The sequence below is a fragment of the Crinia signifera genome, chromosome 2, assembly GCF_055691185.1.
Source record: "Crinia signifera chromosome 2, ASM5569118v1, whole genome shotgun sequence".
NCBI lineage: Eukaryota > Metazoa > Chordata > Amphibia > Anura > Myobatrachidae > Crinia > Crinia signifera.
This window is the reverse complement of record NC_139218.1, coordinates 216,225,801-216,297,889: the sequence shown is the minus strand read 5'-3', so window position 1 is coordinate 216,297,889 and position 72,089 is coordinate 216,225,801. Positions and strand designations below refer to the sequence as shown.

The 72,089-nt window shown below is 44.4% G+C and overlaps 1 protein-coding gene across 1 annotated transcript; it reads left to right on the top strand.

Moving 5' to 3' along the window:
* Positions 1-22,811: 22,811 nt before the first annotated feature.
* Positions 22,812-69,728, top strand: PTP4A2 (protein tyrosine phosphatase 4A2). Its single transcript, XM_083173708.1, has 6 exons — positions 22,812-22,969; positions 55,577-56,246; positions 63,459-63,551; positions 65,930-66,060; positions 67,262-67,336; positions 67,911-69,728. The coding sequence occupies exons 2-6, from the start codon at positions 56,151-56,153 to the stop codon at positions 68,017-68,019; spliced, it is 504 nt and encodes a 167-aa protein (XP_083029834.1). The 5' UTR covers positions 22,812-22,969; positions 55,577-56,150; the 3' UTR covers positions 68,020-69,728.
* The last annotated feature ends 2,361 nt before the right edge of the window (positions 69,729-72,089 follow it).

Here is a 72,089-nt window from a genome sequence, read left to right as displayed (position 1 = left end):
AGATGGATTAATAAAGTTAAAAATAAAAAAAAGGTTTTAGACCAATCAGCAACCACCAAAAGTTATATATGTACCTGCAATTAATAACTGCGCCATTGCCAATATGTCTTCAGCAAGGGCTAACCCCTTTTCCACTGCGGAGCTGCTGGCGTTGGTCCAAGTCATGGACCAGCGCCTGGGGCCCAGGGGCCCATATGTGTCCAATGCTGAGAAGCGGCGGGCATATAACGCTGCCCGCCACTTATTCTACTCCCGGACCCACGTCCAGAGAAGCCTGGGGCAGGTGGAGAGGTGCTGGTCGGACCTGCGCCGCCGGCAGCCAGTGCTTCTATGCACACTTCGGCAGCATATTAGCAGATGTAAGTATATATTTATTCTCAAATATGTATGCGTTTTTTTAGCAGTGGTTTCAGGAATTACTTTTAAAATGTGCATGTGTATGTGGGTATATGTGGGTATATGTGGGTGTATGTGGGTGTATGTGGGTGTATAGGGGTGTATGTGGGTGTATAGGGGTGTATATGGATAAGTTTGGATTTTGTGTGTAGTAGATCTTAAAATTGTCATGGGAAATTTTAAATATAAATGTATCATTTATATTTATATGACCATGACTAATGTAATTTTTTCTTTCACTTTTCATGAAACGCAACATTCAATATCGATACCATCAACATGAACATTTCAGCACGCGCAAGGGCATGCATGAGGGTCAGAGAGGAGGCCCAGCTGCAGGAGGCCCAGCTGCAGGAGGAGGATTTGATGGAGACCACCTTGGGGCCTGCTGGTACCCACACCATCTCCCCCTCCACTTCCACCAGCCAGTCTCCCACCCCCAGCCACTCACCCACCCCCAACCACTCACCCACCCCCAGCCACTCACCCACCCACCCCCAGCCAGGCATCTGCCGTCAGCCACTCACCCACCCCCAGCCACTCACCCACCCCCAGCCAGGCATCTGCCGCCAGCCACTCACCCACCCCCAGCCAGGCATCTGCCGCCAGCCAGGCATCTGCCACCAGCTAGTCAGCTGCTACTGGACACCCATCCAGTGAAGAACAGGATGGCAGAAGTAGCCGTAAGTAAACAATGTGGCAAATGTTTACATAAACATTTCTACACATAAACAATCACAACACCCACATATGTGTATCCAACACCATCATTAGTTGCAACATATCAATGCAGTGAGAGCCATAGCTGTGGCCTGGCCTCCTCCAGGAACAAAGGTCCCCTTGGTGTATTTTCAGAGTGTGGCCACGCCTCACCCCTTAAATATTTGACATAACAGTACATCCAATGACATATCCTACAGTAGTGGTGTTGAAGTTATGTGGGCCCAGCTGTTGTGTAACTACACTTCCCAGCATGATGTGCAACATTAATTTATAGATTGGTTTGTTAATAGTGTGTGAGGCCATGCGGATGCATGCTTTACAAACATAGCTGTAGGCCTATAATTTGTACAGCAATGTCCTACATTTAAAATAGTAAGGAGTGCTTAAGCCGCAACAATGTCATTACCCTTAAATAGCACAGCCTAATTGTGAGGTTAGAGGTGAGTCCCCCAGCACAAACCTCTCAATTGGGATACAGCATACATTCATCCAAGAAGGAGGAATTTATTTCATGTTATGTAATATGTACAGTATGTGTAGGTAAACATATTCGTATTTAGTACCGTGTTTACAGCAGACCCATCTTCAATGTACAGTAGTTGAAAAATTTATGTGGCCTTCACACTTAACACACAACTTGTTATTATGTTAAAAGACAACAAACATTTGTGTATATTATATATTCATTATTATTTTCTTCCCCTTCACTACAGACACTGAACAGCACCAGGATGAGGTGGACCGGATAATGAGGGAAATCTTCCTGACCCTCCTATATTTATATATTCTTTTTGGCCAACTGGAGGCCCACATTTAATGTTTTTTACAAGTTTAAAATTTTTGTTAAAAAAAAATAAAAGTTCATGTACAGTTAGAAGTTGCCTGTGTTGTTACTCATAAATATGTTTGAGGGTTTGTAAGGGCAGGTACATACAGATGTGTAATATCATACCCCTTTCACACTGCACTTTTAAAACTGTATTTTACCGTTTTTTTTCCATTTTAAAACGTTTAAGGCTGCAGTGTGAAGGTGCCAGAGTTGATTTACCGGTTAAAGTTAACTGGTATTTCCACACGTTTAAAAAGCAGAGTCCTACACGTTTCAAAGCCGTTTTGTAGGCAGTGTGAATGGCTCTATCTGAAATCTAACCCTTCATTAAAAGGTGATTTTTATTGGACCCAACAGTAAAAATGATCCACGATAAAACAAGACAATTGCTCGTACCGAATGAGTAAACTCTCTGGGCTGGTTATAGTGTGACCAACTCATCCCTTTAATCCGGGACACATATTAATTACACAGGTTCTGTGGCTGGCTTTCACCTGGTTTTAAACTGCCACACCTCAAGACTCCATTTCACCTGGTTTTAAACTGCCACAGAACCTGTGTAATTAATATGTATCCCGGATTAAAGGGATGAGTTGGTCACCATAGCTGGTTACCACATGGCATCAAATATATACCAGGCAAATGCTGCTCACAGATCCAATGCGGGCTTGCTTGTCCTTCCAAGGCACTGCGGCTGACAAACGCTGGATTGCGCTGAAAGATGCAGGAGGCAGTCGGAGGGTGCACACCGGCTGGAAGTGGTGATGGACAGCAGGTTAGTCGGAGCGAGCGTCACAGGCTACTGTGACACCTCGCCCGACATCGGGTACGGGGAAAGAGGACATAATCCATACCTCCCAACTTTCGACCTGAAGAAATAGGGACCCGAAAAGGGGCGGGGCGTATGCAAATGAGGTTGCGGCTTATGCTAATTAGCCGCAACCTCATTTTCATACGAGAATAGAAGCTGTGCGCATGCGCACATCGTCTATTCTACTAGATTGGGGGGTCTCCCAACTGCCACCCCCCGCAGCGGGACAATGCCTGCCGCGGGTGGGACAGCGGGACAGGACCCGAAAATCGGGACTGTCCCTCTAAAATCGTGACAGTTGGGAGGTATGCATAATCGCAAGATTACAGTAAAGGTAGTACAAAAACAGCTACAAAACATTGTGTAGAAATATACCTATACAACCATTCACATACATATGTCGGTCATATGGAAAAAGTAGGGATGGCCATCAGTGCAGATGCCATCGATGGTTGCCATCGATGGCAATTCTGCACCCAGCCATCGATAGTGGCAAACTATTTGATGGATAACCATCGATAGTTTTAGCTATCGATGGTCATCCATTATATTTCACTAAATGGCCCGTGAGCCAATCAGAACACGGGGGCGAGACTTCCGGTTGTCGTCGGCGGAGCTATGCCCTGTGTCCTGGCACCTTGAAAAAATAAAATAAAAAAGGAAACATCGCTTCTCCTTTGCCATTGATGTAGGGAAACCATCTGGTACTCCCACATCGATGGCAAAAGTATTCGACATCGGCCACAAACCATCGATGATTTTTAATCATCGATCGTCGATGGCCATCCCTAGGAAAAAGGTAGTTTCAATGTAAGGTGATAACAAGTAGAAGGCTCATATACTGTCTAGGTGCTCATTTCAGGGGTAGTACCTTAAAACTGATGGACTAGAGGCCCATCTCAGTGGATGGAGAGGGATCTATATGCATTCCATGGGGACCATCGAAGGGCATGATTGGATGGGCCATTGGAGAAGAGTAGGCCCACAGTTTTTTTATTCATAGTGAGAATGTACTGCATGTTCAACCTCTGACAGGGTAGGTACTTGGGGGGGAACACCAATGTTGTGCAATCAATAACCTAGTCGATATCAGTATATGGCCCATTACATACTTATGACCCGGGAAAGAGCACCAAAGTAAATATGCAGAAGAGCGAGTTTAGGTAGAGAAAGTACATGGTAGCCTAAGACCTCCGATATAAGGGCGAAAACTGCTGACCAAAGGGGCACAAGGGCAGGGCAGGACCGCAAAGTATGATACAATTACCAACGCCACCACAATTACGCCAGCAGGTATTTGAGTGGAACGGCCAGATAGAGTGAAGCCTGGCAGGGGTAAGATATAGCTGGTGTAGCAATTTCTAAAAATGTTCTGTGCTCCATTTCTAATCAATCTAGTCAGATCGCTTAGAAATGGGGCTGCGTGTATATGTCCTTTTATGATGCCCAGTATGTATGCCCCTTTATGATCTAAAGCAGGCATGTCCAAACTGTGGCCCTCCAGCTGCTGTGAAACTACACATCCCAGCATGCCTTGCCATAGTTTTAGCATTCCCTAATAGCAAAATTGTGGCATGATGGGACTTGTAGTTTCACAACAGCTGGAGGGCCATAGTTTGGACATGCCTGATCTAAACTTTGTTATTTTAATTAAATAATAAACAACTATACTGCTAATTCCTTTCACACCGGCCACCAATGAAGCCTGGCCCCAATTCACACCAGAAGCAAATTCCCAGACAATAAAAATAATTACAGGACCCCAGCAAGTTACTGCAGAAGGTCATCACATGACATATGAAGTCACAGGCATGGCAGCATTGTGGAGGAACACAATTATTTGACAGGTCTAAAATAACAGACAATTGAACAGATTTGAATTACAGACTGAGATTAGAAAAGTCATCAGCCTGATCGTCAGCAACATGGAGTCGCGACCCCATGCTGAGAAGCTTGGGACCCAGTTTAAGAACCACTGGTCTAGATCAATTCTAATATATTCAAAATACATTGTTTTTAGTAGGATTTTTTTTTGTATCCTACCCAAGTAAGTATTTGTTTTTTTTGTTTTCAGGGCAAACTACTTTAGTTTGGCAGCATACTGACAGCATGCTACTACTGGGAACAATAAACAAAAATAAAGAGACTCACTGAACCACTGACTCATCCATTGTTAATGTAATGCTGATAAAGTAACACCACATAATATATTGCTACAGAGGCGCAAGTTCATCCCAGTAGCCCAGAGGCAAGTCAGAGTTTGTAGCCCCCTCATAAAAGAAAATGGTAAACAAATGTGGTGTGTGTGTGTGCTTTTGTGTTTATATAACACCACATATGACTTACAGAATTTTATAGATAGCACTGTCAGCTGATCTACAGGGATTCTAGCCTGCGGTGAATTGGCAGGATTTCAGCTATGCTGTGTGTCGATGGCCGATGGGACAATGTAAGACTGCCAAGATTCAGCCTTCTCCAGCGTGCAGAATCAGCTTACACTGGTGGGTCCCATTTCACAGTCCTGCAGTGGCATGTGCACCCACATTTGCTGCAGTGCAGGCTGAGCAGTACCAGGCAGGTACATGCCGTCCTCTCCCCTAGTGCAGGTGTTATCAGGGCTCCGGAGACAGGATCGATTAGCTCTGCAGAAGCAGCGGGTGCACTGCAGAGCTCCGTTGGAAGAGCATCGGTCACTCTTGGATCCTGCTGTGAACCACACAGGTGCTGTTGAACATGCAGGTGTCCCTTCGGGGCATGGAGCTCGGAGGCAGAGCCTCCCTTGCCTCTGGGAGTTACGCCCCTGTATTGCTACATCAACCTATTTTTTATAGTGATACCTAATATGTTTTCATCAATTATATTCAGGAAATATCTGGCCTAATGTATGCAGAGTATCAAATTTATTGAGTGTTCTTTAACAATTATACATGCAAAATATGTATATTCACCTATATGCTAAACTGTATGCATCTTATGATGTGACCAACTCTACCTATGTGTTTTCAACAAGTCACCAGAATTGGTGTGAACTTGCACCTACCCTATACTAACTAACTACTCATTGCCCACAACTGAGTTGACAATGAATCTTGGTGCATTAGAACACCCCATACTTGCGTGTGACCCTTTCCTGAGGATCCGTAGTGTGAAATCTTGCACGATGCACTCCACAGGTCAACTCTGCACCAGGTCTAATGTTTATTAATAAGAGTAATATAAGTCAATTTACAATATCTTCTCTACATGGAGAACAAAGGGCCTTATTATGATTGACTGCGAAATTCAGTCGCAACCCCCCACACGCCTGTTAAGGGATGATTCATATAGTCATCCATTCCCAGGCATGTAGAAATCATTCGATAGTCGGTGCCCATCAAATGATTTTTCCAGCGCTCGCAGTTCAGAGACCCCCTCACCCGCGTCACGGCCTCATTAGCATGAGAACACCCAGTGTTCTCATGGGAACGCCCATGAAACGCCAGGCGTTTCCATATGCTAGTGGGGCTCGCAATGCTATGCACCCTACATATGAAATGCAACCCTACATATCCAATGCAATGCACCCTACATATGCAATGCAACCCTACATATCCAATGTAATGTACCCTACATATGCTATGTAGGGTGCAATTCTGTTTGCTGTGGCTGCACGCACCGTGTCTGCACATGCGCAGAAATGAATCTGCGCATGCGCACACCATCAATCAGAATGAGGTCCAAAGTCTGAAAGCAGCAGGATGATATTTTGTGCAAACAGTTTCCTTCATTGTTCAATATCTTTCCTATAGTTCTTGCCCAATAATTTGGCATTTAAAGGGCATTGTGGTGCCAGTTTCAGCTATAGTGGAATGGTTACACATGGCGGAACTATATCATCCAACATCCTGATTTCCCAACTCTCCTTAAGAGTCATATAATTGGAACACATCATTTTAGGGCTTCCAGAAAATTTTAGTAATAAAATATTGTTGCATTGATCTGTTCACAGTCTGACATGTTAGTTCGGGAGAGGAAGTTTTGATGTAGGGAAAAACATGAAGCATAACGCTCTCTGCACTGCCAGACCGAACAGTTGGCAGGACATGATGGTGTTTTTCTTTGTAGCCAGTGCCGTAACTAGACATTTTGGTGCCCAGAAAAGGAAATTGTGCTCTCCATACTCAAATAGGGCCAGTGCACGCTGAAGGTGCACATCACAAATGTATGGGCATGGCCACATAGTAGTATCAATTCACATTACACCACACAGCAGTGCCACTTGTACATATTGCACCCTAATACCCCTTTCACACTGCAAAAAAATCCCGGGCAGGGCCGTCTTTTCGTATGGGCTTAATGGGCACTTGCCCAGGGGCCCCAGGTGTATAAGGGACCTATGCTGATAGCTGAGGATCCCCTTTTTCCAGGGATACCAGAATTTTGAAAATCGGCCCTGGGGAACTGGAGATATCCAACTTCAAAGCAGCAGTCCACATCCGACCTGTTAATTGCAATTAATTCCAGTCATATTTCTCAGGTTTCATAACACAGAGTTTTTCTGAGTGTATATTCCAAAAGCTGGGACTCTCCTCTTTCTGTTGACACTAGGGGCGTGTCTCTATCATGCCGAGAACCAGAGATATAAGCCTTCCAGCAGCCGGTCCCTGCTCCAGCTCCAAACATCGGGTGTACAGTTTTATAATTTTGTCAGTGGATTGCTCTGGCTCCTGATCTCTGATCCCCAAGTTCCCAGCACCTCCTGAAAGTTGGGACTCTAGGTTTTTATACTATTGAAGGCTAAGAAATTTATTTCCAGATAATGGAGATATCTGCAGTCAAACAAGCTGCCCTTCCACCGGAAAATGAGGAATATTAAGCCCACTCCATTATCCAACCCTCCCCTGCGTAAAAGACACCCCATACCTCCCTGGAAGTCATTTACAAGGGACCCTTCATTCAGCTCAGTGCCCCCTTCCACTCGTTAGTGTTCTCCCTCCCACCACCTGTGCAGTACAGGAGTAATTAGCAGAAGTTACTGCTCGAGGTCCTACATGTTGAATGGAAGATAGAGCACCCTCAGCCGTCCGTGGGACATCAAAGCTGCTGCTGATAGCACCCCCCACTCCTAGGAGGGGAGAATGTGTAAGGGCCCCAGTGCATTGCTTTGCCCAGGGGCCCACACTGCTGTTAAGACGGCCCTGATCCCGGGCGGACCTCGGGTTTTTCTCAGTACACCTAGGTGAGTGTGTGGTGTGAATGGGACATTTTGAATACCCCGGCAAAATGTGAGACAAATTATGAGTATCCCAAGGTCTGGTCCAGCACCCCTCCCCTATATGGAATCATCCCTATTTCCCCCAGGAAATAGACTTACTGTATGTCCAGTTTTTGGCAAACAATACCAATTGATAGGTTCAGACATGTGAAGGGTCAATTTACTCCATTGTCATTTACTGACCTTCAAACTCATTGGTCAATCCCTGCTTCCTCTCAATACTAATACCTTCAGATTATGAGTTTTGTTAATTCCCAGATCCCTGCTAGTAATCTAATGGTGTGTGCACACGGATACAATCAGCATGAGATTTTGACTATATAGTCAAAATCGCATGCTGATCGTATGCAGGTTGTTTGCAGATTGTACACAGATCGCACAGGTTTTATACCTTACGATCCCAATGCGCGCTCTTGTGACAGCACAAATCGACAGACAGGGCTGCAATGACTATATAGTGCAAATCGAATGTAGATAGCATGAATTGTATGTAGATCAGGGCTGGGCAACACCGGCCCTCCAGATGTTAGTGAACTACACATCCCAGGATGCTTTGCATTAGTTTTGCTATGTGGCCATGCTGAAACTGATGCAAGGCATGCTGGGATGTGTAGTTAATCAACATCTGGAGGACCGGTGTTGCCCAGCCCTGATGTAGATAGTACAGAGTAAGCAAAGATTGTATAGCAGTTGAATTCGAATAGCATGGGAATTTCACTGTGTGTACATACCATTAGAATGCTCTCTCAATTTGCCTTTGTGCATTCTCTGTTGGTCAAAAAGGCAACATTTCTGTTGTGTACCATTCTATACTGGCCCCTACTCCTCCTGTCAGGGAATCCCAAGAATTAGCATGGGAAGCTGTTCCTTCAATCCATATTGATGATGAGGGATGGTCCACCATTAGGTCAAGAATTGATAAATCTTCTATTAGTTTGGCCATTAGAGATACATCCTACAAGGTCTACACAAGATGGTACTTGATATTGGCTAAACCACTGAATTTTTCCAACTTCCCGAATCCTCACGATTCTGTTGGAGAAACTGTGGTGAAGTTGGTACTTTCCTTCAGACTTGGTGGTCTTGCCCATTTATAAATAAATATCTGGAACCAAGTGTGGGGACTGTTGTCAAAAGCAGGCTTTATCAAGGCAAGAATAAAGCCTTGATGAAGCCTGCTTCAGACAGGAGAAACATGTGTCGGACTCTGTGGAGCCCTGACTAATGCCGTACTTTAATTTAAATGTATAACAAGAAAACAATGTATATGTGATTGACTTTGAGGGGGCGTGTCCTAGGGACTTAGAAAAAGAGCAGACAGGGATATAACTCTCTCATTCGCAATAATCCCACTGCTTAGGAGGGACATAGAGGGACAGAGGTGGTAATACCAGAAAGGTATTATCCTTTGACTATTACCTAAACAGTGTTTAGAAATAAAATAAGATCTAAACACCACATTGTACCACATTGCAATTCTTGGAACCAACTGCTATCTAGTAAGATATACTGCCAAGGGCTGCAATAAATAATCAATATCTCAGCCCTCAAAGCAGGAGAACAACTCCACTCTTCCTGTGCAGCTAGGTGATATAATAACAACCCAATCACCTAGCACATGAGCACAAAATACATTGGGCGGTATTCAATGAGCCTGATTCGCCATGTTTTTATGGCGAATTTGTGCTGTTTGGCAAATTTTTGACTAAAACGGTAAATCACCCTATTCAATGACCAGATGGCGAATACATTTGAAGGTTTTTTTCACCATGATTCACCGAGTAGCAATCGCTATCTTTTTATGGTGAAGTGGAATGTGAACTTTTAAAATAAAGTGTTTTGTTTTTTACATTTGATGTAAAAAAATCAGGAACTTTATTCCGAGAAGGGGCATGCTATTTTTATTCATGTGCTGTAAGCACATGAATATATATTTAATTTAAAAACAAATATATATTTTTTTTTTACACAGCAGCCAGCAGGGGGCGCCGGAGCCGAGCCACTCATTAGATATTCATATATTCACTGCACCCGATCCTTACATATGCACGATCGGGTGTAGTGAATATACCCGGTCCCCTGCTGGCACCCCCGGGGGGCAGCCTGTGCTGCCTGGCACCCGGGGAGCCCACCTCCCCCCCACATACGCCCATCTTTCTGCCTGCCGCCGTCCTCAGTCCGCCGCAGGAGCTCATATTCGCCGGTCAGGGGCAGCGAGCCCCTGACTCGTTGAATACCGGAGCCGGCAAGGCTCCGGAACGTGGCGAATGTGCAGCGAATCCTAAACCGGATTCGCTGCACCTCGCCGGTATTCACATTGAATACCGCCCATTGTATCAACTGGCGCAGCCCTGCAATAAATACTGCCAGGGAGCTCTACAATAAGAGAAACACAGTATATAAATATTAGTTACACTGTAACAGCAGGCGCAACTTCAGATACAAACTGCGCCTGTTTATTTGAACACAATACCACGCATATCCCTCTATAAATCTCCCAGCCCAAAGGACCAATAAGGGCTAAAATCATACTATAATTTATAGCTACAATCAATTAGCATATTAGCCTATACCCCCCATTCAGTGCAACCTGCGCTCTGTGCCAAACCAACAGAGTTACATAACGGCAACATAGCCCTAGATATATATGTAAAAACCAGAGATTGCCTCGCACAGTCAATTTTTGAAATGGCCAAGCAGGACTTAACATTTTAATTACTATTTTCCTCACTTATTTTTCAACACTAAAACCCCTACACACCATGGGCGGGATGTACTAAAGGGAAAATGCGGTAAAACGGGGGACACTGGCAGCCGCCGGGAGGTGACGGAGACCCCCGCAGACCACATCACAGATATCGTGGGGGTCTCCGTCACCGCAACCCGATGCTAGCCGCATATGTTAGTACATATGCGGCAGCATCGCGGCGGCTGTCAGGTGAAGGGCGGCGATGTATATTAATACATCCCGCCCCATTTATGTTGTTAGTGATTGTTTGTATTTTTAACCTCTTCATTTCACCGTGTCTAAAAATTGCTTTATGACCAAGAGTTTCAGATAATAAAAGAAAAACGCAAGGGTTATTTTTAAGTAAATATACTGTATTAAAATATTCGGGTACAGTTTCTGTACAAATTGGTGTGCATCTACCTCTGCAACCCCATTCCCCTTCTTCCTAAACTTCTCTATCAATGTGCATACATACTCTTTATGGACAGTGCCATCTGTAACATATATTTGTATTTTTGGGGGTTTACATTTTTCAAATGGTACTTTGTTTGCACCATCTATTGTATAACCCTTTTCCAAATTATTCATAATACAAATAAAATAATTGTTTTAAAAAGTAGAATACCTAATATACAAAGAAACTTAAAGCTGTAACTGGTGTTGGGGGCAAGAACCAGACAGCTAGAATCCATAACCAGAGCTAAGCTGTTAGTCTTGTACATGGCCAGCTTCAGAGGAAATAAAGAGGAAAGGAGACCCATGGTAAGTACACAACAGTCAGTGAAAACCACTGATTTAGTACATTCTCTATAAGTATAGGCAGAAGCTAATTAGTTGCTATGGGCAACTTCATTGCTTAGAACGTTTAATATGTTTCCCCCCTTTAAGAGAGAATTTTATTCATAGTGGATCATATACTGGTATTTAACCCTTTAAGTGCCAATGTTGCTGTGAGATATCCTCAAAAGATCTGCTAACAATGCCAGTGTCACTCACAGCGACTGTTCTTTTAGTATAAATAAATACAAATGCAGCCAAGTCAATTCATTGAAGTTTAGTTAAATATTGCATTAAAATAAAAGAACATTTGCTGTGAGTGATGCTGGCATATTAAGTACGGTAGATATTTTGCACATCTCTCACAGCAATGTTGGCACTCAAAGGGTTAACAATCTTATAGGCTCAAATGTACCTGGGAGGTCTGATATGACTGAAAGTTAATGGAATTCAATGTTCATATAAATAGTAAAAGTTTGGACTCCCTTTAGGAATTATACACAGTGATGCTTATGAATATGCCTTCCTTATTTAACATTACATACCTATCTCGAAAGGTCTAGCTGTGCCCTACGATGAGCACTTGTAGTCTACCACTGCCATCAAAAGTTAACTTTATGAATACCTGACAATGTGAATTCAACCTAGATGGGGTCACCACAAAGCTTTGAAATATTTGCCAAAGGTGGAAACTTTGATACTGGCAATGGAGACCGTATTGCTAACACCATGTATAAATGGCGTAAGCTGTTTGCTAAATACAGAATGGATATCATAAACCCCTTTAGTGAGTGGGTAAGGGTTTATGAATCATTCTTAAATAGCAACCTTTGGGAGAGATGTATAAAACCTAAAGATGGGTACAAACTGGAGTGATGTATATCTGGACACTCAAAGTAAAATTGTAATTCACCATTGCAGACACCATTCAAAATGCTTCTCTTGAGGTGCCCAGAGATGGATAGATTTTGTAAACTATATGGCCCATTTTGACCAGTTGGAATGACCTGTTGTTTAAAAACTGTCCTTGTGTGGGCATGACAACGATGCAATGTGTGTACCTATCACTCGTTCATCTTGCTTGCTGAACCCTTCAGAATGCAGAAAGATATCGACCTGTCTTGAAGGATTTGACACACATATTTCCGTGTGTAGTCATGATGAAGGATGTGCCAGCAGGTCGAAACGCGTTGTTGAGGTGCCTTCTTGGCACTTTTTAACTGTCCTGTTTCTTGGTGTCCCTACTTTAAACTGGTGAGATATCCCGGGCTTACATCATCTACTCCCAGGGAGAAGTAAGGGATGAAAGAAGGCTTTTAATGGTGCTTTTTTTTTTTGGTGATTTATGTGAGAAATAAAAAGTTTTTCTTCATTGATCACTGGACGGAGATACGTTCTTTTCCTTTTAAAGTAAGCATACATGTAAGCACCTTGGAGGTCTTATGGGAGTGGGTGTGAGTCTGACCCCTAAAAGAAACCTTGATGTGTATGTCCACCATTTCATACATGCAAGCATACATGTGAGTTTATATCATCTTAGACTACATGTGGTGAACCTTAAAAGAACACAGAAGAGAGACACTTGGCTTTAAAGAGGAGTTTCTTCCATCCAATCCCAATTTTACTATTGTTATCCAGTATATTGGCTTACACCATTTATTTATATTGCTTCATTTTTATGGTCACGGAATGCGGTGAGAAAAACACTTATGAACACTCCCAACCATTTAAACTGGTTGGTCAATTGATGAATATGGACATATAATGAAAGATACGGTACATGCATTTGTTTATTAATTCATTCCACTTGAGGGACACTTTATTGAATGAAGGGTGGTTTTACACGCTCCGGCTGACGCCGGGCGATGAAATCCTGCACGGCCGAGAAGTAATGCCGTACACAGAAGTTTACAATGGTCGGGATGGCCACAGCCCGGCAGCCGTGACCATCCCGTGTGAATAGACACAATCCTGTCCATTGTTAACTACTGTGTACGGCATGGCTGCTTGGCCATGTTTCACATGTTACGGCTGACACCAGGCGGCGAAACCCCGCACAGCCAAAAGCCGTTCTGTACTCAGTAGTTAACAATGGACAGGATTGTGTCCAATCACATGGGACGGTTACAGCCCAGCTGCCAGGTTGCAGCAAGACATCCCCACTGGAAAGGACGGCTGCCAGGCTGTGGCTATCCTGACCATTGTAAACTTCTGTGTACGGTACGGTTTCTTGGCCGTGCGGGGTTTTGCAGCCCAAAGTCAGCCAGTGCATGTGAAACAGCCCTACGTGTATGTATGCATGTTCTTCGTATCTGTGTTTATATGTATGCTGTGTGCTTATTGTATGTATGAATGTATGTATGTGTTTGATCCCAATGCGGGGCCAAGAAATCGGGATCAGATGTGGGCGAACATATGCGATTTGCACTAATTTACTAGCAATTAATTTAGAGTGCATATGGTACCATTTGTGCACATCATTAGCTTTGGTCACTTTTCATGCGATTACAGTGATAAATCGCAGGAAAAGCATCCAAAAATCATGTGATTTACATGACGACCAGCTGCAGGAGGGATCGCAGCCAAGCCAGGCAGGCTGTGCACGGATTGCATGCCAGTAGCGCACGCAGGGGGGTTTCTGAGTACCCAGAGGTCCCCTCTTTCCAAGTGTAAAAATCAGCCCTGGGGAACCGGAGATATCTGACTTCAAAGCAGTGGTCCCCATCCAAGCCTGTTAATTGCTCTCCCCAGTCAGATATTTCAGTTTCTGTCTATCTTAGAGTTTTTCTGAGGGTATATTTCAAAAGCTGGTACTCTCCCCTTTGAGGGACACTAGAAGCTGGTCTTTACTGTGCCCAGAACCAGAGATATCAGCCTTCAAGCAGCTGGTTACTGCTCCAGCTCCACACACCTGGTATGTAGTTTTATATACTCGTTGGCGGATTGCTCTGCCTCCTGAAATCTGATCCCCAAGTTCCCAGTAGCATTTGGTAGGTGGGATTCTCTAGTTTTTAATTCCATTAAAAGCTAAGAAATCTAATTCCGGGAACTGGAGATATCTGCAGTCAAGTGAGCTGTCCTCCCACCAGAAAATTATGAATAATAAGCCCACTCCATTATACACCCCTCCTCTGCGTATTAAACATCCTCTACCACCCTGGAAGTTATGTATCAGGGCCCCTTCATTCAACCCAATGCCCCCTTCTCCCACCTCATCTTCCACCATCTGTGCAGTAAAGGGATAATTAGTGGAAATTACTGAGCCCTGCATGCTGAGTGGTTGATATAATACCCCCTACCACCCGCGGGGCATCAAAGCTTCCCCCACCCCTACCGCTGGAGGATCGGTAGGGGACACAATACATTGCTATGCCCAGGGGTCTACTCTGCTGTTATGTGTATATATATATATATATATATATATATATATATATATATATATATAGATAGATATATAAATATTTATTATTATTTATATACATTTGGTCTATCTATAATACTTTAACTGACCCGGCATATACTGGGTCACCTAAGTGTCCATCTCTGTGCTTTGCTCCGCCCCTCTGGAAACCCCCTTCTGAAAATCCTGCGGTTGCCCCTGCATACGATATATTGTATGCAAAACGACCACATACGTTATACCGCATGTGATCCTTCCACCCGGGAAGGTGCCGAGCAGCATAAAGGGGATCGCACACGACTTCTCTAACAGGAGAGGTTGCAGACTTAAATGCGACCTACTGTGAGGGTTACCTACCCTCCCGCATTCAACAGGAGGCTCCCATTTTTTACTGGAACCTCCCGCTGCCCCGTGAAGCCCCCTTCCCCTTTCGGATTTTGCTAGTGCCTCACCAAAAATCCGAACTGCGCATGTGCGTCTGAGACACGGCAGGATGAATCACAGTGCGCAACCTCTCGATAATTAAAAGCCGGCCACCACGGGGTTATTATGGGTAGCGGTGGCCATTCTGCATGCACTACACAGCACACCCGCTAGGATAGGAGAGCCAGGGGCGTAACTATAGCACCGCAGCCCCCGCGACCGGGGGGGGAGGGGGGGGGCACTATGCATGTGCGGGCGCCAGGGGCTGCAGTGCTATAGTTACGTTAGCTGCAATGTGAAGGGAGCAGGGGGCAGGGGGGCATTGAGGCGGCTGGGGGGACGGACGCTGCGGGGGAAGGAAGCTGCGGGGGACACAGAGGCGGCAATTACTTACAGCTGAGCCGGGCAGGGGGAGCCGTGAGCTGTCTGTACTGAAGAAAAAAAAGCCCATACAATGAATGGGCAGCCTGTGATTGGCTGTTGAGCGCTCTCTCAGCCAATTGCTGACTGGCTGAGAGAGCGCTCAGCCAATCACAGGCTGCCGATTCATTGTATGGGCTTTTTTTTTTTTCTTCCGTACTGACAGTGACAGCTCCCGGCTCAGCTGTAAGTAATTGCCGCCTCTGTGTCCCCCGCAGCGTCCGTCCCCCCAGCCGCCTTGCAGCGTCCCCCCCACCTACATTGACGGCTACCTGGGGGAGTGGCAGGCAGCGCAGATGGAGACCGGGGGCGCGGCGGGAGAATATAAAGAAATCTTATTCAAAAGAACGGGCGGCCGCTGATTGGCTGAGAGCTCAGCCAATCAGCGGCCGCCCGGTCTTTTGAATAGGATTTCTTCCTATTCTCCTGGTCTCCATCTGCGCTGCCTGCGGTCCTCGCCTGCCGCTCCCCCAGGTACCCACAGATATATCGGATCTGAACATCTAGACTGCGGGGGTTGGTGCGGCGGGCAGAGGGGCGGGTGAGTGGCTGGGCGCCCTCCCTTTAACGGCGGGGGGGGGGGGCGCCCAAAATGTAGTTAAGCCACTGAGGAGAGCGGAGGTCCGGCAGCTGGTGTGCTGGGCCAGGTCAGCAGACATCAGAGGCAGCGTACTTCAAAGCTGCTCTTCCACTCTGCTGAACCTCCTGTCACACTGACAGGCAGCAGCAGAGCATAATTATCTCTTCTCCCTGGCGATCCCCAGTGCTGCTACTGCCAGTACTGCCATAGACATAAAGTACATCTACAGCAGACATCTTTCAGCCCAGGCTCCGCCCCCTTAGCAGGCCCCACCCCCTTGCAGTCCGTGGCTCCCACCGCATGGAGTGTGTAAATTTGTTTTACTGAAAGTTTCCCATTCTAACTAATAGCTTATTTTACTTATGTCCTCCTTCTAAAATCTCTGCACCTTTCTGTGCCTGTCTCTTTCTTTCTGTGGGCATTATGTGTCTAAGGGGCAGTACTATAGTCTGTGGGCATTATGTGTCTAAGGGGCAGTATTATAGTCTGAGGGCATTATGTGTGTAAGGGGCAGTATTATAGTCTGTAGGCATAATGTGGGAAATTTACTAAGAATACGAATACAAAAAATTGTATTCGTATTCTTACTATGAATGAATACGACTGCATACGGCTGTTTCAGCCGTATGCAAAGTCATGTTCCGGAGGGGAATTTACAAAGCAGTCAAATACGACTGCTTTGTAACCCTTCAATGTCGTATTAATTCGTATTAACAGCCGTATATACGGCTGCTAATACGAATTAGTACAGGCAGTCTGCACCGATCAGTCAGATCTGTTCAGGCTTCAGTGTAAAAAAAAAAATATAGAAAAATAAATAAATAAATAAAAAATCGGCGTGGGTTCCCCCCCACGGCTGTAACCAGCACCAGACTGAAAGAGCTGGGGCCAGGAATAAAAAATCAGGAAAACCGACAAATAGGGGTTCCCTGATTTTTTTAAATCAGCCCCAGGCTCCAGGTCCGGGGCTGGTTCCCAAAATACGGGGGACAAAATAACTAGGGGTCCCCCGTAATTTAAGAACCAGCCCCAGGCCAAACCAGCCAGCAGGGTAATGTCACAGCCGGGGGACACTTATTATATAAGGCATACTTGCCGACTTCTCTTGTGCCCTTTCCGGGAGAGGGCAGCAAGTTACAAAAACTAGGGGGCGTGGACATCAACCGTGACGTAATTTGGGCGGGGCCATGGGCGGAGTTAACCAAATTACTTTTCGATTCAAATTTTAAATCCTTCCTCTTCGCTTACTCCTATCATAAATAGGATATAAAGCAGTGGAGAGGTGGGAGAGGAACGATTTTGATGAAGCTTGCGCTGCTGCAGCAGCGTGGAGTAATAAAGGGGGAGGGAGACAGAGCCTGAGGAACGTTATTAAAGAAAACAGCGGGGACGCCGGGGAGCTGAGTGAGAGAAGCAGAAGGCAGCACCGTAGCAGCCAGCCTCTAACTTACTCACCATCTCTTCTGCGGCGCTGCCTTCTGCTGCTCGTCGGCTCTCTCTCCACTGCTCCCAAAGCCACCCCGTCCGCGCTGTGCTGCGGCCAGCGATACCCGGCCCTCTATGTCCCACAGAAGCCCCGCCGGGATTACTAGGACAGCTGCGCGATATGTCAGCCTCTACGCTTAGTGACTTGCGCATGCGCAGTCACTGGTTTTCGCCAGGCAGGGGAAAAACCGGGAGGATCCTATATATTCCCGGGAGACCGGGAGTAAGGACCAAAAAGCGGGAAACTCACGCTAAATGCGGGAGGGTCGGCAACCCTGATATAAGGTCCCGCGGCCAAATCATCACCCTACTGACCAGTCAGTCCCCCCCCCCCAAGGACTTACCTGACCAGGCTGCAGCCTGGTGCTGTCCCCAGTAACCCTGGAGCGGTGGTCACCGGGCTGATTTCAGTGTAAAAGAAAGATAAATCTATTGTTTAATACTGTGGAACTATGAGTCCCAGCAAGCCTCCCCCGCAAGCTGGGACTTGGAGAACCAAAAGCATGTGGGGCATTAAAGGGCCTGCTGGCACTTGTAGTTCCACAGTAATAAAAGTAGTGAAATAAACACACACTGACATACAATAAAAATAAAACTTTAATACATCCAAAGCCCATACATACTGATACTTACCTCTCTTGAGCCCGTAGGTAGGTCCCTGGGTCTTGGTACGGTGTCCTGGTCTGGCTCCATGTCGGCATTCAGCTCCATGTCGGCGGCGTCTGTGTCGGCGTCCGGGTCCGAAGAAATCCATGGGGGACCTGTGGAAGGAATCCAACTCACCCAGGTTCTCCTGCAAAGATCTGTCCTCTTGATCCGACGTAGTCCTGGTCTTCTGTCACATGCTGGCGATTCCCGCAGCTCCCCGCATCGGACTGAGGAGAGGCGCAGAGATCTTTCATCTTCCGCGCCTCTGCTCTGAATGATTCTATTGGCCGCCTAGCGGCCAATCAGGGGCCGAGGGTCATCGGGGTCAGCACCAGGCTTCAGCCTGGTCAGGTAAGTCCTGGAGGGGGGGGAACCCCTTTATTGGGGGGGGGTCCCCACTCCCCCAGGGCCCCTGGCCAGGCTGACTGGTCAGTAGGGTGATGTTTTGGCCGCGGGACCTTATATAATAAGTGTCCCCCAGCTGTGACATTACCCTGCTGGCTGGTTTGGCCTAGGGCTGGTTCTTAAAATAAGGAGGACCCCTAGTCATTTTGTCCCCCATATTTTGGTAACCAGCCCAGGACCTGGAGCCTGAGGCTGGTTTTAAAAAATTTGTCGGGTTTCCTGATTTTTTATTATCAGCCCCGGCTCTTTCAGCCTGGTGCTGGTTACAGCTGTGGGGGGGACCCCACGCTGTATTTTATTTATTTATTTATTTCTCTAATTTTTACACTGAAGCCTGTACGGATCTGACTGATCCGTGCAGGTTTCTGCCAAATACGACAGGAAAATAAAGTGTATTTTCCTGCTGTATATTCACGGCCGTTTTAGACTAATTAGCGGCCGTATTTTCAATACGGCTGCTTAGTAAATCAGGAACCACCATTCTTTTGAATGGTGATTCCTGGTGTATTCTATCGATGGTGTATTCATTCGTATTTGTAAATACAAATAGGAATGTCCCATCAACATGAATACGAAAATTCGTATTTTTGGCATAGTAAATGCCAAAAATACGTATACGTCAAAAAAGTCATATTTTCGTATGAAAATACGTGTTTTTTTTCACAAAATTTTCCCCTATGTGTCTAAGGGGCAGTATTATAGTCTGTGGGCATTATGTGTCAAATGGGCAGTATCATAGTCTGTGGGCATTATATGTATATATATATAAGAAGAGAAGCCCGGAGAGGAGACTTTCCTTACCCGGTCGGGGGTGGGGCTTGACTGTGATGTCATTAAGCCCCGCCCCATTACGGGAAATAGGAGAAATTACTGATCTTCATGGAGGGGGCGGGGCTTAAATGGCACGGTTGTGCCATTTTAGCCCCGCCCCCTCCTCTGAGACCAGCGGATTGCGGCATTTACATGCCGCAATTCAGAGGACTCAGGGGGGTCCCCCAGATTCCGGGAGGGTTGCCCACCCTTCCGGGGGGCCGGGAGGGGGACCCGATTTTCGGGAGACTCCCGGGAATTCCGGGAGGGTCGGCAACCCTGGTGTGTAAGTGACACTAGTACTGAGGGTGTGAGTGTAAGCGACACTAGTACTGCAGGGATTGTGTGTAAGCGACCCTGGTACCGTAGGCATTGTGTGCTTTAGTGACCCTAGTACAGCGAGTATTGTGTATGCATAAGTGACACTAATACTGTGGGCATTGGGCCTAATACAGCATAGATCACTGGACATATTTGTTCTTGAAATGGTCAAAACCATAATGGGAATAAGAGGGGATACTATTTGGTTTAACGTGAATAATATTGTGCTACTGATACAATTGTGTTTAAACTGCTGTGGAGAGGTCTCTGAAGAAGCATAGGGGCATGGGTCCCTTAAAAATTTGGTATGGGGCCCACAAAGTTCTGGTTATGTCAGTGGTGACAGACATTTGCAACTAAAACGTAAGGTAAAACATTAGTAGACTTAAAGTATGGAGTGCTATTTGTATGGTATTTAAATCCTATTTCTCTATTAACTAATTCAAAAGAGCATTGTTGCTCAGCAGTTCTAGTCTAGAGCCTGATTCTAATCTGCCGATTCCCCTCAGTAATATGTGAGGGGATGTGTAATGAAGACATCTCCTGGAATGTCTCTGCTGCGGAAGAAATCATTTGTTGGTCGGCAACCATTGAATGATTTCTCCTGCCTTTCACAAATATAAGTGAGTCTGTGTAACTAGCTGCGGCCATTTGCAGTGTCAGAGTTTGCACATGAGCAGAAATGGGCAAACCCGACCATTGGGGCAGGGGCCCTAATATGGATCACCACGTGTGATCCAGAATCGGCCCCTTAGTATCTAACTTGCAGCGAGTAGCAATGGTAGATATGAAAACACTGGAGCAATTCAACATTGCTCCAACGCAGAGCACAGATGATCTAAAAATCCTCAGTCCCTGGATTCCCTACCACCACTACATTTGTAGCAATGAATATGAACACTTCTTAATCTGTTAGGGCACACGCGCAAACTGCGGATTAAAATTTTAAATTCCAGCAAAAGGATCTGAATGGATCCTTTTTCACAAGCCTTTTCATAGAATGGAGCAGGACATCGGGTACTTATGTATTATCTGGGCTCCCATGTTAAATGCACCCCATTTTTTCATACCCCTACTATCCAACTACGCATGGAGCTGATTTTATATAGTGTGGCGAGCGCAGCAAGCCACCGTGCCCGAAGCGTGGCGAGCGGACACGTTCTCATAAGAAAAACGGGAGCACAGATATTACATAAGTACCGGACATCGAGAATGTACCTCATCTGCAGAATGGATGTGTAGCCCTGCTGTGTAATGTAGTTATGATGTAATGTAGTAGCAAGTTTTTACTTGCCACTACAAGACACACCCCTGAGTAACAATAGTTATGCCCATTAGTTCAGATAGATGCCGGGAGACGCCACCAGATGAGGAAGGGTCACCCATAGCAGCTCCCCCGATGGAACAAGCGGGGCCGCCACAGGAAAGCATCCACCCAAGCCCACTTCCCCAGCGGTCTGGCCCCCTCCCCCGGCAACCGCAAGACCAAAAGCTGCGACCGCGGCGCCGGAAGTTACTGAGTGCCCCAGCCAATAGGGAGCCGGGACCTCCCCTGCCCCAGAAGCCCCGGCGGGAGAGGATTTAAAGGTCAGCAGGGAGGAGACCCCTGTTCACCCACGTGGAGCTCCGGTAGCAGAGGTAGGAATCACAAAAACCGTCTATAAGTTGCACATACTTTATTTATTATTATTATATATGCATAACATTATATCTTTTTAAAAAAAATTAAAAGTTTTTATGTATTATTATAAAATATAAGTTTCTCGCCTAAAAGTCTCCAGAAGCCCGCATGAAACAGTGCTCCCACAGCCGGTGGCTCCTGAATACATAAAAACTTTTTAATTTTTTTTAAAAGATACAATGTTATGCATATATAATAATAATAATAATAAAAAAAGTATGTGCAACTTATAGACGGTTTTTGTGATAGACCAAGGCAGCCAATACAAGGTTTATGATGATTATGTCTGTTGAAATGTTATAGACAGCATGGAGAAGTGCCAACAAAATTCCAAGTCTACTCGATTATGTACAATGTTTATTCTTTTGACAGCAAAGATACAATGTGGATTTGACTGTTCAACAAAGTAGCTACAAATGCCTCTGAAATTTTATGTGTAGAGTCTAATAAAAGTGATGTTTTAAGTACTTAATCTTATCATATAATTAATATACAAAAGAGTGCGCCCAAAAAGGCACATTTGTCTTTCTGTTTGCTTCTTGCAAAACAAACCCCTTCTTATTCACTATCCTTACAAACTATTGTCTGGAATACAGACTGTGTTCCCGCATTGCACAGTCCCAATTTTGAAAAGTGTTTAATCTCGTCGGCATAGGTAGGGTTACTCCCCGAGCAGTGTGACGCATGGTATGGTATCAGTCACGTGAATAAGAGGAGCCGGAAAACAACTGAGAGTCTACGACACAAGGGAGTCATTCAGAAGATGCCGGAAACTACGTCACTGTCCTGAAAAGACGTCAGCGATAACAGGGTCACGTGACCAGCGCAGGGAACGTCACGAAGCCTTATCGTCGTTTTCTGCCTTGTTATTGGCTCTACCCTTGGCGCGTTGCACTCGCGCTTCCACTGCCGACTCGCGAGCTTTTTCGGATGTAGAGTATTGGCCGTGACGCGACTCCTGACAGACACCTTCCCCTCCTCTCTCGCGCTTTAGTCCATCCCCCTCCCGATCGTTACACGGTTCCTATTTGTTGTTAGCGGCGTGAGGAGGAGATACATCCTGCCCCGCCTCCTCAAAGCTCAGCCAATTGACATACCCCGGGACGCCCCTTGTTCCCGTCCATTGATTGGCTGTGCAGATGAGTGGGTGGTGACAGGCAGTGCGTTGTGTCAGAGGTGTCATAGCGGCCGGAACCGACAGAGACGAAGAGGGGAGATTGGAGCGTAGAGCGGCCCCAGCACCCTGACAGCCGGACTTCAATGAACAGCTCGTCTGTGAGTACCGGGCTACCCCCTTACCCTCGTCGCAGCACCGGCCAATGTCGCCCTGCCATGGGCTCTGTTAGAGGCCCAGTCACCGCGCAGGCAGGTTGTAGCCGGCGTCATGTGTGGCGGTCAGGGGACACAGAGCGAGGCACACCCCTGGGTACGACGCGAGTCGAGGCCGCGTCTCTGGAGGGGATCTCCAGTACTTGCTGACCCGGCCACTCCCGAGCCCCGGGGCTACCACCCTCACGTATCTCGTGTGCTGGTGGAGACCGGCCCGATGTCTGTAGCTGTGCGGCCGCAGGGGCCTCTGCGACCTGGCTACACGTGGGAGGAGGAAAGCGCTGCCTGTGCAGGGAGATCTTATTTCATCTATCGTGTTCCCTGTGCTGTACCTGTGCCCTGCATGTTACACAGCTGACAGCACGGGAGGCAGTGGACTGGCCACGATGACAGGTGGGAGAGGCAGTACGGACACCGTGCCCACAACCTCCATGTGCTCTGAGCTCCTCTTTCTCACCTAACAGCTGTTGCACACTCAATAAACAATGCAGCGAATTCTTCTGTTTTCTAGAATTCTTCTGTTCAGAATTAAATATTTTTGTAGATTCTTTTATATCTTAAGATGAAAATACCAGACGCCTCACCAGCGTTTTCACTAGTTGGAACCATGAATGCTTAATGCTCAACACCATCAAAGTTAGTGCTAATCACCACTGCAGACAGCATTCAAAATGCTTTAAGACAGGGGTGTCCAAACTTTTTGTGACGAGGGCCAGATTTGGTTAGGTGAAAATGTGGGGGCCGACCATTCAGCCTGACATTCTTTGAATCCTTAATCACATCAGAATGGTCCCCCACTCTGCCCCCATTCACTGCATGTCCCCCAGCCTGCCCCTCCTTCACTGTATGTCCCCCATTCACTGTATGTTCCCCAGCCTGCCCCCTTCTCTTAATGTCCATCAGTGCCTCCATTCATTGTATGTCCCCAAGCCTGACCCTCCTTCACTGTATGACCCCCATTCACAATGTACCCCACTCTGCCCCCATTCACTGTATGTCCCCCAGCCTGCCCCTGCTCCCCCTTCTCTGAATGGCCATCACTGCCCCCTCCCTTCTCTGTATGTCCCCCACTCTGCCCCCTCCCTTCTCTGTATGTGTCCCAGCCCCTTGTGTGAGGGTAGAGACTAGTTCCCATGCAGTATAGCTTACAGGAAGTGACGTTCAGTGAGGGCGGAAGTTGTTAGATGCCCTCACAACGTTTTTAAATTTATGTGTAATTCATGTAGGTGTCGTTTATTTTGTTTTATTTTTGCAGCATTGTACCCTCGCGGGCTCGCTACGCTCGCACGCTTCGGGCACGGTGGCTCGCTTCGCTCGCCACAGATTTATATTCCCCCTCCAGGTATACGTGGACCCAGGGCATGATGGGAAAATTACCTAAACTGCATGGGATCTAGACACTACCCTTGTGTGAGCCAGAGGAAGGAGACGCAAAGCAGGCACTGCAAGGACAGGAGATGCTTGGGCTCTCACTGCTGCCCTCCTCCGCTCTGCAAGTTACAGAGCAAGCTTCCCCCTTGCTGCCCCCCTCCCCAAACAATGCTGTCACTGTGATTGTGGAGTAGGGTGATTATATGCGATTGCAGCGGCAGGGGTAGGAAGCCAAACACATCTGACTGTGGCGGCCGGCACCTCCTCACTGCAGCAGACAGCAAGGTAAAGGCGCGCTCGCCGGGGCCCCACCTTTAGTGTCCTGTGCTATGCTTCCCACATCTGATGTTCTGCCCGCTTCCAGCTGAAGGCTGCGGGCCGCTTGAAATGACAGGACGGGGTGCAATTGGCCCCCGGGCCTGACTTTGGACATGCCTGCTTTAAGGGATCTGAAAGTGCATCACCCACGTTGAATGGATGCATCTTACAACTCATGCTGGGTATAATGATTTGGCCTCAATTCCCCCAATTTTTTTGATACACTCTTGATCGATTGTATGTGAATTTGGCATGTTTTGGCATTGTTCCTGCTGGTCATCTGTCAGATCTTACCTGCTGCAGTCAGGATCTAAAAAGGACCCCTTCAACTGGGTACAGATCGGGATCGCATCAGATGCAGATTGTGTGCTCCAGTGCGACCATTGTATGGTAGTCTCACGATCATGATCATTCTGGTGTGTACCTAGCATCACTCACTCAGCCCACCTTCCTAAACTCCATTACATTTCAGGTTTTAAGGATATCCATGCTTGAGCACAGGTGACCAATTAGTGCCTCAGTCAATTTGATAACCTTAGTATCTGGACTGTTCTAGAGGAGTGTTTGAACTGCTGCTGCCTGTAGACTAGTGTTTCTCAACCTCTGTTCTCAAGGCAGGTTTTAGGATAGCCATACTCGAGCAGTTATTTTGACTTTAGCATCTGTGTGCTAAAGCAGGGGTTCCCAACTACCCCCAAAAGTGCATGTTTTCCAGGACTTCCCTCTTAATGTATAAGTGCAGTCACCTGTGAGGAAATTGACAAGAAGGGTGTTTCAACTCAGGTGACGGCACTCCTACATTAAGAGGGAAGTCCAGGAGCAGAACATTGTGTACTGAATGCAATGGGTCATGTTGGAGGGTATGGAAAATGTGCACTTTTGGGGGTACTTGAGGACCATACTTAAAACCTAGACAGTTATGCTGGGTACACTCCGGGTGATAAGTTGAGCGTCTTATATAGGAAACGATTGACTGGTGTGTATCAGCGATATGTCTGTGCACAATGTCGCTTGCGTTGGCCTATCCGCACAGCTTTTGGCCGATATGTCTGTAGATGTATTGGTGCTGTGGGTACCAACTCCCCGTACTCTTGGTGCAGAGGCTACTGGTGAATAAGTGCACAAATGGCAAGGTGAATGTAAATGCCTGGCTAGCTGATGTCAGACACAACATTTCAGGCTGTCTGGCCTGTCCGCAAACCTGACAATAATTTGTTGGCATAGTTTTGCACCCAGCCTTAGTGTTTCTTGAAGGCTGAGGTTGAGAAATACTGCTGATGAAGACTTTCTATTACACAGGGAAAGGCAGATCTTTCAAGCGCCACTTGCAGCTACAAAGTATCAGACCGGATAAAGACTCCATCCTTCAATACACAATATGAGCATAGAAATAGGGGAGTATGTGAAGAAATGCCTTCAGTGTTTGCATAGATCCCAAAATATACATGGCTACCCTAGTTACTGATAGTTGGACATGTTTATCTGCCTGGAATTCTTCTCCTAAGGCAGGGGTTCTCAATCTTTTTCTAGTCACGGCACCCTAGAGTATCAGAACTTTTCCATGGCATTCCTAGGCCCCCAAAAATATATATATCGAATGAAGTAGATTGTGTTTATATGTGCTTCTTAAGGTGGCCATACACACGCAGATTTATCTTCAGATCTGGCTGGTTGGAACAAGAACATGGTTATGTATGGGAGCAAATTACAGTTGACCATTTGCTTGGAAATGCTGGAAACCTGACAAACTGTCACTCATCCATAACCATGTTTTTGTTCCAACCAGCCAGATCTGAAGATAAATCTTACTAGTGTATGGGTACTTTTAGGTTTGGTTATTTGGTAAAGGGCAGGATTTGGCTCTGATTGTACACATTTTATGATTGGCAGCCACCAGCACTGGTTTTGTCCAGAAATAATTGATCATAAATAATTTGATGTGGTCCTGGACGACCAACCCGAGGCACCCCAGGGAGCCTAGGCACACAGTTTGGGAACCACTGTCTTAAGGCATTTTGGGAAAAATGGAACTAAATAGGAACCCTTATCAATGTGCTGGCACCATTAATAGTGTTAGACTGTCATGTTGAAACATCTGTACATGTACCTCCCTTGTACGGATGTAATGTTTGTTTTTGGTAAGAAAACTAACATACAGTAAAAAATTCCAACTAAAGTATGCTTTGATTGGTGACTAGTTGATGTCCCAGCAATCTGTTTGTCAGGTGTGGACTGACTCGGTTAAGTGGGTCTATAAGAGCAACTCATTCTAATACATTGGCTTTCTTTGATGGCTTTGTCTTCATGGGTTGTCAATATCACAAATTTGGGCATTGGACAGAGTAATGTACTGTGATGTATATTTATTGTGTGACCATAGCAGGTAAATTTATGGCTTCTCATGTGAGTGTTGTCTTAAATCTAAATGGTGCTTTAGTATTTAAAGTTCTGGGGCAAACACAATCCTAATCCTCTAATCCAGTGGTCAGGGAACTCGGTCCTCATTACCCCACACAGTGCATGTTTTGCTGGTAACCCAGCAGGTGCACAGGTGTACTAATTACTCAGACACATTTTATAAGGTCCGCAGGTGGAGTTAATTATTTCGCTTGTGATTCTGTGAGGAGACCTGCAAAACATGCACTGCGTGGGGTAATGAGGACCGAGTTCCCTGACCACTGCTCTAATCCAGTGGTTCTGAACCTCAGTCCTCAAGACCCTCAACAGTTTACGTTTTCCAGTTCTCCACACAGAATCACAAGTGAAGTAATTTGCCCTACCTGTGGATCTTTTTCAAATGTGTCAGTGAATAAGGAGTGCACCTGCAGGGTGACCTGGAAAACGTGAACTGTTGGGGGGGGTGGGGTGGGGGTGGGGGGGGGGGTCCTGAGGACCGAGGTTGAGAACCACTGCTAATGCAATGGTTCTCAAACTCTGTCCACCTGACCACAAATGGCTTTCGTTTTTCAGGATGCCTAGCCAGAGCAAAGCTGTAGTCATGACTCACTAACAAAGATTCAAAAGTGGAGTTGGTTATTTTACCTGTGCTTCGGTGAGAAAATCTGGAAAACATGAACTGTTTGGGGTCCTGAAGCCTGAGTGTGTGAATGGTCTACTCTATTGGCATTAACTATGGACAGGAGTGTCTTTGATGGGATGCGTTCAGCATCCCAGGGGACAGAATGCCAGCAGTCACAATACCAATGCAAGCATCCAGACTACAGTCAGGAGACTGATGCTGAAATGCTGGCATGGGAATCTCGACTGCTGGCATTTCATATGCAGGGAGCGGCACCATTTTAGGTGCTAGGGAGGGACTTAGGGTAATGTTGGGGGGTGTGTCAGGGGGGAAGGTAAGTATACTTCCCGGACCCCTATAGGGCTTCCCACTTCTGGGATGCTGGTGCCTGTAGTCTGATCGCTGTCACCCCTACCACCAGTCATCTGTATCATGTATCCCCTTCTAGTGCATGGTGTTCTTTTAACAACTGCTAGCAGTCTTGCGCAGAGCTTACATATTATGAGATCACAGTAAAGGTAATAGAACCAGGTAATAGTTAACTGTTAAGCTATAGCTGTTGTCTTTATGACGAATTGAACAATAATTAGAGCCAGGAGCACAGCTGCTCCCTCCCACCTAGAGGAAGCTGATTTTGCCCTACTTTAGGTGACTCATGTTGTACCTGAGAACATGTTGACCTTCTGAAGTGACTGAAAGTGACACAATCACGGTGTCTTCTTCCCTTGTCTTTGTTAATGTAATGTCTCGATGATTTTGAGTGCTTGGTGTTAGTCACCATATGTTTTATATAGACTGTTAGAGCAACATAAACTGTATTTCTCAGCATACGCTTTCATTGTTTATATAAAGAAAATGGGATATTTTTAAATAAAACCCTTGTGCTTTTAACCAACAAAGATGCTTTACTTAAAATCCAGGAAAAGCAAGTTCGAAGCCCTAGCTTTGGTCTGAAAGTGGTATTAGACCTTTACATTCTCTAGTATCATTTTAGCACAGTATGCTAACACGGTACTAATGTTAGTTTAAGACATTTAAACAGGGTTGGCACTCTAAAACTTTAATCCTGATTATATATTTTTTATACCATCATGTATAAAGTTATAGCGCTGACAGGGTTAGTGTTTTAACTAACATTGGCAGATGAGTGGTATACTGTGCTTGACATTCTGCTACTGGCAGTGTCATGGTCTACATTGGGCATATTGGGAAATCACACCGCTACTGCGTGTAATAATGTTCCTACTTCTAAAACTGGTCACTAGTACTTTTTATTATAGTTACATTTGTTTCATGTTTTGGGGGCACAGTAATGATGTCCATGTGGTTAGTGTTGGACTTTGATCCAAAGTGCTGGAATGGAGCCTTATACTTAAACGCTTTCAATCACACTTGTGACTGGACAGATTATACAGAGGCTCATGTTGGTTAACACAATGCTCAGGAAACACTTTTTTGTAGCTTACTTTATCAGTGTGAAATTTAGTGTTATTCTAATATGCTTCGGAAATGCAACTTCCTTTTGGGAATCCATTCTTGCTTAGTATATTTTGGTAATCGTTTTGCTGTGTAGGAAAATCTGTAAATGAAAATTATGTTTTTGGGAAGTGTTCATTTAAAAAAAAAACTGACAGTGTGTAGATTTTTAAATTTCTACTTTGCAGTCCGTTAAATCTTTCTTTGGAATTATATAAATAGATTTACTTCCCAAATGTACATGTTTTCAATGTGATTCTGAAGATTGTTGTTCAAGCATCAGAGGTTCTATCTCTGGCTGAGGAATGATCGCTATGCTTGCCCTCAGGAGCTATGGATGCAGGGTACTTGGTTAGTACTACATGGTGAGATGTGTGGAAAGTTGCAACATCTCTCCTGTAATCTTCTGATATGCTGTCAGAATTAAACATAACAAACCACTATTGAGTGTTCTCCTAAATTAACATGATGGATGTTAGGTCAGATAATATGGTACTTTTTATGTAGATCATTTTAACAGCAGTAAGGGTGATGTAATGGTTAGCATTACTGCCTCACAGCACTGAGGTCAAGGGTTCAATGCTCACATGGCTCTAACTGTGTGCAGTTTGTATATGCTCCCCGTACTTGCGTGGGTTTCCTCCGGGTACTTCACCTTAGGCTAATTGGCTCCAACAAAAATTAACCCTAGAATGTCTGTGTGCATGTACATGTGGTAGGGAATATAGACTGTAAGCTCCACTGGGACCAGGGACTGATGTGAATGTTCAAATATCCTGTTAAGCGCTGCGGAATGTGTGTGCGCTACATAAAAAACTTTTAATTAATAAACAGCAGTGAGGCATTTGATACGACCCCCCCCCCCAATAAACCTTCAGTATAAAGTACTGTGTAATAGTCAAAACGATTCATTTAGGGGATGGTTTCTCGGACAGATAAGCTATGCTAATATGGAATCATGCTTTTTAATGCTTTCATATTGATTATATTTAGATTGTATGCCCCTCCCCTTTTTTATTTTTTTATTGTGCTAATCAAAAGAAAGAAGTTAAAGCTCCCAACACCCCCCCCCCCCCCCATACACTACAGAGCCTTGGGCCGATTTCACCTGTTCCCGACAGATCTGGCCGAGATATTGTCTCAAATCAGATGCCCTTGATGTCCCATCGTGTCCAATGTGCATCAGACCTGTGTCAGAGGTGGGACCGACTTGGACCCCCCTCCCCGGCGGCTGCGAACAGTGGTGGCATGCTATAAATTGCATGTGAAAGGGCCGCATGCGATGCTTCCCGGGCAGATCGCGGGGGATTGGATGGCCATACACAGCAGTAGTGTATGGACACCTCTGTTGAGCACTAAATTATATTTGATATGAAATTGTCCCCAAATTTGCTATTCAGCTTGAAGTCAGATTCAATATAAATAAGACTGCTTGACTTGTGGGCTTCCAGATATTCAGGAATGCTCCTTAGATAATTGAAGGGTCAAACAAACACGTTCTTTGGGTCTCCCCTTGTATGCTCTGTCCTATTCTTTTAAGATGTTTCTTCCTTTCTATGATTGAAACACAGTAATTGGATTTAGTTTAGTATTTCTGCAAAAGGGAGTTTTGGCCTATTCAGATTTTACTCATTGAATAAATAACAATGAACGTATTCACGGATTATGTATATTACCTGGTCTCTGGGTTAAGGAGTGTCAGCTGCAGATAATATTTTAGACTGAATCCTGAAGATTTGAGTTGTAGCATGGACATCAGTCATGGGGGGGAAATTTGGTTTTGTCTATCCCACATGCAATGAGGATGACTTGCTGTTGCAACAATACAAGGGGGAAATTCAATTGTTCCTCTGTATGTTGTTGTCCCCCACAGATGTACATGATGCATCAGCCCCAAGCCGAGGGGGGGGGAAACTGGATTTAAGACTTCCAGATGAGAACTCTAGACGGGTTGAGCCATTCTGCACAGATAAACACATAGCTGTCATGTATGTTAAATGCTAATGGGCATCTGATCAGAACAACAGTTTACTATCCCTCATATACACTTATTGATCTCTACGCACAGCGCAGTTGAATCACCACTTAGGGGTCCATTGTATCTTAGCATTCTTGGTTATAGTCTGGACCATTTGTGGAGGGACGGAGGAAAGCGGAAGAGAGGAAGGTCAACATCTAATGTGTTGCTGGAGACTAAAGGATTCCAGCTATTAAGATTTAAGGATTGTTTTTGCCTTTAAAGTATTGCCCCTTTTCATCTATGGTCCTGCAACTTTCAGGCTATTACAGATGGGTGAGAAGGCAGAATAGTTGTGTGGTTATTGGGGTAAATAGGGCAGTGCAGCAAGATGACAGGAGAAAGAAGGAAGTGCATATGATGGTTAAGGAGATATCTGATAAGAGGATTAGATATGTCCTGGCTCTTATTGACCTCTCTATCTGATCACATGGTCATTCAATGTATGTTCAACCAGGTGTGCCCACCACCTGTCTCAGATTTTCCCCAATTTTTTTATTTAAGCGTATTTTAAAATAACTTTGTCTGCCAAATATCTCTACTGTCTAACGATTAGTTTATTAAATATTGATTTCTTAAATTATTTACCAATTGCGGCTTATTTGCTAATCCAGCTATTTTAAGTGTCAATGGGGTTATTAAGGAATTGCCATGAAATTTGGACCCCCTAAGACACCGTAACAAAATGTATTTGCCTTACATTTTGCATTACAGTGAATACGCAAATTTAGAATTCGATGCTAGGTTAAATCGACACTAGATACCCAATATTTTTTTTTTTTATATTCTGAACAAAGGTATACATTACTACCACTGTACTCTGTTCAATAGTGGATAAAAAAATAATAATAAAGTTGACGTTCGATTACTGGTGTACCCCATGCATAATTAGCACAAGAAACCATAACCTTTTAAAACTTAAACTGAAGTTGAGTCAACAAATCACATTAGTTTTCTCTTGTTTGGGATCACACGGTGTCACATCGCATGTCCTTTTCCTGCATTTGCAATGCGAGACACAATTCTGTGATCTTGCTGCGATGACTGGGATCGCATACGATACATTGTATGCAAAAAGACTGCATACAGTGTATAATATGCGGTCAAGCTGCCAGGTGAGTTGGCAGATTATCGCATGCAAGATACCTCGCACTAGTGGTTGGGGACTTTACACTGCGATAAAAGGAACAAAACACTTATCACCTCTTGAAGGCCAGGACAACACATTTGTTATTTGGCTTTGTTTCATGAAGTGTACCATCACATCTTGTTCCTCCTTATTACATTGAATAATCTACCCAATCTACCAGCTGCTATCATACACTGCTGCTATGTATGTTAAGGTTGCAGACCACGTTTCTCTAAATTTTTTGTAACTGTGGTCATAGTGACATGAACTCTGGTTCCTGCTTTCTTCATGTTGTCTGCTGACAATAAATGTGTGTTACTACATCATTACTAATAGGCTGAAATTTGTGATGAATACATGTTGCTGGCAAAGTCATTGCATTTTCTAGACCACTGTGCTGCTTGGTTTTGCAGTCTTGTATTTCATTTTGTGACATATAAAAAAGCTGTCATGTACATTTTAATTTGCTCAGCTATGCAGGTCCAGATGTGATGGGGTTCCACTGCTTGCAGACTGGTGCAGGTGGCTACTTATTTAACGGTCTCTCCAAGCCATCACATGGACTCTTACCATAAGATCTGGCAAAAATCCGTTTTGATAGAATGTTGAAGTCCTCTTATGACAGAAGTTCAAAATGTTTTTGCAGGTCTTGTATTGTGCACTAAAGTAGTGGCCATATTCCAATTTTGGTAATAGACTTGTTAATGGTTTCTTAACTTCCATAATGAATGCATGCACAGTCATGGCTACATGGTCACTGGTATCTGTTATAAAGCACAGTCTCGCATATTAAAATATACATCAAATGGGGTGGAGTGTTGCTTGTGAAGGGGTATGGATCATAAGGTTGACAACTATTGGTTGACTGAAAAAGGTAGACACAGTAAAGGATGACATGGACTAGAGGTTTCCATGGGTCTGTCGACATGGACCCCCAATTATTGTAACTCGTATCCTTGCATGGATCGATTCGCTCACCATGCATTGGACGTGGTTTCTCTCTGTTCCGCACACTTTAGTGTTCCCAATTGTAGTTGATGTGTGCATCATATGAACAAGTTATGTGAATGAAAACAAAAACATTTCTCAGCCTTTCCTCTTGACCAATAGTGGTCAACCTATTGACTAGCGACCTAAAACACACAATCTCTTGTGAAATGAGTTGCATCCTGACAAATAAATGAATAGTTTTCTGCAAAATCTAGTAATACAATCGCTTCTGTTTTTTTGGGCCAACTGTTTACTTCAACTGGCGCAGGTATTTAGCCTGTGACAATGCCGTATACCAGTGATGGGGAACCTTTGGCCCTCCAGCTGTTGTTGAACTACACATCCCAGCATGCCCAGCTACAGTTTTGCTGTCTGGCCATTCTAAAACTGTTGCAGGGCATGCTGGTATGTGTAGTTCAACAACAGCTAGAGGGCCAAAGGCTACCTATCCCAGCTGTATACAGATGGGCTGTTGTATCATCAACAGCATCACAAATAGCACATCCACATTACTAGTGATTGTAACCAATTTACTTTGGTCTGTGTGGAAGCACTGCTTATAATTAATTGTGTTCACATCATCCATGTCGCTATCATGAAAAAAACTTTTCAACTGGTTTCTGAAGTGCTTCCAGACCTGAGCATTGTCACATTGATCAATCTTATATGTTTTTGAGACTGTAGAACAAACAAAAATTTTAGTTGTGTCTTTGAAGTCCATCTTTAGTGGTAGAGCATCAACCAATAATGTTAAGTTTTGCAAAAACACAGAGAATGCATACCTCTTGCATAAGGAACAAAACTAAGACCATACAAGTTGAATGTCTGGAAAGCAGGATAAAGCTCTCCAATATAGGAAAAATTAGATTGTTGACTTGCTATGCTTTTAAAGTTCATGGTTTGTGTTTAATTATATACAGTATGCAGTACAACAGTAATTGAACACAAGCTATTCTCCGCTATAAAACAGAAAACCACACTGTTTTTTTTTTATAGTAATGCATATATTTTTTTTTTAAAGCATCCTAAAAATAAATAAATTAGGGTATCCAATGTCAATTTAACGTGGCACTTTTTAAATTCTGTTTGAAAAACGTGTGTTTTGCTGTAACATGAAACAGAGGCATATAGGGAGGAAAGGTTAACTTAGGGGTCCAAATGTAATGGTGGTTGCTCAATAAACACGTGATACTTCCATTAAAATGGATTAAGAAGCTGCGAAAAGTACATTGAATAGATGGAAAAATCAATATTTAATAAACAAATTGTCAGACATTTGAGATATTGGCAGAAGTTGTTGTTGACTAGTCTGAACTAAAAAAAAAAAAAAAAGTTAAAACTGATATAGGTGGTGGACATTTCCTTTTTTTAGGAACTTGAACTCCTCGGGAATAATCTTTTTAGCACTTGTTGCTACATATCCATACATGAGTACTGGCATTTTCCTAATGACAGCGATTAACATAAGCTTGTTGATATTTGTGTATATTTAACCTGTTGTATCATCAAAGTATATATGGTATGCTAAATAAGACACTGTAAATAAGTATAGTCCTATACTCAGTCAAAGATATTTGATTTGTGCTTTTATTAGTATGACCTCCTGGTTGGTCCAATTTCAGCAGCAGGCAATAAGATAAGCCGTAACATTTAAACCACCTGCTTAATGTGAAGGTCCCACTACCAAAACAGCTCTGAACCATCAAGACTTGGACTCCAAGATCTCTGAAGGTATCCTGTGGGAACTGTCTTCAGTAAGTTCTGTAAATTGCAAGGTGGGGTCTTTATGGTATATACCTGTTTTTTCCACCACATTCCGAAGATACTCAATCAGATTGGAGGCCTCTAAATTCCCTAGATTCCAAACAGATTTAATTATTTTCCATGTTCTTCCGAGATCGTTCCTTAACAATATTTGCATGGTGGCAAGGGTGCATCGTAACAAGTATGATGGTGAGTGTGGAAGTAGAAAGATGGTACTTGTGTAGTTTCATGGGGCCGTGCGTCTGAGTCCCCTTGCGGGGCTCGCACGCTATTTAAAATCAACTCCATGCCAACATGGATAGTGGAGGTGTGAACTATCCATGTTGGCATGGAGTTACTTTTTTTTAACATCGTTTGTGGCGAGCGTAGAACCCGGAAGTAGCCTGGCGCCGTGAAACTACGCAAGTACCGAAAGATTGACAAATACAGTATAAAACACTGCGATTCTAAAACCCCGTACAAACGGGGGAGATATATTGCTGAGCAATATATGGCTGAGCAATATATTGCTCAGTTTCTCCTGTTCATCAGCGACTAGAGATGGTCGCTGATGAAAAAGAAACTGCCGGGGGGAGCCCGGCAGTGGTAATCAGCTGGTCGCAGGAGCATGTTCCTGCGACCAGCGATCACCACAAGGCAAAAACGGGAGCGCGCACCCGGCGATAAATCGCCGGTGCACACTCCCATTGCAGGCAATATGGTCGCTAAGCTACCATATTTCCTGCGATTTAGGACAAAATCGCCCCGTGTGTACGCACCATTATAGATAGATATTAGTAAGGGTCAAGTTGCCTTGCGGCACAAGTTTGTATGTCCACGTGGTGCACTTTTGTAGCCCTGAACTTTCAGGTTTTTGTTTGCAGCATAATAGGGTTGTGTACGAAAAGTTCGGGACGAGCTGTGGGTGACTGGAGATACTATTGCTGGCATTTAAATGCTGTTGCAATGGGAATTCACCAGACTCTCACCCAATGGGACCTTTCCATTCATAATCCCCTTTACCATTTTTTTTTATATACATGCCTTTTTGTTTTCCAATTTTATATAGTGAATTCAAATGAAGCAATGTAAATATCTATACTTAATGCTTTAGAATTTAGATCCCATTGCATGATGTATAGGAAAAATAAAGTTGTTGAAACTGGACTCCTTAAGCAACCAAATGAAAGTAAAGGGTTGCTTTGCCTGCTACTAAACTATACGATTGTTCTTTGTGCTTCAATAAATAATCCTCATGCTAGGTAATCTGTTTCCAGCAGGGTGCTAGCCTCTATTATTCTCGGAGTGCTACATTTCAGTTTATTGCTGTACGGTACATGTAATCCATATTAACATCTGATAACCCTTTCAGTGAAAATTGTGATTGCATTGTACTGTTCAAATGTTATTTCATCTCTCCTGTCAGTGATGCTTCCATTGGGGGGAGCTGAGTTGATGTCAGCTTTAATGCTTTGGAAATTGTTTCTTCCCAAGAGACTGATCACTTTATCTGCAAAAACAATTTGCAGAGTTTCCACTCATTGCATTCCACCTACTGATATAATCCTGCTCACATGCAAAAAAAAAAAAAAAAAGGAAGTTGTGTAAGTGCAGTTTAATCTGTGTTTGCAATGACAAATATTATAAACCTCGATGCACAGTACATATCCCTTGACAAATGCATACATATTGTGCAAAAGCACAGCTTTTAAAAACTGCCCACCTAATTTGTGGTATGCCTGCGTGCTCTGACACAACACCTGCTTCACTTCACTTTAGATTCTGTTCATGATGATCTGTCTTAAGCACTCTTGAAATGTCCGACTGAGCTAACCTTTTCCACCTTTGATCACTGTGCATTGAATTCATATTCTTTGTTCCCCACATGGGTCTTCTGGCAAACTAGATGGTCTGAGATTACAAGGAGACAGTGTGTTTTTAGCTGATATTTAGGGGTCACAGAGTAAAACACACACAGGGACAAATTGCAGGATGTATCTTCTAGGCAGCAGGAAGGTGAACATAGCTGCCACACACACTGCAAGCCAATTTCACTATAAAAACGCTTTGCCTGAGTGCATTCTCAAATTTCTATTCCTTCCCCTCTTGCCCTTTTTGAAGCAGCTGAACGTCCTTGTTTATTTGGCAGGGTAGCATTTTCATGCTAATCTTACCAGGTCTCTCAGACCACAGTAACCACTTGCATGCGACTCTTTGATATCTTGAATGTTGTAGAACAGTGCACCTGTTTTTTGGGATATTGTTTATCTAGAGCAGTGGTCAGGGAACTCGGGGGTAGATTTTAATTTTTTTATAGCGGTGCTAAGAGCGTCGCTATAACAGCTCCTGCTTCACCTCAGTAGAGAGGTGAAGCAGGAGGGGACACCGACAAGATCTACTAAGATCTTGCCCGCCAAAGCGGGGGAGCGCTAACTCTCCCCTCCGGCGATGTCCCCTCCAGTTAACACTGACGTGCTGTCTCCTTCCCCCCCGGCCGGCTGGACTGCGCATGTGCGGGATATCGCTACTCACGCGAGAACCCAGCAGCAGGGACAGAGCAGTCCCTGCTGTAGGCATAGGGCATCGACGCCTGCAGCTGTCGAAGTCGATAGCTGCAGGCGGCGGAACGGTCAGCGATGCTGACCATTCAAAAATTAGATATTCATGATGCGCCCTGTAGTAAAACTAGTACATGCGCTATGATGCCGTCCCCCCACCGCCGCCGTTACAGCACCCGCACAGCGGGTGTGATAGATCAGGGGGAAGCGCTATCCCCTGCCATAATGCACGGGGATAGCGCATATTCCCCTGATCGTCAGATCATAAATCTACCCCTCGGTCCTCATTACCCCACGCAGTGTATGTATTGCAGGTCTCCTCACAGAATCACAAGTGAAATAATTAACTCCACCTGCAGACTTTATAAAATGTGTCTGAGTAATTAGTACACCTGTGCACCTGCTGGGTTACCAGCAAAACATGCTCTATGTGGTGTAATGAGGACCGAGTTCCCTGACCACTGTTCTAGAGATAGACTAGTGATGGCTAACCTTCTCACTCCAGCTGTTGTTGAACTACACATCCCAGCATGCCCTTCATCAGTTTTACTATATGGCCATGCTGATGCAGGGCATGCTGGGATGTGTAGCAACAACAGCTGGAGTGTCAAGGATAGCCATCACTGCTATAGACCAATATAACTTGGCTGATAATTGTAGTAAATGAATGTGGATGTTTAGTGTTTTGTCTAACAAACTATCCTGCTTTTCTTCTTAACTGCCTGTCAATTGGCTCTGTGTAATTGGCACCTGACCAAGCAATTAAATTGTTCTGTTTGGGTGTGAGCACCACTGATATTGGCATTTCTGCTGGAGACTACTGCTGTGGCCAGGTCTCTGCATATTCCATGCAGTCTGTCTGACTGCCTGGGATCTGCTAACATGGCCCTCCAAAAATGTCTGCCACCTTTGAGTAGACAGATGCTAAAGGTCCTACTGCGAGAGCAGTGTGTGCAGGACTACCCGGAATGCAATGTCGGGGGTACTGTAACTAGTTGATAAGTATACAGTAATGCTACAGGCCACATTTCATGTATAAAATATTTAAGTCCTTTATTCCATTATAACTGGTCTATAGTTTTATATCAAGCTACTGTATGTATAATCTGAAATATTGAATAATTGTTAAGATGAGTTAAACCTATTCTCCTCTAGCAAACCTCTTGACTGTGCATTCATTGCTGTGCTGATGTGGTGTGGAAATGGACAGTCTTTCTTGGAAAACAAGCCGAGAGATCTATTTTAAGGGTTGGTTATATGATTCTCAGAAGTGGTTATTGGTTGACATGCGGAACAGAATACTGGCTGTCGCCTCCTGGTAGGTAGCCACCCTCTTCCTGTAATGCCCATTACAGGAACTTCTGTTTTCACAACACAGAAACATCTCATGTATGCAGTTCAGCGTTTACACATGGAAGAAAACGGGCACGCTATAGAATTAATGCATGCTCTCTTCATGGGTAATCTCTTTTGTTTATTTTTGGTTTACTGATGTATTGTCGTGGCTTTTTAAGAATGTTAGCACATTGTTATGATCATTTTAGTTTTGCATTTGATACTCATGGCATCATGATTGATGGCATCACTGTATTTATCATTTACTACATAGTTTGCTAGGGATTGCCTGTGATTAGTTTGCTTGTTTATTGTATGAATATATTTTTATTTATTTATGCTATAATTTTTAGTGTTGCAGTAAACTCTTCCATCCCTTGGTAATAAAGTGTTTTGACATTTGAAATATCGCAAATGTTTACGAAGATAAGGAAAGGTTACCTTCTGCGTGGGCTACATGTAAACCTACCTGCTGACTAGCCTTTAGGTTTCTATTATTGAGTTGTTATGCTAGAAATTATGCCATGTTTTTCTTAAAATGCTGTTTCTGTAGAGGGGGGGGGGGGGGTGTTCTGAAAAAATATTCACGACCTAGTCATGTGCTAACATTACTGTGTCTTGATCTATTGTTTGCAGTGGTCGTGGTGGGGGTTTATACCTGCACTTATGCTGGCCACACATCAGACCAACTTTCCTCCAACCATCCAACTAGTTGGTTGGTTGGACTTAAAATCTGGTACTGTATGGGGGCAAATGCCAATAAGCAATTTGCTCACAAACTCAGGAGAATGGACAAAAACATTCAGTGAAATTGTTTAAATCAAATAGGTCCAACTACAGTACCGTGTCTGAGTGACAGTTGTTGTTCATTTTCTGATTTAGGAAACAAATTACAAATTACATTTGCTCCTATCCAGTACCAGGTTTTTATTCCATCCGACCAACTAGTTGGATGGTTGGAGAAAAGTTGGTCTGTGTGGCCAGCATAAGGAAAGGGTGAGGCCTTAGTTGTGGGGATTATGGCAGTAGGAGAATAACATTAATGGAGGCAACGTCACCATAGAAAACCTAGTAGCCTTTCTTAAACATATTGAAAGCGCAGAAGCTAGTTTAAGATGGGTTTTATTACAGTATACTAGTGTACAGTTATTGTAGTGTACAGGTACTTTTTTGGGAACCCCACCCTATGATCTACCACATACAGTACTAGATGATGATTCATGCAGTAGTTTCACAATTGTTACAAATACAATGTACATTATATACTAGTGCTTTATACTAGAGCACAGGTTCTCAACCTCTGTCCTCAGGGCCCCACAGTTCATGTTTTCCATGTCTCCTCACAGAATCCCAAGTGAAGTAATTGGCCCCACCTGTGGATCTTTTAACATGTGTCAGTGAATGAGTATGCCTGTGCACCTGCAAGGTGACCTGGAAAATGTGAACTGTTGGGGGTCCTGAGGACTGAGGTTGAGAACCACTGTACTAGAGTTATAGTGGAAACCTCATATTCCTGTATGTAAATTACATGTTCTGTCTGGCCCAAGGTTTGCACATCTCCTTTAAATGGTGTAGTCCAGTGGTTTCCAAACTTGTTGAAATCACGGCACCCTGGGGTATCAATTTTTTTTTTTTCATTTCGCTCCAGGATAAAAACTTATTGAGAAATGTAGAAAAAAATAAATTACGTAAATTGTGTCATCCATAGATTTAATTATGTGGGGAGGTGACAGGATTCACCTCTGTTGTTCCACATAGTTTGGTGCAAATTAAGTTTTATTGGTTTTGAATACAACAGGTATATAAATGATTTTTGGTAACAATATCGTATGGTATGAAATGGTTCAGAATATCCACATACCAAAATGTACAAATGTAATAATTGGGTAGAGAGGTGAAGGAAAAGGGGTAGAGCCAGGGAGGAAAGGAAGTTTGGGGAAGGGGAGTACTCCGGGTTCTTCTAAATAGAATTATAGTTAGTTTATTTGAACCTTAAAGCTAAAAGCAGAGAGTAACAAGTAACCGGGAGAGGAAGGGCCTAGGAATCATGGGGAGCCATGATATCACTATAAGACTTTGTATTCCGAAAGGCCAACCAGCGGGACCATGTATCCCCGAACTGAGCATGTCTAGAGGAAGAACTCCATCTCACCGGTATAATTGATTCAGCAGCATTATTGAAGCCGGCACAGTAGGGATTTTTTGTATCTTGAGGGGAGCAGAGGAGAGGTGGAACAACCAAAATAGTGGGTCCGTGGGGACATGGTCTCCCAAAATAATCCTAGAGAATTTGAAAATCTCCGACCAGAAGGGAATTATGAGGGGGCATTGCCACCAAATGTGGAATGGATTACCAGGAGCCCCAGAGCACCGCCAGCAGACATTAGGGACCCCGATGCCCATCTTGGAGAGGGTGTCTGGGCATCTGTACTAACGGGACAACAACTTATATTGAGTCTCGCGTACCCCCACACTTGTGGAGCATGCATGAGCCAAGCAGAAAACTTTCTCCCAATTGGTTTCCCCTACCTCCTCACCCAGCTCCCGATCCCATGTTTCCGTGAAATGGGAAAGTTTGGAGCTAGCATCGTCCAAAAGGAGGTTGTAGAGAATGGAGATAGTGTGGGGACACAACTAGACACCAAAAATAATAATGTAAAACTAGTGTCAACCTTCTTCCGGTCAAACATTTGGTATTGATGTATGGCCTGCGAGCCCTGCCATTGTTGACCCCATGACACATGTTTTGTCCCATTTTCATATTGCTTGCGTTCCCCTTATGTTGCAATAAACTGAATCGTATATATTTACACCACTAGTTTTTTATTTTATTTTTATTTAAAGTGGGTCTACTGTACTAGAGACCAGGAGTTTGCAGCATTGCATGACTTGAATATGGATTCCTATTTATATGTATGCCTGGTACTGTTTCCTAGCACGGCCACAACGATTTCTATCGTGGTGGTCGTGTCGGAAAAAATCGTGTCGGTCGCGTCGGGTGCATACCAAAACGCACACGACGCGACCGACGCGATGTACCCGATTTCTCCATAGGCTTCAATGTTAAAATAATTTAACATTGAAGCCTATGGAGAAATCGGGTCCATCGTGTCCATAGGCTTCAATGTTAAATTATTTTAACATTGAAACTGAGTCCATTTAACATAGTAAAAAATGGGTAAAGGGCCAATATGGGCCATTTCTCATTGGGTATGGCCCCGTCAAGTGTGTAAAAAATAATGTCCCCCCATTCTGGCCGCCACCCCCACGATTGACGCGAACCCGAAACGTTGCGAGCTGTGGCGTCGCGCGTCCTACGACCTTTTCATTCCCCTACTATCCACGTCGGCGTGGAGTTGAGAATAGATTAGTGTGGCGAGCGCAGCGAGGCGAGCGGACAGCTGTGAAGCCCGCGAGTACCTGTGAAGGTATCCGCGTCCCCTCGCGGGGCTCACCACGCTTCGGGCTCGGTGGCTCGCTGCGCTCGCCACACTAATCTATTCTCAACTCCACGCCGACGAGGATAGTAGGGGAATGAAAAGGTCGGAGGACGCGCACCGCCGCCCCTCGCGGGCTCGCTGCGCTCGCCACGCTTCGGGTTCGCGTCAATCGTGACGGGGCCATACCCAATGAGAAATGGCCCATATTGGGCCTTTTCCCATTTTTTTCCTATGTTAAATTCAATGTTAAAATTTAACATTGAAGCCTATGGACAAATCGGGTCCATCGCATAGGCTTCAATGTTAAATATTTTAACATTGAAGCCTATGGAGAAATCGGGGGCATCGCGTCGGGCGCGTATAGGCTTCAATGTTAAAATATTTTAACATTGTAGCCTATGGGGAAATCGTGGGCATCGCGTCGGTCGCGTTGTGTGCCTTAAGGCACACGACCGACGCGATGTACCACAGTTGTGGTTTTTTCAAGGGAAATCGCGGGCATCGTGTGCCTTAAAGTTAAGGCACATGATGCCCGCGATTGTGGCCGTGCTAGGAAACAAGTACCGTATGACTAATATTGGGTGTTTTATATAGAAGGGTTTGGCATTTCAGTTGCATTTTTTTATTTGATGCTTTCGTTTGCATGTAGCAGCAAGTGTACCTGACTAGTGCAAGGTTTCCTTGACTGTGTGGGTGACCATTAATAAGTGTGGCACATAAAACAATTGAATTCCCCCTTGGTCTCAGGAAATGCACTGCCATTTCACCTGTGCCTGGTGCGTTTTTTTAGGCACAACCATGCCAGCTGTCCATTCTACTGATCTGATCACTTTTTATGGGGCAGCATTGACAAGTGTTTGATACTCCCAATAGTTTGTTTGCCATTACTAATAGCAAAATGCCAATTTGACATTCAATTAACTTTTTTTTTTTTTTTTTTTTCATATATGCAGTAAATTCTGTCATCTATCACTTTAACACTCTGCATACCTTTTTCTGCAGCACTTCAACTGTATGTTCATGACTGTTTGGAAATGTGATCACACTGCCCTTTCCTACAGTATCTGGATTTGTAAGCTGATCAGATTCTCAGCTGTTGTAGTATGTTTAAGGAAATCTATTGAGTGTAGCAAATGGCCTTTGTCCAGCTACATGTTTTGGTAGAGATCCAAGGTAAAGGTAGTAAGGCAGGAGTTGTACATGTGGGGGCGGTAGGGTCACAGTCCTGAATATTCACTCCCCTCTTTGGAATTCTTGGCCCTGCTTCAATCACATGTCAGTGCTTTAAATTAAACATGAGGCAACCTGATTATTCAGGTACAGGCTGCCTTTTCCAAGTAATAAAATTACGCTGTCCCTTCTCCTTGCAAAAGCACAGAGTGATCTTGCCTTCAGTTTCACAGAACAACTTGAAGCTGCAAAACTATGTGCTGCATGTACAACCGTGAAGGTAATACTTCCAGATAAAGCCTGTCAGTAAGATTAGCAGGAATTTACTGCCATACATCTTGTAGTAATGTGTGTTGTGTTCATCCTAGTTTAGCACCTTGTACAGAATACCTCATTTTTATGCTTTGCAGCAAAAAAAAATCTATTTTTTGCTGCTTTTGTTAAAAATACATACGTTGTATTGCTATTTTGTGCTATGTAATTTTAGAATCTTAGTTATTAACAATTCAGTTATATGGCTCCTCTTAAATACATTGGGGAATTTATTGAAGTAAATACATCACCACAATTCTCCCCATCAGTCGCGAATACAGTGTGTGACCACATTAATATTAACTTTTGCTACCTGGGTCTCTTGTCTTATTAGAACTCGCCACCCCTGGGGTGCGGGGTTGTTGTTGTTGTTGTTGGGGTTGTGAGCTGAAACGATTGTGCCAGCAGCTGATTGCACCTGATTGGAGCAACAATTGAATCGCTCCATTGGATAGCCATCTATTGGCTGCTGGTGATAAACTATTGACTTCAACCCTCTGTGCTAGCTTTTGTTTTTTTTGCATTACTGAACAGCGGGACCTGTCTGCATTCTAATGCCAAGTATCTCCTGTGCAGTGTTATGGCTAAATGCAGAGCACATATCTGTATTTTACATTATGTGTATTAAATAAAGTTTTCCTAATTGAACCATCACAAAGCCGCAAACATGTGAAACCTGTTACTAAACATGCTCATTTTGCTCTCGAAAGAAGCACTTAATTTCCAGTCGGCTCTCCTCCAGTCGGCTCTCCTTGTACAGCAGATTTATGGCATTACTGTTTTTGGTCTTCATGCAGCCATTGCCTTTGAGCAGGTTGACTGTATTTAAATGAGCTGTTGGCAGTGCATTTTTGTGGGTGTGGTGCAGATCAGTATACTTTGTCTGTCTAATGAGCTTTCTGCATGATAAATCACAATGTGATCGCACAGTCCAACATAAAGTAGTGCAGTGTCCCATCATAAAAAATGACTTATTCTATTTTCCCCATTAATAGCCTAAATGTCTGAGTGATGGGTCCTCCTGTTTAGCACCATTGTGACATGCTTCTGGTTGATCATTGTTTAGAAGTCTTGTACAATGTACCATGAATGTATATCAAATTAGATATCTAATGCAAAAGTACAGATCTAATGCCAGTGCGAATAGAAAATCGAATCTAACATCGAATCAAAAGCAAATCGATGTGTGTGTACAGGGCTATAGTGTGATCGCATACAGCACCGTAAGACGTTTCTTGTATTGATGATGCTCCTTGAACCGCCCAGCACCTTATGTGGTCCTTTTGCATACAGTGTATAGTATGCATTCCCAGCAAGTGCTTCGGTATCTGACAAATCCTACGTGCAGCTCTTGCAATCTCCAGCTCTGATCAAATGCGCTCGGCCACGTATTGAATCCGAGGTGGGGAAAAAACATACGATTTGACACTCTTCACCTGATTTTTGGGCCCAATTTGTCCAAGTCGTGTGAAAAGGGCTCAAATTGTTCTTGTGTATGGTCGGCTTAGGGCATGCCAACCTTTTACGTTCATGTCAGTGTAAAAAAAAAAGCCTTTTGTAGTGTCTTACACATGGTTAAGTGACCTTGATTCAGAGTTCCTTTTAAATATATTTAGCCCTAATGATATTCTTTTAATGTTTATTCTCCACGGAAATGGTAAAATACTCGATTTCCAAACTAACATTGCGTGTGCTGTGATACTGTGTGCGCGCATAGTAAAGTACAGATACTAGAGATATACATGAGCAAGATTAGACTGCTTTATTAAGGGGGGTATTTAATCTCCCGACGGGGGAGATGGCTGCGGGGCCCTATTCAATGCGGTCATCCCCGACAGCATTGAACAGGGGATCTCGGCAGAACATGCCCGACTTCACAAGCAGTCGGGCTCGTTCTGCCGGGAACTGACAAGCTCCCAGCTGCAGCTTGCCTGTTCCCGGCCACAGCTCGCGGCCATGCACCTTCTCGTCCCGCTGCAGGCAGGACATTAAATCCTGCCTGTAAATTCTTGATCAAGCAGTCCCAGAACAGGACAGGGTCACGGCTGTCGGGCCAGCTAGACAGCCGTGACCCAAGATTGAATACCCCCCCTAAAACTATAGTCTTACTACTGTATTGTGCCACATGTAGTCCATGTTATCATATGCTTCATGACAATGGTTCTCAACCTCTGTCCTAAAGTACCCCCAACAGTTCACGTTTTCAGGTCACACCGAATCACAGGTGACATAAGTGGTTCCAACCTTAATCTTTTAAAATGTGTCAATGAATGAGTGCACCTGCCAGATGACCTGGAAAACATGCACTGTAGGGGGTACTTGAGGACCAAGATTGAGAACCGCTGCTTTATGACATGTACATTTGCATAAGTTTTTGTGCCTCATGACTTGGCAGCATATTGGATTGCTGGCACAACTGAGTCACCCTGGGAAAGATTAACCATTTTTTATGTGTGGTTTGGGCTTTTGATCAGGACTAGCCTTTCAGGGTTACACGTGTGTAATGCAATGGGAGGTCATTAACTTCCGCAGGTTCACTGACGGAATGAGTTATGATAGGGTGTCCTATTAAGTGAGCCATGTCAAACAGCATGAGGCCTGGCCAAGCTGGCTGTGTGTGCAGCCTATTGAACCACCTGTTAAATCATTAACTTAATAATGTCTCTTTGACCCATAAGAATATAACTGTACCATGTTTATCTGGTATAGCTTTTGCTTCCATATTGTAGAGTAATGCTGCCCATACATATGTGAGATATCGCATGCAATCGTTAGATTTCGGCCACATCTGGCGATAAATCGAATGATTGCATGCATTTTTAAGCTGACATTCGACGCGATGCGCAGGCACACTGTTGAATGTTGCATCGATAGATATTTTGACCTGCACATAATATTTATCTAATTGCATGTGGCTATTAACCACATGCAATTGCTCTAATGCAATCAGCGGCGGGGCCGGGATGGGGACCGGAGAGGTGGCGGGGAGCCGGTACCTTAATGCTGGGGGGAGGCATGGTAGCTGTGTAGCGGGGACCGGAGTGGTGGAGCTTTCAGGTGGCGGGACTCGGCAGCAGATGACTGAAATACTGGACGGTCCTGTGATTGGCTGAGGCCGCTGAGAGAGAGCTCTCTCAACCAATCAGAGGGCAGTCCAGTGTTTCAAAGTCGCTGCTGCTGACAAGTCCCGCTGCCTGAAAGCTCCACCAGCTCCGGTCCCGCCTACACAGCCGCCACACCACCCCTCTTCCAGCACCCGATGTCCATCACAGGATGGCATGCGATATCGGGTGCTGCACTGGGCACCACTTGATTCGATAAGATGCGATATCTCATCACATCTGATCGCATAAGTGTATGGGCAGCATAAGGATCACCTCTTGCCTGTGCAGAACTTGTTTTTCTTGCATGCGGTATCTCCTGGTCAGACTTCTCTATTGAAACCTAGCCAAATATCTAGTGTGAGCTGTTTGTCCTGTATGGCCATAGCTGATAAATGTCTAAAACGTCCTTCACGTGAATAACTTATAACACTCCTGTTTCTGCCACAACTTCACTATAATATTTAAATGTTATATTGTGTATAGCTCTTGAATATTTTTGCTTATGCAGTAATTTAATTGGGGTCTATTATAGATGGCATTTACAACTTACTAATTAAGGGTTGTATCCCCAGGGCTGTTAAAAATTGTTAAAGCAATTATGAGATGTAAGCTGGCTACACCATAGATATTTTAAAGTATTTGCATGATTTTCGATGGTTCTAAAGCACAAACTGTTCAAATTGTTGAGTGTGTACCCTCTGAGTCACAGACCAAGGGTTCTCCCTTACATGTAGGACACCTTACATGTAGGACAACTGGGAACATCTCTAGTGACAGCCAGCGCTCCACACTTCCTGATGTCTGCAGACGTATGGACTTGCCGATGCCAGGCCCCTTCACAAACCTTCTCGGTGGGACTAGTGAGTACCCAGCTACTACAAGACTATTTTGCAATCCCGTATTCTGCTGCTGGAAGGGGGGCAGAGTCAGAGGTTGGATGTGAAACCCACCCGATTTAGGGAGAGGTATCAGCAATAAAGAAAGAAGTACTAATGCCACTGTATAGGTCATTGGTACGACCTCATCTACAGAACGGTGTTCAGTTCGGGAGGCCATATCTCCAGAAGGATATAAATACATTTGAGACTGTACAAAGAAGGGCAACTAAAATGGTGCATGGCCTACATCACAAAACCTACCAGGAAAGACTAAAATATCTAAATATGTATAGTTTAGAGCAGAGCATGGAAAGTTTCTATAGAAACTTTCAAATATATCAAGGGTTTTAACAAGGTACAGGTGGGAGACATTCGTCACAGGAAGAGGAGCAACAGAACACGAGGACATGCACTGAAACTAGAGGGAGGAAGATTCAGGGGAAATGTGAGGAAGAATTACTTCACAGAAAGAGTAGTAGATAAGTGGAATAGCCTCCCATCAGAGGTGATAGAGGCTAAGACAGTAGTACAATTTAAGAATGCTTGGGATAGGCATATTGAGATCCTTGCAAATAAATAAGGATCAAATATGGTTTGAGGTAACATGTTTGAAAAGGGGGCAGACTAGATGGGCCAAGTGGTTCTATGATTTATTGCGCCATTGGAATCCTGTGAAAAGAGACCAAATCTGACAAGTGTATAGGGGCCTCTAGACAAATATAGTTTACAATTGCTTGCAAGTTCCCCCTTTTTATTCAGTGTGTATAATGTACAGGAACAATGAAATACAGAAGATTTGCTTAACATACATAGAGAATGAAGATACTTAAGGGAATTGCAGAAAAGTCTTGAGTCTGATTTTTGAAGGATTCTAGTGTGGGGTGTGGTATAGGGTTCCGACAGTCGGAATCCCGACTGGCCGGACCCAGACAGCATGGTGAGCACAACAAAGCCCCTTGCGGGCTCGCTACGCTCGCCACCTAGTCTATTCTCCCTCTGTGGGGGTCGTGGACCCCACGAGTTAGAATAAGAATAGCCCGTGGCCGTCAGGCCCCAGTGTGTCGGGGTTTTTTACGGTCAGGATCCCGACATCGTGTAAATGACTAATGGGACACCGTCCGGAACCCCTAGTGTGGGGGCCTCTTAAACTGTGCAGGGAAGTGAGATCCAGAGGCAGATCCGCGTGGCTAAAAGCTCAACCCCCAAAATAATTATGGGAGATTGTAGGTACTGCTAAAAGTCCTTCATTGACAGATTTCTGTAATCCAGTTGGTTGGCTATAGTGCAGTCTTGTCCTTTCTTATACGGCATGGGTTTTGGAAGATCTAGTGATTTTTTTATTATTGTAAAGCTTGTTCACACGTCATATTTTTATTCACCAGTGGGAGTTACAATTGTGGCAATTTTGAGCTGAATGCAGCATTTTTTTTTTTTTTAAAGCTGCTTTCAGCAGTGTGTGCGGGCCAGCGATGAACGCTCATGTGCACTCCCGCATCATTGGTGGCCACCACCGCTCATCTGCTGGTATTACCAGCCCCTGTGAAAGTCGCTCATTGTGTATGCACCTATAGGCTGGCTATACATTTGAAGGATATATTGCTCCTTTTGGGTGACAAACTATATATAGGTAATTCATTGCAGGAGGGGTGAGTATGCTAGATATGTCTGAACAACATTAAGAAATATAAGGCTGACTATGCAGCACAGTGGAAGCAGATGTCATGCTAGGGGTCTGGCCAACCCACCAACAATGACGTTACGCATGTGTGGGAAATGTCCATGCAGTCGTGATGGATGGCTAATTGGTAAGTTTCTGCTCACCAAATTTGTTGGTCTTTCTGCAGATCCGGTAGCTGACAGAACTGTTGGCATAGTGTTCCCAATGTTAGTGTCACAAAGTAAGAGGCCTGGCCAGCCTCTTCAGCTGGTGTGAAACTAAAAGGCCCATCATGCCCTTCCATAGGCTGGCCATGCCTAATGTAGACTATATTGTTTGTATCATTTGGCTATAGTGAAATATATTGCTTTATTTATTAGGTTTCTTTATATATCACTTGAAAGGGTCTTCTGAGTGATATCTTTCACAATATCCTCTAGTGTGTATGGTGCTTTAGAGCATTTGCAGATTATCGTTCATGTACACTAGACGGTATAGTAAGAGATTGCTCAGAAAGAGGTTTCCAATGGATACCTTTTACTAGATCAGGTGTCTACACCAAATATCATTATGTGGGCTCCAGAACACAGTTAATGACCCCCTCCCTCATCCTGCATTTACAGACACGACCGCCATGCTCAAAAGCCTCCTTGCGTCACTCCTGTTCTGTTCTTGCTGGCATCGGCGAGTGTGTATAAACGTGTTGGCACCTCGCCTCCGCCATTATACATGTCTGCGGGGATCGGCTAATATGTAATAAAAAAATAAACCAAGTAAGTAGTTGACCTGTGCTCCAAACAAAAGGTGCTGCCCTATCCTACATAGTCACCAACTATTTAAAGTAATGTGTCAAAATAAAAAAATGGATTAGGTCAGTGATGGCTAACCTTGACATTCCATGCTAAAACTGAGCTAGGGCATGCTGGGATGTGTATTTCAACAGCCGGAGTGTCAAGGTTAGCCATCACTGGATTAGGGCCCTTATTCAGATCTGATCGCAGAACAAATTTGTACTCCAAATGGGCAAAACCATGTGCACTGCAGGTGGGGCAGATGTAACCTGCATATAGAGTTAGATTTGTGAGTTATATTGTTTCTGTGCAGGGTAAATACTGTCTGCATTATTGTTACACTGCAATATAGATATGTTTCAACACACCCCACCCAAATTGAACTCTTGCACATGTTACATCTGCCCCACCTGCAGTGCACATGGTTTTGCCCATTTTAAGGAACAAATTTGTACTGCGATCAGATCTGAATAAGGGCCTAGGTGCTCCCACTTCAGATAACTGGAGTTCCTGACAAATAATATCCAAATGATGCAGTCTCAAAGATAGAAAACCACACTTCTTTATAGTGTAGATAATCCAACTGGCATATCAATGGTAGTGAATAGCTAGTGTAGTAATAGTCTTTACCAGAAAAGGGCCCTCACTTAGGCCCCTGTATATCTTGTAATCTCGCATCAAATTATGCCCCTTTCAGACCGCACTTTGTAAACGGTATATTGCCGTTTTTTTACCGTTTTAAAACGGTAATCTGTGCGGTCTGAAAGGTGCAGGACCCCATAACCGTTTTACAAAAGCCGTTTTTGTAAACCGGTTAAAATGGAGGGTCCTACCTGTTTCAGACCCGGTATTTTGGGATCAAAATCGGGTCTGAAACGGTATTTAGGACCCAACCAATAAGCTGGGTCCTAAATTCAGTGCAGTGAATATTTAATGCGCTCATTAAATATTCATTGCGCAGGAGGCCGCCGCCGCCCCCCCTCCCCCCCCGCACGCGGGATAACACATACAAACCCGTTAACCCCTCCGCACCCCCACCCCCGTTAACACCCCCCCACATTGTGTTTAATAAACACCCCCCCCCCCCCGTGAAGCCGGTACCTCCTCACGTTGCAGTTGATCGGCAGCCGCAGTACTGTACCACGGCTGGCTTCGCGTATGAAAAAAAATAAGGAACTTTCTGAAAATGGCTGCCCCATAGGAAAACCCATTTAAAAAAACCTGTCTTTTGTATGGGGGCAGCCATTTTCCGAAAGTCACTTTTCTTATAAGAAAAGTGACTTTCGGAAAATGGCTGCACCCATACGAAAGACAGTTTTTTTAAATGGGGTTTCCTATGGGGCAGCCATTTTCAGAAAGTTCCTTATTTTTTTCATACGCAAAGCCAGCTGTGGTACAGTACTGCGGCTGCCGATCAACTGCACCGTGAGGAGGTACCGACTTCACGGGGGGGGTGTTCTTAAACAAAATTCGGGGAGGGGTTAACGGGGTTGTATGTGTTAACCCGCGCGGGGGGGGGGGTCGCTGAAGACTGGCTTTGACCCTGTATTTGGAAGGTTTCCAAAAACGGGTAATATACCGTTTAAGAGATGCGGTGTGAAAGGGGTTTTACCTGGCAGACCCGTTTTTGGAAACGTTTCCAAGTACAGGGTCAAAGCCAGTTTTGCGGTCTGAAAGCAGCATTATTTTCATGTGTTCTCCACTGTCTGATTTTCTCCAGTCACCTCAGACAAAGATAGCTTTCACATCACATAAAACATTTTGAAACGTTTTGGAAAAACTGTAATTTTAAATGGTATTTTAAACGGGTCTAGTGTTCATATTGCAGCAGATTACCATTTAAAAATACCGTTTAAGTACCATTCACATCACCAGTCAAGCCGTTTAACCTCTGAACACGTTTCTACCCACAGCTTATTTCCTGGTTCAGGGAAGGGACACAAGACAAGGGACTGCCTATCACAGTGCTCTAACCTTTATTTTTTACTAAATACCATTTCAGTGCCATTCAGACAGCACAAAAAACGGCTCTAAATTGGCTTTAAAACGGGTAGGACTCTGCTTTTTAAACGTGTTGAAATACCAGTTAACTTTAAATGGTATTTCAACTATGACACTTTCACACTGCAGCCTTAAACGTTTTAAAAGGCAAAAAAACGGCAATATACCGTTTTAAAAGTGTGATGTGAAAGCTACATTACACACTGCAGCCTTAAACGTTTTAAAAGGCAAAAAACGTCAATATACCGTTTTAAAAGTGTGATGTGAAAGCTAATTTGTTGTTGTTGTTGTTGTTGTTAACAAAATTCTGAAAACAATTATTTAATGAGGGGCTTAGTACCATTAGTGGTTTTATGATCAAGGCTGCGTGAAAAGTATATTCTCTCGACGTTCCCGGTTCTTCAAAAGAATTGCTCAGTCGCCTCTAGGGTGTTATGGTCTCGGTTCCGCTCAACTGGTACTGTTCCACAAGTATCCACCAACATGTTTCAACTTCAGTATTAACACCATTCCTCCTGTGTCTCCAGATGCATCACCCACTGCCCAGCACTCACAGAAAGGATCTCTGCTGCAGCCTGGGTACCAGATTAATGTTGCTCTACTGTAGGCAGTGCAGGACCCACTACAATCTCTGGAGGTCTCCCTAGCTAGGCTGCCTTCTTTTTGTCTTCCTCCCCTCCTCCTCTCTCCAGTACATTCTGGGTGTGTTTATGGGGTGGGGCACTGGTTCAAGCAATGTATAAAATCTATATGGACTTTTACTACCGTGTTTCCCCGATAATAAGACACTGTCTTATTTTTTTTTTCAGTCCAAAAACACCAAAGGGCTTATTTTTGGGGTAGGGCTTATTTTAGCTCCTCAGTCCTTCTTTTAGCTACATCATGCCCCTCAATCTCCTTATACTTTAAGCACAACTGCCGCTTTCCTTTCCTTCTGCATTTTTCAGCCACTCAGCCTTTCCTCCGCAGCCGCTCAGTCACTCCGCTCCCATCTGTGAACAGACGCCACTCAGTCCTTGAGGTGCGCAGTGACGTCACATGCACAATGCATCCCTGGGACCGCTGATGCAAGCAGAGGCTTCAGCGGTACCAGGGCTGCTACCGTAGCAGCAGCATCCATTTCATGCGGGCGGGTGGGGGGGGCATTAGCAGAGCTGGGAGTTTAGCACAGGGACTGGGCAAAATGGGGATTAAGCTAGGGCTTATTTTGGGGGTAGGGCTTATTTTGGACCGTTGTCCAGAAATAAGGGTAGGGCTTATTATTGGGGTAGGTCTTATTATCAGGGAAACAGGGTATGACTGACCTTGCAGTGTTGTGTTTACCCACTGTGGACTTGCCTTCTCCCAGGAGATAATCGGGCCGTAGGCTGTTTTCTACACACCGTATGTCAGTACACCATCAGTCAATTCTGGGGCACTCTGTGCTGGTAAAGGATCTTCCTGCATAAGGAAAAGTAGACTCTAATTATGTACAGTATTTTTTTTTTTATATGCAGGTATAAGGGTGAAATCTGTGACTAGATGTGATTTATCTTTTCACTGAAAACTGGAATGTTACCTATACTAATACAGTATGTGCCTCATATTTGCACCATCATGTGGTATATGGGAACATTTTCGCTAAGGTTACATACTGCACTTGTGTTTAATTCCTGTTTTTGGTTTGGTTCAATAATCTGTGACTTCTGTTAGCCTACAGTATGGGTTACTAATTAACTTTGGTACATGTTTAGTTTCACGGCGGCAGTTACGTACTTAGTGTAGCGTCCCTTTCAGAATTGGCCTTGTGTTCCCGTGCCCAGCGTAGTCAGTCAGAAGTAGCGTAGAGTCCCTGGCTGCCTTACTTGTGTAGTTTCACGGCGGCAGCGTAAGCTAGGTTTTCAGCGTAGGCTGCCGCCGTGAAACTACACAAATAACTACCGTACTGTTGCCGGGAACTGCATCTCTGTCCCCGGTGTCCCTGTCAAGCCTAGTCAGCGCCTCTGACACCACCGGCGCCAGCATGATCCCCTCTTTGGTGGAGAGGTGGTTATGCTGGCGCCAGTTAAGTAGGACCCCCTGTTATTTTTAAAGTGAGCGGTACCACAAAAACGGGCAGTTAGGATAGTGCTTTAATAAGCTTACAGAGATTGATAAGCTGGAGAAGGTATGAATGAGCTTTATGTAAAGGTGTGTAGTTGTGCAAAGCTGCATTTACTTTTCCCAAGTACAAAGTTAAAACTCAAACTATCTGTCCTCTGAATGGATGTGGGCATAACTCTGAATTTGCCCAACCTATGCTTGTCGTGATCCCATATAGTCATTCTGAATTAAAGCTGGTTATGTCATATCTGTTTTCTCAGGAGCAGTGACTGTACTCCTGCCAGTACATATGCTGCTTCAATTCATAACCAGTCAGGATTATTCACTTTGCACTTTGATCAAAATAAACTAAAGGTCCATACACACTGGGTGATGTTTTTGGCGATCTTTCCTCGGGGTGGACGACTTTTCATAGCAGGACGCTATGGAAAGCCGTCCACACTGTTGCTTATCTGCTGATAATACCAGCAGATGAGCGTCCAGACCAGTAATGATGCGGGAGTGTACATCAGTGCTCAAAGCTGCCCAGCACACACTGGGTGGTTTTCGAGCAGAAAGCAGCTCAGACGAGTAAACGGAGCTGCTTTCAGCTCAAAGTTGTCCAATGTGTATGGGCTTTAACGTTTCTATTTTTGAAAGCTTTCTAATTTTGCAGCATTTTTCCACACCTGCCCAAAACCTTTTCACAGTGCTGTATATATTTTATTGCAAGACTTTGTGGTTAGAAACAATATGGTTGTGAAAGAACATGACACCATAAAGGAATGGAATCAAAAATCTCTAACACGTGGGGGTGTAGGAAAGAGAAAAGCTCATTTAAATACTGTTCTACTGTAATGATGAATGTTTAGTTATAGGCAGTATTTCTTTTAATGTGTGAGTGACTAGCACTTAATTTGATTACAGGATTACAAAAATATACAGTTGGCCCAAATTCTATACATGACTATACATGTGTTCTTTTTTCAGTGTTAATTTTTTTTAAAACTCCAAGCATTTTTTTTTTTTTACTTTGACCTAATAGTCTGACTTATTAGGTATTAGTGTGTGTGGATAACATTTCTATAATTAGAACAAATTGAATAATTGTATAACAGACATTGTACTATATGTGTCTTTAAGATCTGTAACCTTTTTTTTTTTTTGTTTGTTTTTGTTTCAGGGTTACTCTTGGAATATACGTTGCACATTTATGGCGATTCGGCGCATAAGGACAGAGTACTGCCAGGCTCAGCACAACGTTGGTGCAGACAAGTGAGCTGAGAGTGCTCTCGGTGGACACCCTTAGCCCACCCCTCCAGTTTCTGCTCTCCCTCTCGTCCGCTTCAGAAAAGCATATGGGCGTTCTTATTTATTATCTCACCTCACAACCGCATACTTTTCACTACTTTATTTTTCCTTTTGTAAAGGGAAGAATTTTAAATAATATTCTCCCTTAATGAGTGCCTCACTGCAGTAGAGACCTTTTGGTCACTATATATATCCATTTATATTTTTAAGCCCTTTTTCTCTCCGAGAAGTTATGTGAGGTTCTATTAGATGCTCTTCTGCATCCCAGAAAGAGTGCGCATCTTTAAGTAAAAAAAAAAAAAACCTCTCCATTGGGATTTTGCAATAATTAGGTTCCCCCCCACACTTCAAATATCTATTTTTCTTTATAGAATTTTTTAATATTTTCTGCTGTGAATTTTTTTTTTTTTTTAAATAAATAAACCTTATTTTTTTAAACTGTCACAATGAACCGTCCAGCTCCAGTGGAAATATCTTATGAGTGTATGCGTTTTCTTATCACCCACAATCCAACTAATGCCACACTGAACAAGTTCACAGAGGTAAGTGGTATCCAGCAAAATTGGTTTAGTAAAAGGTGTGTTCTTCACTACATGTTTATTTGCAATCTATATTTAAAGGTATTGTTACCATTGTTTTTTATGCCGTACAGAGAATATTTGTCGTTCACATCAGCCATTGGAGTTTATAGTACAAATGGCCTATTGCATATATTTGCAGCTACTTAACCCTTTGAGTGCCAATATCTGAGATGTGCAAAATATCCACTAAAAAAGCCATCATCCATCACATTTGTTATATAAATTCAAATAAAAAATATGTGAAAAAAAGTCTTGAGAAAGCAAAATGGTCAAGTTTTGCTTCTAGGGGTTTTAACCAGTTTGGTGGTATGCCTGGAAATTTCTGGGCTGCGCTGTAGGAATGGGCTCTCCTGTACAATTTCCATGCATGTCACTGATAAGTCAGTGTGCGCCAGTGGTGCCTCCATCTGTGCACCAATGGATTGAGTGGGGGTGGTTGGCGCTGTCACAACCCTGGCCGCATATCTCCAGTACTATGAGGAAACCTAGAATATACATTGTTTTGGATTCAATAGAACTCATTAATTTCATTATTAATACACCCAAGATAAAGTTAGGGCCATTAATAGCTGCACACTAAAAGTCTTCTCCCCCCCTAATTTTACTGATTTTCTGCCACGTGACTCTGCATTTGCATATTTCTGACAACAAGGAGTATGACCTAGTGACAGGAAAAAAAATAGGATATATGGGACATTTATTGAAAATGCACACACTCTTGCTATCGGGATGCAGTGTAAATCCCGGTGTTCGAAATCCCGACACTTTCTCCCTCCGTGGGTGTCCACGACACCCTCGGAGGGAGAATAAATTAGTGTGCCGAGTGTAGCGAGGCACCGGGCCCGCTGCGTGGTGAGCGCAGCGAGCCCGCAAGGGGTGGCGATCCACGCCCCCCCCCCCCTGTTGGGATTTCGGGATTTTGAACGCCGGGATCCCAACCGCCGGGATTTAATACTGAATCCGTTGCTATCAGGAGAATGTTAACATTTTTGCTTTGCAACTACAGATCGAAAAAAAAATAATTGTTTGTGGGCAAGTTTTTTTTCTTATCGCCTAAACACCAAGCCAGTACAGTTAATCAGGCCAATGTTCCAATTTTTGGCTAATTGGCCCAATAATTGGTTTAGTGTATATCTAGCTTTAGTCTTGTAGAACTAGAAATTAAACTAGACTAGAATCTTACTAAAGTTACCTGTAAAATTAAGTGTCATGCCATGTTTAGGCTTTCATTACATAATGGTTAGCCTGTCCCAATAGTATAGTGAGCATATAGGCTTTACACACACATAGCTCGTTTATTGGAAATAAATATTTTCCTTATAGATTTTGTTTCTGTATTTACAATCTGGACTTTATAAACTGTTCAATGTATGTTGACAGGCTACAATTCATCAATGACACATACTATTTTAATTCTAAAGCAACCTACTTGACAGTCTAGTGCTAGCCAATGATTTGGAAAGTGTTTGGTCCCCCATACGTTATGCGATTTGGGCCCGATTTTTTTTTTTTTTCCCACCTGATTCAGGCAGATTGGGACAAGAAATTGGGGGAAATGTCCCAAATAGCATGTGTTTGATATCCGGTGCGCAGTTCTGTGCGCGTCTGATCTAGAATTCCTACGTGCTGCATGTACGATCTCTGCTTTGTACCCCTTCCCAGCAGCAGGGAGAGGGGATCACATGCGATACATTAAAGTGCCGTGTGTGATCCTGCCACCTTGGAAGGGTTCCTGACTGCTCCAGGGGAATTAGATGCAACTTCTCCCATAGGAAAAGGGGGTCCTTTTTAAGGTATCTACTTCAACTTTTTCAATGTGTTTAGTAATAGGGCCCCTAAGTTTCTCTACCGTCCAATGGGATACTGGGTTATACTATGGGGATAGAGATCCTCTGCAGGAGAGACAGGCACATTAAAGCTTTCAGTGTGGGTGCACTGGCTCCTCCCCTCTATCTCCCTCCACTAGTCAGTTTAGAAAAATGTGCCTCAGGAGAGGCAGTGCTTTCTGGATGCTCCAGACTTTTTCTTCAAATTTTGTTTAATTTATTAATTTGGGGCGCTGCATTGACCAGGCAGCTGTCCTACTTCGAGGGTGTCAGGGGTAGGGTCAGTCCCTGACCTCTTAAGGTGCAGAGCTGACCCTGCTGCAGGATAATCTGTCCTGAGTGGGGCCTGTCACCGCACAGCATTGCGCTGTAGTGAGCAGGCCCCCCAGCTGCCGCACACCCCCTGACTGGTCCGAAGACGTCTGTGGTGAGTACAGGTTGGGGGTCCCACAAGGGGACAGCCCAAACCGTTCCATGCAGCAAGATGACGGCGGCCCTCTCGCAGGGACCGCGCGACCCCCCCCCCCCCCCCCCCCCCCCCATTTTATGTGAAAAGCGCTTCTTGTGCCAGTTTAAATATATTGGAAGCGCCAGCTCCATGTAAAGGGGGCGGGGCTTCGCTCAGAGCGGGACCAGGCTCTGCTGGGCGTGCACTGTCTCTGCTTCCTGCTTCTTTACGCATCCAGAGGTCGCCATTACAGCTCCTCAGCGGCATGGTGGATTTGATCCTTTGCAGCAGAGACAGCAAGTTATAACAGCGCAGCAGCGTTGCTTAGCTGTGTTATTTACACTGTGTATGACATATCACTGTGTGTTTTGTGCGTTACCAGCTCAATCAAATCCGTGAGTTAAGGTTTAGGGTGTACTGGTCTCCTCATATTACTTTGAGTCTACCCCACTGGCTAGTTAACCACTTGTACACACCATAGTCTCTAATACAGAGGTGTATTACACTTATACTGTGTAGAGTTACAGTACATCAAGTGTGGGTGTTGTGTGTGTGCGCGCTGCTGGGGGTGTCCTGTTGCTTCATCATGGTGAAAAAGTTAACTTGCATGGTGTTCAGCACAAAGTTTATTCTAGCTTCACAGTCACAGGTTACCTTTGAGCCGTGTATGCTGCCACAGCCCAGTGGTGTAACCACTCAGGTCAGTGGGGTGCCACAACTTGTGGATGGGTCACAGGCTGATAGTCAAGAGCCTGCCTGGGCCAGCAGCATAAAAACGCTGATGGACTCTGTTGCTTCCCAGCTCTCTGCAAATACACAGCAGACGCAGAGGGTGCAAAGGGAATTAGCCATGTTGTCTGCCAGGGTTGATATTCTCACCCCTCCCCCTGCTCAGCCCCCAAAGCGGCCTGCTACTCCAATGGCCCCTGACTCTGATGATGATGACATCCTTGAAGTGGGAGAGGGGGCAAATGAACAGGATACTGTTCAGGAGCAGTCTTTAGTTCATGGTTCTGAGGCTTTAATTAAGGCCATTAGGGAAGTGTTAGAGCTTCCTATGGAGGAACCCTCTGAGGGAGATTCCTTTTTCATGACCCAGAGAAAACAGCCGGTGTATTTCCCAGAACAGGCTGAATTAGAAAGTGCTTTTAAAGGAGCTTGGCAGAACCCTGAAAAGAGGTTCCAGCTTTCAAAGAGGTTTACTAATGCGTACCCCTTTGATCTTGTTGGTAGGAAGAAGTGGGAGGAACCGCCAGCGGTGGATTCCTCTGTTTCCCGCCTTTCAAAGAAGGTGCTGTTACCAGTTCCTGGGGTGTCTACACTCAAGGATGGTGCAGATAGGAGACTTGAAGCAACACTTAAGTCTATGTTCACGGCCAGTGGGGATTCACAACGCCGGTATTGGCCAGTTGCTGGATGGCTAAGGCCATTTACACTTGGTCCACGCAGAACCAAGAGGGTTTGTTGGGGGACATGTCCGTGGCTCAGATAGGTGAAAACCTGCGTCACATTCAGGACACGACACGCGTGCTTTGTGAGGCACAAAAGGAAATGGGCGCTATAAACGCGCGGATTTCTGCAATGGCCGTATCGGCTAGGCGGGCTCTGTGGTTGCGCCAGTGGGTGGCTGATGTGGATTCCAAGAAGAGTGTGGAAAGCATACCTTTCACAGGGGAGAGGCTCTTTGGTAGTGAGCTGGATGACTGGATTTCTAAGGCTACTGCAGAGAAATCCACTTTCCTCCCATCAGCACCCACTCCGGCAAAACCCGCTTTCACTGGTCCCTCCCAGCAGTCCTTTCGTGGGTCCAAGTTCTGCCCTAAGGCCAGAGGCGCCTCTAATGCTAGCAGAGGCACTAGAGGGAAATTCAGGAAGCCAAACCCCTCAGGTCATCAGGACCGTTCCACCGCTTCCAAGCCGGCAGCATGACTGGGTGCACCCACCATGAGACTGTCTGGAGGTGGGGGTCCGGCTGTCACACTTCAGCAAGGTGTGGGACGCCTCGTGCCTAGATTCCTGGGCCAGGAGTCTTATTTCGCTAGGTTACAGGCTGGAGTTTGCCAGGCCCCCTCCTCGACGCTACTTCAAGTCGGCCCTCCCAGCCTCAGTGGAGGATCAGTTGCTCCTTCAGGGAGCAATTCACAAGCTCCTCCTGTCCAAAGTAATCCTACCTGTACCAATACAGGAACAAGGCCAGGGTTACTATTCAAACCTGTTCCTTGTCCCCAAACCGGACGGTTCAGTAAGGCCCATTTTGAATCTGAAGTCGCTGAACCCCTTTCTGCAGGTGTTCAAATTCAAAATGGAGTCGCTCAGGTCGGTGATTGCCTCCCTGGAAAAAAGGGAGTTTCTAGCCTCTGTAGAAGTCAAGGACGCCTATTTGCACGTCCCAATTTGGCCTCCCCATCAAGTCTTTCTAAGATTTGCGGTGGGAAACAGCCATTACCAGTTTCAGGCGCTACCCTTCGGGCTGTCAACTGCCCCGTGCGTCTTTACCAAGCTCATGGCAGAAATGATGGTCCTTCTCAGGCTCCAGCGGGTGAATGTCGTACCCTACCTGGATGATCTGCTGATCAAGGCAGGATCGGAGGAGGCCCTGAGAAGTGCGTTAAATCTGACTATGCAGGTGCTGAGAGAACATGGGTGGATTTTAAATATACCAAAATCCTCGTTGCTCCCGAGCCGGAGAATGGTGTTCCTGGGTATGACTCTGGACACGAGGGAGCAGAAGGTGTTCCTGCCGGCTGAAAAGGCTTCAGCTTTACAGGAATTGGTAAGAGGTCCTATCAAATCCTTGGGTCTCGGTGCACCTCTGCCTGAGGCTCATGGGCAAGATGGTTGCTTCATTCAAAGCCATCCAGTATGCCAGGTTCCACTCCAGGACTTTTCAGCTGGATATCCTCACGAAATGGTCAGGAACCCCCGGCAAATGCACAGGAGGATTTGCCTGTCTGCGCAGACCAAACTCTCCCTGCAGTGGTGGCTAGATTCGCCAAATCTATTGGCGGGTCGCTGCTTCCAGATACAGGACTGGCTTCTGATTACCACGGATGCCACTCTCAGAGGCTGGTGAGCCGTGATACAGGGAGACCGCCTGCAAGGCCGTTGGTCTCCGATGGAATCCATGCTGCATATAAACAACCTCGAACTGAGGGCTGTTCACTATGCCCTATTACAGACAGAGCCTATGCTGCAGGGCAGGGCGGTACAAGTCCAGTCGGACAATGCAACTACGGTTGCCTACATCAACCGCCAAGGAGGGACAAGGAGCATGCCCTGTTTGAGGGAAACCACCAGGATATTCTCCTGGGCGGAACGCCATGTAAAAGCCCTGTCGGCCATCTTTATACCAGGAGTCGACAACTGGGAGGCGGATTTCCTCAGTCGTCACGATCTCCACTCCGGGGAGTGGGGACTTCACCCTCAGGTGTTCCAGGACCTGGTAGATCTTTGGGGGCTCCCTCAGATCGACCTTATGGCCTCACGGTTGAACCACAAGCTGGACAGGTACTGTGCCCGGACCAGGGATCCAGGGGTGACAGCAGTAGATGCCCTGACCTGGACATGGGATTTTCAGCTGGTGTACCTGTTCCAACCGCTCCCGTTGCTGGCACGGGTGCTAAAGAGGATTCGACCAGAGAGTAGAAGCCATTCTATTGGCTCCAGACTGGCCTCGAAGGGCCTGGTACGGGGACATTCAGGCCATGCAGGTAGAAGACCCGTGGCGTCTTCCACTAAGAAAAGATCTCCTCCTCCAGGGACCGTTTGTCTTTCAGGACTTACCGCGGCTGCGTTGAACGGCCTGGAGGTTGAGTGGCAGATATTAGGCCTCAAGGGACTACATCCCTCTGTAATTACAACCATGACGCGTGCCAGGAAGCCAGTCACGGCTTCTCACTACCATGTGATATGGAAGAAGTACATAGCTAGACTAGTGGAGGGAGATAGAGGGGAGGAGCCAGTGCACCCACACTGAAAGCTTTAATGTGCCTGTCTCTCCTGCGGAGGATCTCTATCCCCATAGTATAACCCAGTATCCCATAGGGACTACGAGAAAAGGATTTACCGGTAGGTACCCAAAATCCTATTTTTTTTGCATTCCAATATCCTGGCTGCTTAAGCCCTATACACACTAGACTAGATAGTAAAAGATATATCGCTCAGAAGGGCCTCTTGCCCAATGTGTAAATGCAATACAGGTCGAGTATCCCGTATCCGAATATCCGTTATCCGAATTATTCCGAAATACGGACATGCCAGAAAGTGAAAAAAAAATTTTTTTTTGCTAAAAACTCACTGGGGACATTTGTAACAGCATCACTGGGGACATGATATGTAACTGGCACTATATATGTGCAAGACAATGATTGCTTGGCATTCAAATTCAGTGCTGAGATAGTACACACATTTTGTTTCACGTTTTGAAACCTTGTTTTTTGAACAATTAAAATATATGTATGTGTATTTTATGTGGTAATAAAATATATTTGTGTGTATATTATGTGTTTATACAGCATAAATGCAAGATACTTCAAAATACATCATTGAAATATTAAAATATTCCGAAATACGGAATAATCCGTTATCCAAAATTCTCCTGGTCCCGAGCATTTTGGATAAGGGATACTCAACCTGTATTGTTAACGAGCCCCTCCCATATTTGAACATGTACTGATGAGGGAGGTCCTCGATAACAATGCTCACTTCCTCTGCCAGGATCAGTAAGTGTATATTTGATTTGTGAAGAGTATATACAGTTTACTTTTAAATATTTTGCTGAAGCTACTGACAAGACTATTACAACTCTGAGGTGACTAGTCTGTGATGTCTGCTGTTTGTTCAGTTTGTGTGTATTGTGGCTTGGCTTTTTGTGAATGGAATGTTTTTTTTCCTTCTCAGGAGCTGAAGAAATATGGAGTTACTACACTTGTGAGAGTTTGTGAAGCCACATATGACAAGGCTCCGGTAGAGAAGGAAGGGATTCAAGTGCTAGTGAGTATTTAATATTCAATTTATCAGACCTGCATTATATGTAGTTCTTGTATTGAAAAGAAAGTAGAGGCGTAGCCAGAGCTTTGTAAGTCCCATAGCAGCAGTTTTAAGGGGTCATTGTAGTGCCCTAGTTCATGTTATATCACAGGGTACCAAAATGTCTAGTTGCGGCACTGCTACTGGGTGCATGATGTGTATAAGAGGCACAACTAACATTACATACAGACCTACACCTTTTGCTGTTTGTAAAATATCAAAAGGCGCAAATTTATAGTTTGCGGGAGGGCGTCGAACACCGTAGCACCAGCCCTGACTAGGCATTGTGTAAGAGGTGCTACTACTGCAAGCATTACCTGCGCAACAGGAGCTACTAGTACAGGCACTGGCATATATTCAATGCCGTGGGCGAGCGGTGACTGCGAGCAGGACTTTTTGCTCGCAGTCACCGCTCACCCTGTCAGTATTCAACTGACCCCCCTCATTCGCAAATTCCCCCTCGCTCTGTTTTTTGAGCGAGGCGGAATTTGCGAATGTGCCTCCAAAAACTGCGAGAATTGAGGCTAATTACAGCGAGTTTGCTGCACTAGCCTCGGCTCTCGCAGTTTAGGGGAATCCTCGCCGTTCTGTGACTGCGAGGATTCCCCCGGAACGTTGCATAGTGCGAGCGGCCGGCGCGGGGGTTAAACTGCGAGGATCACTGGTTTTCTGTGATCCTCGCAGTTTAACCCCCTCGCCGGCCGCTCGCACCGGCATTGAATACTTGCCATTGTGTATAGAGGGCACTACTACTGCGGCCATTATGTTTTAAGGGGAGTTACTACTGTGGGCATTATGTGCATGAGGGACGCTGCTATTGCAGGCATGTAAAGAGTGCTACTATAGAGACATTATGTGTATAACTCTACTACTGTGGCAATTTTGTGTATAAGGGATGCTACTACTGTAGGCCATACTTGCCTACCTGACCCTCTCAATGCGGAAGAAAATGCTTTGTTTCTTGACTCGCAAATACAGGAAGAGGGTAACTGCGCTGGGTGTGAGACAATGTGAATTAAAACAACTAATTTAATAGAACATGTAATGACATAAATTAAAAACATGCACTTGTCCTGTGAGCTTCAATAAGATGCAAGAGCCTATGCGTTTCGCTGCTAAATGCGGCTTTTCCAAGTATTGAAAGCCTAATTTAGCGGCGAAACGCGTAGGGTCTTGCATCTTATTGAAGCTCGCAGGACAAGTCACCCACTCCACATTGAAGTGGCTACCACCCGATCCAATCCAGCGGATACCCTCCACAGAAACACCACCATCGTGGCACTTGCTTACACCATTTACCGTGGCTCAGACACTCTGGAGGAACGCCACCTCCTAAAGGACCCGGTCATTACAATTAAAAGAAGTGGAAGGGACAACACTCAGCTATCCCTGGAAATTACAATCCCACATTCACACTAATTTGGATGGACTTCCCCAGTACTGGTGGACCAAAAGGGTGACTATCCTCTATTTAGGTCATTGGACCATCATTTTAACATTGACTTATTATCTCACATCTAATCTATGCATGTTTTTAATTTATGTCATTACATGTTCTATTAAATTAGTTGTTTTAATTCACATTGTCTCACACCCAGCGCAGGTACCCTCTTCCTGTATTTGCTTTGTTTATAATTGGGAGTGACTACCCAATCCTCTACTGCTGCTTTCACCAAAGCACACTCATATGAAAGCGCCTTCTTTTGATATCTTGATATCTACCCTCCGTGTTTCTTGACTTCCCTGGTAATGTATGATTGCCATCACCTGTGGGGAGCTAGGTAATGGTTAAGAAAGGTGTTTCACCACAGGTGATGGCAATCCTACATTACCAGGGGAGTCCAGGAACAGAGCATTTTCTCCCTCAAGGAGAGGGTCAGGTAGGCAAGTATGCTGTAGGCATATGTGTAAAGGGCACTAGTACATAGTTTAATGTAAATAAGGGGCACTATGTGTTGTGTAACGTGAATACGATCGTTCTACCGTGTGGCGTAATTTGTAATGGGGATACTATTGTATGTCCACATCCATTTCTTGTGAGACCACACCCTTTTTCAGCTGAACGCCTCTCGTGTGAACTGTCCCTTTGTAAAGTATGGGAGTGCACAAATTTCTAATTTTCAGATTAGCACCGAACACCCTAGCACCAGCCCTGCCAAAACATTCTGCGCCCACCTACAATTTCAATATCTGCTTATGACGGTGCACATACTAAACTTGTGTCCATCCATAGTTTAATATGTAAGGTTTCGGGTGCACTGTGGCTTATTTAGATATGGAGTTCACTTTTGAAGCTTATTTTTATATGGAGTTCACACATGCTATTCTTATGCCCAATTTAGGACTGGCCATTTGATGATGGAGCTCCACCCCCTACACAAATAGTTGACGATTGGCTGAACCTTTTAAAAACCAAATTTCGTGAAGAAGCCGGTTGCTGCATTGCTGTACACTGTGTGGCAGGACTGGGCAGGTGGGTACTTTGTCTGTCTTATTACACAGAGTAGCTGTTTGGGTATTCTTACTCGCTAATGTGGCTTTCTGACCAGATACACATATTGCTGGAAAGTCTTTTAGATGCTTGACTTTGCAGTGAGGAATTCATCAAATGACACAATAAATACATTGCATAATTGTGTACTTATGCAATAGAAATGTGGCTTCTCTCGATTTTCATCTGGGGCTGGTGCACAGGTGACAGCATTACTGTAACCTTGCTGCATTTTTTGCTAGATTCAGATGTGGTCTGGAAAACATTATCTTGAGGACAGGTTTGGCCACCCCTGAACTTCAGGCTTTCTAATATGCCCGAGCACTTCATATAGCACTAAGCCACATATAGTTTATTTGGTTTGATATAGTTTTCATTCTAGCTCTCTGCATCTTTCAAAACCCACGCAGTTCCTTTTTCCTGTCTGCAGTGTTGCGATCTGCTTCGGTGCTACTAGCACAGTGTGGTCTGTATCTCAGCACTGATATGCAGCCCAGACCTGTGCGAGAAGTCCCATAGCAAAGAGTGACTCCCCAGGCTGGGAAAAGGAACTGCTAGGGTTTTGAAAGATGCATGAAGCTAAAATGAACACTATGATACAGGAGTTGGCTAGTTGGTTGATAATTGGCATGCCATGCATCTGTTTAATTAGCTTGAAATGCTTGCTGTACTTGAACTGGCTGGAACATGGAGCCAGGAGTTCTTCTATAATGAATTATTGCAGGGCACCAGCTGACAGTATAGCAAGATACAGATAATAGAGAACCTGGCATCAGAAATGGAGAGTGATGTGGGTTATGTGCACAGTGCACTGATTTGTATGTTCACTGTACTGTAGAACTTGTTGACAGAAATGATCTACTCTGGCCTGAGTTGAGGGACGTAATGAAATATAACCCTTCACTGTGTTGCTATGGTGTGTGAATTACTGACATTTTAGATTGTTGCTTAAACTGCTTTTGTTGTCTTTACCTGGTAAATAATTTGTGAGGTGTCAGTTTGGGTTTCTGTTAAATGCATAAAATTAGTTACCACGTCTCCCTGTAATACAGGCCAAACTGGAATTAGATGAGTATAGATTTAAAAAGATTTTGGTTGTAAGCCAAATAATAATGCATTTCTGGTGGCTGCTCCGATGGAAAATGTGCACATGACCAATCCGTGCGTGTGTTTTTTATTTCAGGGCCCCTGTGCTGGTTGCTCTTGCACTGATTGAATGCGGGATGAAGTACGAGGATGCTGTGCAGTTTATCAGGCAGTAAGTGAGCTCATTAACAGATCCTCTGTCTTCCTCCCCCCTCCCAGTCTCTCATCTGACATTACCTCCTGAGACCTCCGTTCATGGTAAACAAGGCTCTGCACAGCTCGCTTGTTAAACTCATGGCATGCTGCAGCAAGACACGAACAGCTTATTGGGGAAAATACAGCTATATATATTTACAGTTTCTTATATAGCGCAGCAGAGTCCGTTGCGCTTTACAATAGTAGACAGTGATAAAACAAACTGGGTAACAGACAGACTTGGAGGTTAGAGGGCCCTGCTGCAAGCTTACAATTAGGTGTGCAGTGTAGACCTTACTGAGAATATAAGCTGCATAGCCTTTCTGTTGGCCTTAAACTAGGCTCTCATTTTGCTTTTATTTAACTTGTATACACTCTATATTCCTAGTTTAATACTGGGCTTATAGAATGTGTTTTTAATATTGGATAAATTAAAGTACAGGTCAGATCATTTATTTCATATCTGCAATGTATTAGGCCTATGATTGTGTAGCCTGTCTTACCTCTCACAGATACAGGATACCAAGTATTCGTGTTTTTGCTTCTTGTAGGAAACGAAGAGGAGCGTTTAACTCCAAACAGCTACTGTACCTGGAGAAGTACAGGCCCAAAATGCGCCTGCGATTCAAGGATGCCAATGGTCACTGCTGTATGCAATAACACAGACCGGAAGCCACTGGTTTCTTCCAGGCCTTTGTGACCCAGGAGAATGGATCAAGATGAAATGAATGAGCCTACATGCAATGACTGGTTTCTCACCTCTGTCCCATCAAAAGCAAAACTACAAGCAGTGCCACAGTTGGCAAAAAAAAATCAAATACATTTTTTTACACATGCCCTATTCCCCCTCAATTTGAAAGAATCCATGTGGAATTTAGATTGAACATCACCATGTAAGGCAAATTAAAGAGTTCAGATATATCCTAAATGTGTCCCAGGTCAAGTACAGACTATTAAGAAGAGCAGCAACTTGTTCTAGACCTAGAGAAGCCTAAAGAAAAATGAAGGTATTAAATATGCAGTAACATCTGTATTCAAGTACAGTAGGAGGGTACTGGGGATGTTGACTGGACCAAATGAATGTGAATTGTTTTGACACCCTCCTGACGAGATATAGAGAATAGGCTTTTATTTATTTTATTTTATTTTTTTTGCTTGTCCCTACAAATTTCCAAAAAGTTTATTGTATCTGCCATCTACAATAAGTGATCCAAAGTACCGGATGCAGGGCAAGTTGTATGAACGAACAACTGTAGCGCTCAGGGCTCTTCACATCTCTGTGCCAGCACCATTTCTAATGATGCTTCGAACACTGTCTCTCAGCCTTAAGCCAAATCCCTTGCACACTGTTTTTTTTTTTTCTACGGCAGCTAACAGTCCAAATAACACCGAACATTGTCTAATCTCCCATGTCATACACAAACTATCCGAAGTGTAGATGCCATATATTAATACAAGGCTGATGCCAAAACCCAGATGCATTTTGTAATTCAAACTGCAGCCATAGTTTGCACTGCATCTCCTCAAGCAGCTGCTGCTTTAAACATGACCGGCAGCATTGTGTGCAATATGCACTGTTTTGTCACTCATCTATCTCAGACTTATTTTTGTGTTGTATAGTATAAATTGTATTCTCTCTAGCCTGCCTTGCACGGTGCAGCCTGGTGCTAGGCAACAGGTGATTGGCAATCCGATTGTACAGCAGGAGAAAGCGTGCACAAGTTTGTTCACTTTATTGAATCTCCAATGTATTTTTATGCACCTGCTGTCGAGATGCATTGTATTCCAAGGCAGGGAACACAATCCTATTACACAATCCCAGCCTGCGAATACAGGGTAGTTACACTTAATAGTGCATAATTCTAGGGATGTCTCTGCTGCCTAAACCCCACTTCAGGATTGTACCTGATGTACAAGAAAATTATTTTATTGTTGCAGTATAAATATATATTCACTGTGGGAAATGGACTTGAAGAAAATATTGAATTGCTGCTCAAAAAAAGATCAAGGGAATGATTATAATATCACACCGCTTCATGTACTTAGGCCCAACTGGCTGGATTTTATACAGCAACTTTGCCCATTGAAAATTAATTACTTTACTCCCTCGTATATCAGACAGTGGGAATTCTGTGCCTAAATCCTTTTTATATTCCCACTTTATGACAGAATATTGCATACAGGGGTCAAAAAAGTGCTAGTCAATTATTCCTTTTTTTCCCAGCCCTTCGTTTCCTGCTTTTTTTAAAATGGAAAAAGTGACTGAAAGAGGTGTCAAGACAGGTGATCTAACTGTAAATCAACAAGCGCTAGAAATATCCTTGATCTCATGAAACGTGTTAAATAAAAAAAATATTTTACACATTCAATGTTCTGCATTCAGTTTTCTTGTGGGGTTTTTTTTTTTTTTCAAGAGTTTTTATTGAATTTACTATTCACTAGTAAGTGAATAAAAGTAATGGAGACATTGGAAAGGTAAGTTCAAAAAATAAGTTAGACCAGAGAATAAAAAGGTAGAGCACAAATCAAATTACATTGTAGGTCATAAACACATAGGCAACACTAAGGGCCCCCTTTATCATTTAATATTTGCACAAATATGGAGATGCGATGTTGTCTGATGTATCAACATTGGGCAGCATTGCATTGGGTCCCAGGGCTTCTGCCAGACCGTAGCCTATTGTAGGCGATGGGCTACAGTCCGCCGGGGCAGTGCAGTCAGTGGGGTCATGGGGGTCAGTGCTAAGGTCAGCGCAGACTCCCCCGGCACTGACTGAGCGCATTGCAGGGGCTGTCTTTGTGTGTAGGATGATACATCCCTGCTATAGGATTGCATATTACAATGCGATCCTTGGCAATTATATTCCACCCAGATTGAATTGTATATGTGATTCAGAATAGGTCAGGATTTATTTATTTCCCTCCAGCACCTTTTTGTCATACTCTCCTCATCCCCCGGTGTCCATTGGATTAGTCTTCAGCGGCATAACTGTCCCAAGGATGCATTGCACCCATGCGACCTTGGGACAAGGGATGCTGCTGAAGACTAATCTGATGGTCCGGGGGACTGCCTGACCATCGGACCAGGTGAAAATGCTTGTGGTCCCGAGCACTTCTGATGAGGGATACTCAACCTGTATAGTTGGAGAACTTTGTGTAGAAGTTCTAGGTGAATGTAATAATTAAGGATTTTTAGCCCTTTTACTAAAGTGACTCCTATTGAGTAGTGAATACAATGCAAATAAAACCTAGGCACTGGCAGTATACAGTAACTAACTACATATGCAGTTTTAGTAAAGGGTCAACAGTTTTAGGACCGACAGTAAATGGGTAGACACCAAATGATCAACATGGATGAGGTTGACACAAGCAAAATGTCGACATAGCAATTGTCATTTTTGGTGTCCGTTTATAGATTTCATCATGTGTACGGCTTCGCTCTATCCAGGAAATCAAACATGTAGACTGGTATTCACACCAGTCAGGAACTGTTCCAACCCACCCACCAGAACTTCTGTGCTTATAAAGGTGAGAATAAGCTAAACGGGCAATTTTTTTTTTTCTCTTCCAAATATGATTGGATGCGGTCAAATGCCCAGCATTCTGAAGCCTTCTGCATCCTGGAGGTAAATAGGGGAAGGCGGATTAGGGTTAGGCTGCAAGAGGGGTGTCTTATGATAAAAATACAGTGAGATGTCAGGATAAATATACAACTCCTAGGATTCAGAAATGTCCACACAACCTGCTTAAATGATGGCCTTTATCCATTCCATTCCAATACAAATAATCTGTTGGATACTAATACAGGTATATCTATCTTTTGGGAAAAACTTCATTTTTAATATCGCTAAATATCCCAGCCATACAATTGCCGACACAGCTAACCCACCACAGCAGGTTGGAGAGACATTTTTTTTTTTTTTATACATTGGGTCAAATTGTAATTTCAGAATGTGTACGTTCATTTGGAATGAAAATATCAACAGTATAAAATAGCATTCCAGCTAAATGGATAATATGTTTTATAAAGATGATTAAAAACAAAGCTTACTGTCTTTTGTAGTGTTCAGCCTATAAACATATGCCGTGCTATAGTACTCTGACTCCATATGGTTACAAACAGGAGGATATCTGTGAAAAAGCAGATTTGTGTGTCGGGGGACTGACTGATGCCTGGTTCAACTGTCAGTACTGTATATACTTTAAAGGGGATAGTGGACATGCTTTTTGTGATGGGAAATGTGGGATACAAAGTCCCATAAATACCCTGGCTGGGATGCGGTCAATTGGTCTACTGCATTATGGTCGACAGTCATTAGGTCGACATGCTAAAAGGTCGACATGACTCTAGGTCGACATGGGAAAAGGTCGACATGATTCTTGGGTACTTATGTAGTATCTGGGCTGCCGATTTTGTGATTGTATGCCTTACCTTAAGGCATACAATCAGATGCGATGCGATGCGATTTTGCATAGGATTCAATGTTAAGAAGGTCCTGTTCATTTCCCCACTATCCAAGTGGGCATAGAGTTGATTTTATATAGCGTGGCGAGCGCAGCGAGCCACCGAGCCCGAAGCGTGGCGAGCGAACGCATATTTCTTAAAAAGTATTCTGTGTCCCCTCGCGGGGCTCGCTACGCTCGCCACGCTTCGGGCTCGGTGGCTCGCTACGCTCGCCACAGGTTTATATCCAACTCCATGCCCACTTGGATAGTGGGGAAAGGAAAAG

Excerpts from the sequence above, each read along its gene's own strand:
- PTP4A2 (XM_083173708.1), top strand. The coding sequence starts at position 56,151 with ATGAACCGTCCAGCTCCAGTGGAAATATCTTATGAGTGTATGCGTTTT. Across the intron at positions 56,247-63,458 it reads CACTGAACAAGTTCACAGAG|GAGCTGAAGAAATATGGAGT; the intron begins GTAAGTGGTATC and ends TTTCCTTCTCAG. Across the intron at positions 66,061-67,261 it reads TGTGTGGCAGGACTGGGCAG|GGCCCCTGTGCTGGTTGCTC; the intron begins GTGGGTACTTTG and ends TTTTTATTTCAG.